The sequence below is a fragment of the Pyxicephalus adspersus genome, chromosome 3 (assembly GCF_032062135.1).
Source record: "Pyxicephalus adspersus chromosome 3, UCB_Pads_2.0, whole genome shotgun sequence".
Taxonomy (NCBI): Eukaryota; Metazoa; Chordata; class Amphibia; order Anura; family Pyxicephalidae; genus Pyxicephalus; species Pyxicephalus adspersus.
The window spans coordinates 67822376-67894464 of record NC_092860.1 but is presented as its reverse complement, the minus strand read 5'-3'; the positions used below and the strand labels follow the sequence as shown (position 1 = coordinate 67894464).

General features: G+C 39.0%; 1 protein-coding gene across 1 annotated transcript; it reads right to left on the bottom strand.

Annotated features, from left to right (window-relative positions):
- Positions 1-13636: 13636 nt before the first annotated feature.
- On the bottom strand, positions 13637-49285 carry TMEM59L (transmembrane protein 59 like). Its single transcript, XM_072405045.1, has 8 exons — positions 49024-49285; positions 41037-41142; positions 36272-36366; positions 25171-25320; positions 22431-22539; positions 19619-19730; positions 18514-18631; positions 13637-17965 (listed from the first exon to the last, which is right to left on the bottom strand). Exons 1-8 carry the CDS (start codon positions 49186-49188, stop codon positions 17804-17806), a joined length of 1017 nt encoding a protein of 338 aa, XP_072261146.1. The 5' UTR covers positions 49189-49285; the 3' UTR covers positions 13637-17803.
- Positions 49286-72089: the final 22804 nt, after the last annotated feature.

Below are 72089 nucleotides of genomic sequence, written 5' to 3'. Positions count from 1 at the left end.
CCTTAACTTTCCTCGTTCTTACACAGGCCTCATCTGCAGTCATCCTTGGCCTCCCATGGCTTCAACTACACTCTCTGGTAATTGATTGGTCTTCTCCTGAGATATTGGCCTGGGGCCCATCCTGTCACTCTCAGGGTTTGTTCAAGGTCACGCTTCTTGCTGACTCTTTCCACATCGGATGTTGCTGTTTCCATCCCTGCACAGTACATGGACTTCCAGGATGTGTTCTCCAAACCTAAGGCTGAACAATTTCCCCACACCAATCCTTTGACTGTGCCATTGACCTCATACCGAATTCTACACCTCCCAGAGGCTGGGTATAACCCTCAGTCTCCCTGTGACAAGGGCCATGTGCGAGTACATTAAGGAAAATCTGCAAAAGGGATTTATACGCAAGTCCTTTTCCCCTGCTGGCGTTGGGTTCTTTTTTGTTCAGAAGAAAGATGGATTTCTCCGCCCCTGTATTGACTATCGTGGTCTGAATGTTACCACTATTAGGAACCGCTACCTGCTGCCGCTCATCCCTAAACTTTTTGACCGGCTCCGAGGGGCCCAAGTCTTCACCAAATTAGACCTCCAAGGTGCCTACAACCCAATCCGGACCAATGAAGGGGACGAATGGAAGACAGCATTTAACACCAGAGATGGGCATTATGAAAACCTAGTGATGCCCTTCAGTCTCTGTAATGCCTCGGCTGTCTTCCAACTCTTTGTAAATTATGTTTTTCGTGACCTGTTGTACATTTGCATTGATCTTCTCCCTTGACTTGTCCACCCACAGACAGCATGTCCATTTGGTTTTACAAAGGCTCAGAGACAATAAGCTCTATGCTAAGGCGTAGAAGTCCCTGTTTGAATGCCCACAGGTACCCTTCCTGGGCTACCTTGTTTCAAAGGAGGGTCTCTCCATGGATCCCAAGAAGGTGACGGGTATTTCCAACTGGCCACTACCCTGCGGTCTCAAGGCTACTCGGCGCTTTCTGGGGTTCATCAACAATTGGCGTCAATTCTTCAAAAATTACTTTATGCTGGTAGCTCCCATCAATGCACTGACCTGGAAGGATGCTGACCCCAAGAGTTGGCCTTCTGAGGCTGTTGACGCCTTTCATGCCTTAAAATGAGCCTTTCTTTGGGGTCCAGCTCTGGTTAGGCCAGATGTCTCCAAACCTCTCTCTGTTGAAGTTCATGCCTCATCCGTTGGAGTGGAAGCTGTTCTCTACCAGACTCCCACCGGGGCTCGACGCTCATGTGCGTTTTTTTCAAGGAAATTATCCCCAGCGGACAGGGTGCTCCTTTCCATCAAGCTAGCTCTGGAGGAATGGCGCTATCATTTAGAGGGTTCTCCTCACAAGGTCACTATCTTCGCAGACCACAAAAATCTCCAATACTTACAGTCTGTTTGTTGCCTCAAACCCCGGCAGGCTCGTTAGTCATTATTTTTCTCCCGTTTTGATTTTATCACATTTAAACCTGGTTCTTCTATATCCTGAGCTGATGCACTCTCCAGCTCCTTCGATCCACAGTATTCTGAAACCACTGCTGAAGCAGCGTTCATTATCCCACCGGCCCATACCTTGCCTTGATTTCAATCCATGAATCCGCTATTCCCCCTGGTAAAACCCTGGTGCCTCCCCAACTCCGTACCAAAATGTTATGATTGGGACATGACTCCAAGCTCTCTGGCCAGCCAGGCATACACAGAGCCTTTACTTTCCTCTCCCGTCAATACTGGTGGCCCAATCTTCACAAGGATGTGACAGACTATGTCAAAGTCTGTGCTGTCTGTGCCCAAACAAAGTCTGCCACCTGCGCCCCTGCGGGACCACTTCTTTCACTACCTATTCCCAAAGAACCTTGGACTAATCTATCTATGGATTTCATCACAGATCTTCCTCCTTCTGATGGCTGTACAGTTATTTGGGTGGTTGTGGATCGTTTATCCAAAATGGCCCACTTTGTACCTCTCTGCTCACCATGATAATTGGGTGACTCTGCTACCTTGGGCAGAGTTTGCTCATAATAATCATGTCTGCACCAGCACATTCATTGTAAAGTGCCTTCTCTGTTTGCACCATGGTTCATCAGACCCTATGCCATTTCTGCCAAGGTTAACCCAGTTTGCTACAAGTTACGTCTTCCCTCACATCTCAAGCTGCCCAATGCCTTTCATGTGTCTCTGCTTAAGCTGTTGGTCTTGAACCGCCTTTCTCGTCCCTCTCCGCTAATGTACCTAATTGATTGGAAAGGCTTTGGTCCTGAGGAAAGATCGTGGGTTCCAGCTACAAATGTGCCTGCACCTCTTCTTGCCAAGAAGTTTCACCTTTGTTTTCCCCATAAACCTGGACCTCTGCCGGTGGGGAGGTCCCGTAAAAGGGGGTTGGGGTAATGTCACACTTACCTCTTCCTCACAAAGCACAGGCATTCCTCTCCTGCGCATGTTTGCAGTTCTGAAGCTAGGCGTGCCTCTGTTTCCAAGCTTTATCAATTTTGTCCAATCCGCTGGCCAATCAAAAGCCTTTTGATCAGCCCTGGCTATTTAGCTGGCTCTCAGACTGCACTTTGTGTTCATGCAACAAGTCATGTCTTCTTTGTGTCTCCATTGTGCCGAGCCCTTAGTTCTGTGAACTAGTTCCTGTACATCTGATGCTTAATCCAGTGTTTCCTGTGTCCAGCTCCTGTGTTAACCCCTTGTTGTCCAGTCTGTTGGTTCCCAGCCAACTTCCCTGTGCTGTTCCTGTGTTCCTGTCTGTCTGTGGATATCCCTGCTTCTGTTGTGCCTCCTGCTGTTTCCAGTGTCTCCAGTGTTCCCTGTGCCCACAGTGGCCCCTGTGTCATTGCTGTCTGTCTCCTGGATCCCTGGCTATTGACCCCTGGCATGTGACCTCTCTTGCTTGTTGTCTGTCTCGACCCTGGCTTCCTTGACTATTCCCCTGTCTGGTGATTTGGTACTGTGCTTGCCCAACTTGGTGTGCCCAAGGACCGCAACCTGGCCGTAACCAGTAGCGCAACATCCTCACCATCAGAGGCTCTGGAGAAAACCTGGTTATGGCTTAGACTCTGCGCCCCTGCCTATCTCAGGGCTTGCACCACCTCCATACGCTCCCTAGTGGTCCTGTCTCTCTGTGAATGACACTAGAGCAAAGTTTTAGGGGAATGGTGGAGGGATCTTTAAACTAGGACTGGGGGTGGGACAGTTAAATAAGGTGGCAGAAAGGTCAGACAGGGGTCAGTCACTAGTGGAGGGTGGATTGGGGATAGTTGGGGGGAGGGTTTTGGATAAATATAAGAAGTTTCCCAGGTGACACACAAACATTGGATTGCATAGTACTAATTGTTTTGAAAAACAACTAGAAATGATACTCTGCTGAACATAGTTTTTTTTTCTAACAATGCAGAGCTTATAACCAATGTGCATATAAAAGAGAATCTGGGTAGCAGTGGCCATATTATGATTTCATTTAATGTAAGCTGTAAACAGGAAGCAAAAACGGAAAGGATAAAAACATTCAATTTTAGTAAAGCAATTTTTTATTTATTAAGGGCAGCTCTCTGTGACTTGGACTGGGAGAGAATATTGTCCTAAAAGAACACAGAACAGAAATGGGGATGTTTCAAGTATGTTCTACCCAAACACATTGAAAAATATATTCCAATAGGTAATAAGATTTAAAGGCTAAAATTAAACCGTATGTGGCTCACAGAAAATGGTAAAAAAGCCATAAAGGATAAGAAAATGGCATTCCAAAAATATAAAAATGAAGGATCACCTTCATCATTTGAAAACTTTAAATAATAATAATTATATAATAAAATAATAATAATTAATAATATATGTAAAACTTCAAAATGAAAGACAGATTGCAAAGGAAAATCAAATTGTTTTTAAAACATATTAATAGCAAAAGAATCAGATCTGATCATAATGCACATAATTCATTAAGGCTTTCAATTCCCCTATTTTGTTTGCCAGACTTCTAGCATTGGTGAACAGGCTCTATAAACCATTGCTGCATCTACGAGCAGTGTTTGAGATCATTACAAAGAACAAGAGGGCATTCTTTCCATCTGGAGGAAAAGAAGTTTAAGCTCCGGATAAGGAAGGATTCTTCACTGTAAGGTCTGTGAAAATGTGGAATCTGCTCCCTCAGAAAGTAGTTTCAGCAACTACTATAGATTGCTTTAAGAAAAAGCTGGATGCTTTTTTAGAAGCACAGAATATACCCGGGTATTAAGGATTTAAAGATAACAGAGACTGTTCATCCAGGGAACATCCAAACATTTTTTCCCCTGTTGAAGCAAATTGTACCAGTGCTTTTTGCCTTCCTCTGGATCAACCTATCCCTATGTCTTATAGGGTTTTATACCTGGGATATGTTTATTCCCCAAGTGGTTGAACTTGATGGACTTATGTCTTTTTTCAACCTTACCTACTATGTAACTATGATCATGTAGGCCCCCTAAAGGGTGTCTCTGGGTTGGTAATTGGGGATAAAGAAAAGGCAGATTTACTAAACATTTTTATTTTTAGCTCTGTGTTCACAAAGGAAAATGGCAGAGCTAAAGTCCAAATTTTCTTATAGCAATGTCACTGGCTTAAATGAGCCACAATGGGTCAAAATTGATATGATTGAGAAATGGGCTAAATTGAGGGTTGACAAAGCACCAGTTTCTGATGGATTACATCCACGTGTCCTCAAAGAGCTGGGCTGTAAGGGACTTACCTGGCCAGCAAGCCCGCAGTGTCCTCTGGGATTGCATGCGGCGTGGGAGAGAGTGCTGCAGCAGGCAGCGTGACCGAGGCCGCTGATTCCCTGCTCGCACTGCATCTTTCTGCTCGGGCGTAGGGATCTGTTCTGGCCGAACCACTGTTTGGCCAAACAGCATCCCCAGCATTCCTGCGGATGTGGACAGTACTGCACAGCACAGCATGTCCCAGGGGTCCTGTTGGAAAAGGTGTGCGCGCTACTACATGCGCCTCTTGCAACCCCTGGGGGTGAGGCAGTCGGGCCGCGGGGCGGGACAGTTTGAATTCCCTGCGGCCAATTGACTGCAGGGGAATCAGTGTAGTTGTCCCCCCAATCAAATAGCGCCAGATGGCGCAAGGTTATTGGCCACTCTGCCCATTTAATCAAACCCTGTCTATTGCACCATTGCCCGTTGTAGCCTCCCTGTAACAGTGTGCTTGGGTGCGTTTTTGTGTTGGTTTATCCTCCTAACCTCTGTTGTGTCATCACTAGTTTGGACTTTACCTGCAGTGACCCTGTCTGATATTTGACCTTGCCTGCCCTGACTTCGGATTTGTTTCTGACTTGCTTTGCCTGCTGCCCGCCCTGTCTTCAGATTGTTCCCGACTTTGCCTCTGCGTTACCCATCTGTATCACACGTTATTGAACTGACCTTTGTATATGACCTTGGCTTGTTTCTGCTTTTTGTAATAAAACATGTTAAAAGGATTCCTGGTGTTGATAGTGTTTGTGCGCCTGGGCGCATTACAGTACAACGGACCTCCACACTACCCAACACTAATGGAAGAGATCCAGCAGGGCCTTCAGGAGCTTGCATTAGAGGCTCCCATCGGTCACACTATGAAAATTCAGGAGCGCCTCCTGGAGATGGCAGGGGAGTTACAGACACTGTCAGGCCAAGGACTACCTGTGGAACCACCAGTCCGGTTACCTCACAAGTTTACAGGGAACAGACAGGACTTCCCCAACTTCTGAGACTCCTGTCTCCTATATTTTCAACTCTGTCCAATTGCCTTTAGGGACACTTGCCAACGCATTGGAGTGGTGATCTCCCACCTAAGGGGCGAGTCCCAGAGGTGGGCATTCAACTTGCCTCCAGGAGACCCTGCTTTCAGCTCAGTTGATGCTTTCTTCTCCGCAATGGAGGTGATCTATGATGACCCAGACCTAACCCGAACTGTGGAGGTGAATCTGGAATACCTCACACAGGGAAGACGCCCTGTGGAAGAATATGCGGCAAAACCCCGATGCTAGGCCTTTAGTTGCCGTTTGGGGGATGCAGCTTTTCTCCATGGCTTTCGCCAGGGCCTCAGTGATCAAGTCATCAATCTGCTGTTGGGTCTTCCCTCTCCCACTACCCTGGATATGGTGGTATGGCAGTCCATCAGCATTGACCGGCAGATCCGGGAACGCCACCTGGAGAAGGTCGCCTGTGGAACCGGGGGTCGTTCATCTTCTCAGTGTAAGCCTGAACCCCTGATGACCTTGACCAGTCCTTTTACCTGCAAGAATTTCATCTCCTTTCCCTGATCCTGAGGAACCCATGGCGATTGGTTCATTCAAACTTACCCCCGCACAGCGCAGTCGGCGTCTGCAAGGGGGAATCTGCCTTTACTGTGGAGATCCTGGTCATAAGGCGAGGACCTGCCCCCGCAAAGAAGCCTGGAGATTAGGAGTTATTGGGGGTGCAGAGGGAGGCACCTCAGATTCCCTAGCCCAGTCTCAGCGACACCTACCGTGTCCTGGGAAGAAAAGACCCGTCAGGTCCTGGCCTTTCTTGATTCGGGAGCAAATGGTAACTTCATAGATTGGGACCTTGCCTCTGACCTGGGGATACCTGTCACCCCCCTTGGTCCTGAACTATCCCTGGCCACCATTGATGGCACCCTCCTTCAACAAGGACTTTCACCTTCTATTACCCTAGGAGTGTTCTTAACAGTGGGGGCCACCCATAAGGAAGAAATCCGCCTGATTGTTATCAGCATGATCAAAACCCCTTTGGATTTAAATCTCCCTTAGCTAAAAGCCTAAACCCTGTAATTGCAGCTGACAAACTCCCACCTCACTGGCCCTACGATGGCCCCATTGAATTGCTCCCGGGAACCATGCTCCCTAGGGGTCATTTGTTTAATTTACCCAGTCCAGAAATAAAGGCCTAGAAATAGTACATCCAGGAGAACTTAGAGAAAGGCTTCATCCGGCCATCCTCTTCCCCTGAGGAAGCTGGCTTCTTTTTTTGTGGAGAAGTAGGATGGCAGGCTGAGGCCCTGTATAGATTAAAGGGGCCTGAACAAGATTACTGTAAAGAATTGGTATCCCCTGCCCCTAATGGAAGACCTTTTCTCTCAGGTCAATGGGGCCCGACTCTTCACCTAGCTTGATTTAGAGGGGGTCTACAATCTCATTTGCATCCGGAAGGGCGATGGATAGAAGACTGACTTTAATACCAGGGATAGGCACTTTGAATAGCTGGTAATGCCATTTTGTCTTTGTAATGCCCAGGCAGTCTTCCAGGAGTTCGTAAATTATGTTTTTTGGGACTTTCTATAGGTGGATGCCTTGGAGATAGGCGTGGGAGCAGTGCTCTCCCAGTACTCTGGGCAACCAGTGAGATTGCACCCGTGCCTTCTTTTCCCAGAAGTTCTCTGCAGCTGAGCATTATTACGATGTGGGCAATAGAGAACTTCTGGGGGGTAAATGGGCATTTGAGGAATGGAGACATTGGCTGGAAGGGGCGGAACACCCTGTGACGGTTTATACTGACCACAGGAACTTGGTCAGAGAGGTTAACTCTCACCAAGCCCCTTGGGCCCTGTTCTTCATTAGGTTCAATTTCCAAATTACCTATAAACGTTAAGGCCGATGCCCTGTCCTGTTGTTTCCCAGAAGCCATTTTCCTTACGGAACCGTGCCCCAGCCCCATCGTGCCACCACAATGCATGGTGTCCGCCCTGCAGTCCCCGCCACTACTGGAAAATTTGATGAACCTCTTGCCCCCCCCCCCTCCAAACTGACCACCACCCTGGAAAACCTGAAGGGCGTCTGTATGTTCCCCTCCATCCTTCGCCTAAAGGTGATCCAACAGTTACATGATTCCAAGACTGCTGGCCACCCAGGACTTAAGAAATCTCTTAATTAAATTATTAATTAACAAGACGACATGTTTGGTGGCCCCACATGTCAGTAGATGTTAAATCCTGTTCGCTCCTGTCTGTGCTCGGTGTAAATCGCCCTGTTCCGTTCCCTCCGGCACTCTGCTTCCTCTGCCCATTCCTTTGGCTCCATGGACCCACATATCCATGAACTTTATCACAAACCTTCCACGGTCTTCTGAGTTTTCAGTAGTCTGGGTTCTGGTTGACCGCTTTGGTAAACAAGCCCATTTCGTACCACTACCCAAGTTGCCCTCAGCCAAGGAATTGGCCAATTTATTTGCTTTTCATGTGTTCTGTCTCCATGGAGCTCCGGAGAATATTGTTTTGGACCGGAGTCACAAAGTCTCTCCTCTGTCAGGTCCACCTTCTGATCTTTCAGCCCTTAATGATTGGATAAAACGCTCCCGATCTGTTTGGAACCAGGTCCAATGTAATCTAAGAGAGGCAGTAGCTCAGCAGAAGAAGTTTGCAGATTACCATAGGTCCCCTGAGTCCCAGTTCCAACCCGGCGATCTGGTTTGGGTGTCTAACCGCAATTTTCCCCTCCACCAACCCTCAGGCAAGTTAGGACCCAAGTTTATCCGTCCATTCCCCATATCAGAAAGAATAGAGTAACTTATAGATTTAAGCTTCCCAGTTCCTTGAGAGGGGTAGACACCTTCCATGTTTCTTAAAATCTGCTGGCGACTCAGCTCCCCTTTCAGATCCCCCTCTGCCAGTTGAGGTACAGGGAACACCTGAATGTGAAGTAGAGAGAATCCTGGACTCTCGTAAGGTGCGTAACTCCCTGCAGTATCTCATTGATTGGAAAGGTTATGGACCAGAGGCGAGGTGCTGGGTGTAGGCCTACAGCGTACATGCAGAGGAACTTGTGTCAGAGTTTCACCGGGATCACCCAGAGAAACCCAGACCCTCTGCCTATTTAATCAGACCCTGTCTATTGCACCATTGCCCATTGTAGCTTCTGTGTAACAGTGTGCTTGGGTGCGTTCTTGTGTTGGTTTATTCTGTTAACCTCTGTTGTGCCATCACCAGTTTGGACTTTACCCGCAGTGACCCGGTCTGATATTTGACCTTGCATGAACTCTGGCTGTCCTGACTTCGAATTTGTTTCTGACTACCCTTGCCTGCTGCCTGCCCTGACTTCAGATTGTTCCTGACTACGCCTCTGCCTCACCCACCTGTACCACACATTATCGGACTGACTTTTGTGTATGACCTTGGTTTCTGGATTTTGTAATAAAACTTGTTGAAAGGATCCCTGGTGTTGGTAGTGGTTTGTGCGCATTACATGGGCTCAGTTATTTCAAAGCCATTATTTTTAGGGACTCTTTAATCACTGGCATGGTACCAATGGATTGGCGTAAGGCCAATGTGGTTTCTATGTTCAAAAAGGGAGCAAAGTCATTACCAAGTAACTACAGACTGGTGAGTATAATGCCCAAAGTTGGAAAGGTCCTAGGGAGTTTGAGAAAGAATCACATGGAGGAGTTTCTGATAGAAAATATTATTATAAGTGATAGTCAGCATGGATTTAAAAAAGACAGAAGATCTCAAACAAAGTTACTCTCTTTTTATGAGGAAGTAAGTCAACAGGTAGACGGTGGAGTAGCAGTTGATATAGTGTACTTGGACTTTGCTAAAGCATTTGACACAGTACCCCACAGATGGTTATTATGCAAGTTAGGGTCAATAGGTTTAGAAAAAGCAATCTGTAAATGGATAGAGACCGCATCCAAAGAGTAATGAATCAGAATGGTCTAGGGCAGGGGTCAGCAACCTTTACTATCAAAAGAGCCATTTTGCCTCCTCTTCCACTAAAGAAAATTAGTCTGGAGCCGCAAAACATACCACAGTTTATAAACTTTTAAAAGTTTTAATATTTTTTTAATTTTACCTGTTACAACAAGTGTGCATGTGTAGGCCTACTTTGAAATAAATTAAACACTGAACTATGCCCCTAGAAGCCTCCAGCTTCTAACCTATCATCCTGTTACATTAGAAGCTGGAGGCTTCTAACGTAACAGGGTAGATTTTTTTGATTGGCAGAGTTCTTTATGTTCTGACGATGCCTTAGCGATGAAATTTTAAGGGGTGTTAGCCACAGGTGTCCCTCATTTGCAGCTTTAATTTTGTTCACCTGTACCCCCCAATCTTGAGTAATTGGGGTTCAGGTGCTAGAAGCCTCCAGCAATGTGTAACAGGGTAGAATATTTTGATGGGCAGAGTTCTTTATTTTCTGACGATGCCTTAGCGATTCAATTGTAGGTGGTGTTAGCAATAAGTGTCCCCCACTTGCACCTCTATTTTGGTCACCTGTACCGCCTCCCCCCCGTTCCAGAGAAATTGGGGTTCAGATGCTAGATGCTTCCAGCAATGTGTAACAGGGTAGATTTTTTTGATAGGCAGAGTTTTTATGAATTTTTAGGAGGTGTTAGCCACAGATGTCCCGTACTTGCACCTCAAATTTTTTTCACCTGTACCCCCGTTTCCAGATAAATTGGGGTTTAGGTGCTAGAAGCCTCCAACAATGTGTAACAGGGTAGGGTTTTTATGATGGGTGGAGCTTTTTGGAGGTTTTAGCCACAGGTGTCCCCCACTTGCATCTCTAATTTTGTTCACCTGTACTCCCTTCCTGTTCCAGAGAAATTGGGGTTCAGGTGCCTCCAGCAATGTGTAACGGTAGATTTTTTTGATGGGCAGAGTTCTTTATGTTCTGATGATAGCCTAACAATTAAATTTTAGGGGGTGTTAGTCACAGGTGTCCCCCACTTGCACCTATATTTTTGGTTTTGTACATCTCCCCATTCCAGAGAAATTGGGGTTCAAAGGAGGGGCATGTCATTGTACACGCCCATTTGTACACGCCCCGTGGTAGATTTATTTCACTGGTAGATTTTTTTCATTAGAACACCGGATAGGGAATCCCCCTCCTCCGCAGTGTCTTGGGAGGAAGGGGATCCCCCATCAGAGATCTCCCCGCGGCAGCCGCAGGGAGCCACAACAAGGAGGCTGAAGAGCCGCAGGTTGCAGACCCCTGGTCTAGGGCAGTTGTGCCCAACCTTTTTTTCATCTGGGGCCGCTGTTGACATTGAGATAAAATTTGTTGGCCACAATGCAAACAAACACTAAAGATGTGTATTTAAAACTAGAATAGTTTTAATTTAAAATGAGATTAAATTGAAATGTTTCTAGTTACTGTAACGTACATGCAATTTCTACATTCACCATTTGATGCTCATTTTATTAATGCAACATTTTATTAACCTCCTGGTTAATTTCTGTCCAGATTTATATATCTAAAAGTGGTACATTGTCTTTCATGAAAATTTATTTTTATTGTAGGCCTGTACTTCTTGGGCATTACTAACCAAAATATGTCCAATAATTAATAAATGTATTAAACCAGAACATGGCAGGACACTGGAGGACGCCAATGGGACCAGGTAAGTCTTTATTTTTTTAGCTACCCCAAGTATGGCTCGGGGCTGTTTTTTTTTACCCTGAGCCACTGCTCAGGAGGTTAATGAAAGATACAAAACTAAAACTATCATACAGTGCTGGTCGGTCATATATTGCTCCTTGTTCACCATTCCTGTATCAAAGAGCAGAAACTACACCAAAAAATGTGTCCTTTCAGTTATAGTGGGCTGCTAACCTTCTTTGTACCCCAAAATCTCTGCAATAGATACTTCCAGAGAAATGGAATTCATGTGACAGATAGCCAAGGAGACCATGTTCTTATTACTAAATCTTCATGTCTCTACATCTCCCCGTTCCTTAGAAATTAGGGTTCACAGAAGGTAAGTGGCTAGCTAAGTGAGACAGGCTAGCATGGTATGACAGGTAGATTTTTTTGTATCTTGTGATGGCGCTGTAGTGATGAAATATTGGAGAGAGTTAGGCACAAGAGTCCTGCACTTGCACGCAAATTTCCTAACAGAGACATTTGGGTTCAGAGAGGATCTCCCCCTAGACAGGGTTGTATAGCATGAGGAAGGAGTAACCGCACTGCAACCTTACCGCCAGTCTGAGTGCAGTCTTTTATTTTATAAGTTCATTTTTTATATACAATGGTGTATTTTTATTACTTCATCATCTTCATCATTTGTTAATGCCTCTTCCAAACAAACTTTTGAAATGTGCTACTGGGAACCCTGCCACTGTGTGTTGCTGTCCACAGTGCTTTAAGAAAATGGTGTGCAATGTGCTGCAGTGCTATACAATTGGCATGCGTTTAGTAAAATTTCCTGCATTCCTGTAATGTGAGTGAGCCTTTAAACTTCACTCTGGGCTGCTTTTTGATTTACCCAGTGATGTCCTCTCCTGCACTGATAAGACTGTAAATTGTGGTCTTGTATAGAGCAGGGAAAGGTTAAAACACCTATGGGGTTATTAATATTATTAATAATAATAATATTATTATTATTAATATTTTTAATAATGTTTTTGCTGTCTGCACCTTACTAGGAAGATGTTGATCATTTTCTGTCTCAAGGACAATGTCTTAGTTTGTGTTTTTCTAAACTCAAGTCTTGAACACCCAAAAATGAGTACAACAAAAAGATAGTGGAAGGTCATTCCAAGAGGCCTGGACAGAGTCATTTGAAGTAATTGAACGTAATCGTAAAGTGTTATAGATTCTGTGTAATGAAAGTGTTGTGTGTCGCATATCAAGTTTCAGATGGAACTTTGACACCAACCACAAAAGAAACTGAAAAAAAAGAGTTTCTTGGTGAGTGACTTGGTTTTTGCAACTATCTTTATGAAACAAATCATCTGACTGCTACCAGTTTTCAAATTTCACTGTGCATAGCAAAACATGGTAAGCCCCTCTCTGATGGGGATATTATCAAAACGGCCATGTTGTCTGGGAGCAATTCCCTTTTTCATGCTTGGATTAAATTAGGCTGTTTATGAATGAAAAGGGGCAGGAATATCCACAGCTCACTGATATGGCCTCGCGTACCAACCTCATGTTTTTTTTTACAGATTTTGCACTACACTTCAATGTACTGAACAAGCAACTACAAGGTGTATTGAAAACAGCAGAAAGGACGTTTTGTGATATCAAAACATTTGAGAGAAAACTGCAGGTTTTTGAAATAGACCTTGCAAGTGGGCTGCTGAAATATTTTCCAAATCTAAAAATGCATTTAGAAAATTCTACAACATTTGCAAACAATCCTATAAGCCATCAGGAAATCTACATGGGATTTTCTACCATTGTAGCAGCTGCAAAGGTGAATTTTAGTAACAGATTTTTACAGTTCCGTGAGATGGAGAAAACCCTGGGTTTTCTAACTTCTTCAGATGAAGTCAAATTTAAAGAACTTGATCTTTCCTGTTTAAACTGGTTAGATTTAGGAAATCTGGAAATTGTTGTATCATTGAAAAGCTGAAAGTTGTTTGTATCATTGAAAGCTCTGTTGTGTTTTTTTTCTAGGACAAACTGTTAGTTTTCTAAACTAAAACTCCAGTATGCAAATTAAATTGACATGTTGGCACTTTGCAATAACTTTGTGGTCTCTAAAAGGTTTGCCATCACTGGTATATACTATAAATGCTTAGCTTACAGATAGACACCTATGTCATACTGTATAGATCCTCATCAGTAAATGTGTAAGGAAAAGAGGAAAAAAGAAAAGAAAGAACAGGGATGAATTTGGAGTATTAACAAATGCAATATTAATGTTGGCATTGATATCCTTTCAAATCATAAAGTAAACAATGACATAGTTTTCCAATGTTTATTTTTTCTGGAGAATAGTTCAATGATGTATTCACATAAAAAACAGCAATGCAATATTAACATGTTATCTGAGATTATACAAGATTATGGCTCTCTGATGCTTTGGCCTAAATATTAAACAAGCTTCTTGCAGTTAACAGCACAAAAGATCTATTTATTTTGCAAGAAAGCAAATATATGCGTATTAAGCAGTTCTACAGTGTATGCATAATGTTCATACCACAAAAAGACATTGTCTATGCTTTAATTTCTACTGTCATAATCAGCAAGAGTTACAAAAAACTATGGAATATACATACACCAAAGAGATGCCTTCTTCTATACATGTGTATTATTAAAATAATCATTGGACAATGATCAAAATTCTTATTTAATAATGTATTAATGGTTTCACACAAGATTTACACTGCGTTTGCCTCCAAAACAAAAATGTGTGATTTTTGGGTGAAAGCTGTGTAAATCTATCAAAGCCAGCAGATATTGGTTGGTGGTGTAAAAACAAACTAAATATGTAAATCAAAAGTGCAGAAAAAAAGAAATTTGGGATATTGAGTACACAAGAATTGCATTATGGCCCAAAGCAGATGAAACAAAGAGTTGGTAGGTATGTGAAAATACCGTATAAAGCAGCTATGTTCCTATTTGCTGCACAGTGACTAAAATGTGAACTGCTTACTGCACCTTGTTGCATTCATTGGTGGCTGCATGTTTACTATTCCATAATTGTCCTATACACACAAAGCATTCACAGTCACATTAACATTGATTAAGTATTTAGTTACCATAGTAATAAAACTTATGGTGATACACTGTGCAGTCATTGATAAACAGCAAAAGGCCTTAACTACTATGTTACTGCTAACTAAAAAGATAAAAAAACAAGGGCACCATATAACTTCTGAAGGTGTTTTTACAACCCAACATAAACTGGGTATTTTTTCACTTTCAAATGAAAATGTGCATATATTCTCATCACTGCCAACAGTATATATTGTCATAATAGTGCATACTGCCAGACATGTCTATTAGAAGAAATGAAGAGTGGCGGATGAATGGATTTCGACAGCTGGAGCTGTCACACAAATAAATTGGGTTTACTAGGAAGCTTCAAGACTGCTCTCTTTCTCTTTCTTTCATTACAAGGCATCTAATGAGCTTTTCTTGGCGTTTTTTAATAGGTACCCCTAGAACTTTGTTCATTGCAAAACCTATTCTAACAAAAGCACACAGCCAATGGATTTGGGTTTCTTTGTTTATTAGGATGACCACACAGTTCAGCTCATCAGAACCGAGTGATATTACTCAAGATGTTTTTGGGAATAGCCTTGTAATGACTGAGTAGCGGTGAGTTTATCACCGTTTTAGAGATAGTGAACATTTCTGAACTTCCAAAGTGGTCATTTTTACGCACAGATTTTTATGCTGTACGTTACAAAAATCTAATAATTTTACAGCAGACAACAGCGGTTCTTTTTATATGTCTTATGTCTACATACATAAAATCTGCACACTCACCCCTCAAAATAGTATTTTTATTTAAGAAACCTTGCTCTTATTTCAAATGTTTAGCAGATACCACTGTACTGACTGATCGGTTCTGTTTTTACTATTGGAAAATTTTCAAAAATAGGTATATACTGGTATAGGTAGATAACCATTAAACTGCTAGGGTCTTGGTAATAGGTACTTGAGAATCATGAATATATACTTTTTGGCCTCCTCCTGGGTATCTAAATAAAAAAAATATTGTGGTTGAATAACTGAAACTTTCAGGTCACCTACCAGATGTTTACTTGAGTGACTAAGGCTACATAAACATACAAGATGAGCTGATTATTGAATTGACTTCTACTGTTCAGTTATATGGATACTCAACCATAAATGTGTAATCAGTAGTATATGTTTTTTTTTCACTGTGCACTCCCTGGATTAGATACAATTTAAATGCAAATTTTTAATGCACTGCAAAGCAAACTTTCTGTAGCGCAAAACACCAAATATTGTTTGCTCTGTATAACATTTATCTTACAGTCACTTAATTACCAACAAATCACCAAATGCATCAAGTAAGTTATGTAGTGTTTTATGAAAGCATTTGGAGGTTGAAGGTACAAGTACAGCAGCCGATAGAGGTATTATAAGTATTATTCTAAATAAACAATTATTTAGTTTTGTCACAAATGAAAGTGTCCAGCATGAAAATGTGGTTATTTTACTATTGCAAACCTATAACAGTACAAAAACACATCCCAAATACAGACCAAATCCATATGTGCAGAGAAACGGGGCTTTAACGACATATATAAAACTTCTAAAATATTTTATGGGCACATCATATTAAAAAGTAAAATAGGAGACATTAATTTTTGCAGTGTCCCAGAATGGGAACCACTGTGTCCCTATATTACAATATCCAGACATACATCCACTTTTACATAAATGTATCAACATAAATACATAGTTGAAACATTATAGCAGGTCTCACAAGAAGTTCCAGTGTATCATCGACGCGTTTCGTGGTGTGACACCACTTATTCAGGATTTACTTTTTAATATGATGTACCAATAAAATATTTTAAGAGTTTTATATATGCCGTTAAAGTCTTGTTTCTCTGCACATATCGATTTGTGTTTTGTATAAATCAATAAACATCATTTCAGCCTTTAGTAAATATTTACCATAAGAAATATGCAAACACATTAATTAAATAGGTGGGAAAAAGAAGAATTTTAAAAGAACAGTATAAACGTGTAAAAAAAAAATTGAAAGCAGTTAATATACAAATATATATATATATATATATATTCATATACAAAATAAAAGAATGAGATTGATGTGTCAGGCGATTTACTGCTGAAAGAGATTAAACATTGATAAAAGAAAAATAAATTTATGTTATGATATACCAAAAAATGTTTTATTCCGCGTACACTTGAGAAATATGTAAAAGATGACAGCTGGAACCTGATTAGTTCCTAAGTTTACTTTTCTAACTAAACCTAACTGGGAAATTGTTGAAACTCATTTCCTTTTATTGGTAACTAGTATTTTTTTTTAATATATATTAATTTAATTATTGGTAACTAGTGCTACCAATAATTAAATAGTATGCTATACAGAAGGATCTCTGACAATAAAAAGACATATGGAACATAACCTTCACAGCAGGCAACTTTAATTACTGAAAAAGAAATCTGTAAATCTTAAACTTGACTAGTTTTTTTTACAGAGGAAATAGTCCCACCAGTGCAATCCAGTAAATGCATATAAGTCCAGTAAATGCATTTAGTCAAGTCAACTAAATAAGTCAACATTTAAAATCTGTCAAAAAAAAGATAAAGATGAAATAACTAAAACATTGAGAACCTAGACAATGGTGCACAAAAAAGCCTGAACACATTGAACTACAATTTAGCAGACCAATCACACAACGAAACACTTACAGCCTTTAAAAAAAGTCCTATATATATATATAATTTTAATAAGACCACAGATCCTAAAGGCCAACATATAAAAGAGTATTCTGCTGTGAGGTCTGCACTTAATTTTTCATACAAAGTCTTCATTTTAAAATGATTTTTTGATTCTTTGAAAGAGATATTTGATATAGAAGAATCACACACATGCTGCCAAATGAGCCTTCTTGTACACCAAAGGCTGTCATACCAATTTGCAGAAGACTATGGTCTTTAAAAATGATGATGTATATTGTGAGTGAATCAACCTGAGCCATAGCTGTATCTTACACTTTGATTACTTTAATAATGTTACATTATTATAATATCATTTTCTATATAAAGCACATACATTTTGTTAGCGCTGTAAAATAATTTGATCTTGTCATACATCAGTACAAGATACAAACCAGAAATGTTCAATGTGCTGTGGGAACATTGCATCCATAAAAACTTCTGGAATATTTTTTTCACAAGAACTGACAAGGAATTTTTGACTCTGCACAGTATGCACTAACAGGCTCTGACCATTTGTGGAGCAACCATTCCAGATGCTTTGCAAAGAAAGGAAGCAAAAAGAGCACTGTTCATTAAACCAGTATAACAAGACAATTATCCCCTTTTATTCTGTAGGAGACTTTAATGCAATGTAGTGCACACCCCCCTCTAGCAGTAAAGGTTTAGAAACAAACATTTTAAATGATAGTTTTGCCAAGGTCCACTTTCACTGGCAGTGGCCCAGCCTCCTCACTCTCTTCAGTTGGGCAGATAGTAACTGCAACAACAGGTGGCAGAGGGAAAGGGTCTGGCTTTTCCATGTCTTCTAGGTATTCTTTGTCACCATTTATACTCAATGGCTGTTAGGAAGAAAAATAAAATGTCAACCATCTTTACTAAAATAAAGCCTCTGACAGAGTGTTAAATTTTGTTTAATATATATTAAAAGTTTTTATAGTATTTGTAACATGAACATTTTTGTAAACCCGTCTATATCTCTCTGGCCACAATGGATCAGCAGCAATTCATCCATAAATTGCAGGGATTTTATTATTAGAAATACCCATTTTAATTTTAATGTTAATCAGGTCCTATGTGACTCATCTTGTATCTATCCAATTTTTGCAAACTGCAGTCAGCACTTGTTTTCCTTGTATAAACTTTACTCTTTTTTTACACTTTTTTTTTCCTTTATATGAACCTTATTAAGCTGTCATTAAGCTTCAAAATGCATGCAACACTGGAAAAGCCTGTAGAGTGTTACCACCAGCAAATAGAAAGTCCAAGCCACTGGAAGGTTCACCCAACTACTTAATATTAGTAAATCCCATGTTATTATTTACATAAAATATCACAACCTAATGTGTATGAATATTGCAAGAACATGCAAGAGAATGCAATCCAATACCTGTGCCTTAACATGCTGATCAGGTGCAGTCACCAAACTAGCACAGCTGAGCCACAGCATAACCATAATAGACAGGAACAAGCAGGCAGCCAAAATCCAGCGTGGTAATCCAGACCGTCTGCAAGGAAAATGTTTGAGGAAATTTAATTGAATCTCAATTTCATTCACATTTTGTTTTCTTTTAAATAAGCTAAAAAAAAGTTAGGTTAGGTTTGTATTTCCTATTTTTTTGTAATACAGGGGTCTGGGAGGACAAGATATGGTAAAGCATTTTCCCAAAGGTAACACAGAACAAAAATAAATTTACAGCAGACCTTGCTGCCAGGGAGAAAAGGCTTATGGTGAAACTGGACTGCTTGCAATCCGACCAGTAAGCCTTCCATCAGCTGCATTTACACTGACTTCAAGCTCATAGTTGCTTCATCAACCATCTGAGGTGGTTCCTGACAACTCTGCCCTTTTGTAAATGAATGTGATCTGTAGGTAACTAGCTGTCTATTACATTTACAAAGAGTGTTGATGGAGCCTAGTTCTGTGTAAGTGATAGCCAATCGCTGCCCACTGGTACTAATCCTCTAATACCACTTTTCTGTATTAAGTCAGTCTGTCTACTAGCACTGCATATCAGCTGCTCATCTCTGTCTCCATCAGGCTGCTTCTTCTTCCCCCCTGCCTGATTAAGCTGTTCTGTTCATGTCCCCATTCTACTGTCATTATTCCTCCTCCTCCCACCCTAGTTGCCCATGTTTCTCTTTCCTCCTCCTTTTCTTCTGATGCCGCTGCTTTTCGGTAGCTCCCTATGCACTTAAAAAGTTTTCTCTATTATAAAAACAAATTACCCCTTAGTAATTGGTGAGTTTTTACCAATCCATTAGTAATATAGAGTTTACCCACCATATATCTCCTAATTCTCCAGTAAAAATGTGAAATAACTAAAGAAAGAATAGGTAGCAAAAAACACAGGCTTACCCTCTTTTTCCCCCAAGGTTTAACATTTTATCCTTAAAAATTCTATCAGTATTAGATCATTATTAGAAAACAGTATTAGAAAAAAATTGCCTTTTAAATTTCAGTTATATTATACATTTGTATCATCGTTCCTTACTTGGACATACACCCTAGAAAATCATGTTCAGACTGTGGAGTTTCCAGATGGGATAACTTGTGTTTCATTTTGGATTCCTTTCCTGAATTCTTCTCCACTTTTTCACGAATGCCTGTTAATACATGGAAATACTTATTTTGCTGTTTATTGACTGCATATTAATGTGACAAAATGTGACATTTAATAGTTCTTTAACCTCCCTGGCAGTCTGATTATGACAGCATTTTTGCTGTCAAAGCGGTACTTTCTGTATAAATTTTCTGTCAGACACACCCCCCAGCGCACCGGCCCAATGAAGACGACGGGGGCGCGAAGCCAGGGGACAGAGATGCCAGGTGGACATCGCTGGAGGACGCTGCGGGTTTGTGGGGACCAGGTAAGCCCTTTACAATGCGTTATTTTCGAGTGTGGCTCGGGGTTACTTCTTTTGGTACTGAAAATTAACCCCAAGCCACACTTGGGAATACCGTCAGAGAGGTTAATAGAGTGGTACATCCTAATTTTTTTTACCATGAAAACACTGGTTGCCATTTGTTGATACATGAGATGCCCAGCACACAGGGACTGATTTAATAAAGCTCCCTGAGAGAAGGATAAGAGACGGGAGAGGAGTGGATAAATTATCATGAGAGAACAAGGGTAATCCAGTAAACCTCAAATGGATCTAGTCCAGGATTGAAAACATTTGCAACTAGTAACAAACAATTTTCAAGACATCTATTCCAGGATTGCTGGATCACCCAGGTTCTCCCATGAAAGTCTATCTTGCAGTTTTGGAGAACTATTAAATCAGGCCCAATGTAATTGTGCTCCTATAAGGGTTTACTGTAGCTTACGTGAGAGGGTGCATAAAGGTTAAAATTCACTGTACTGTCAAAATAACAGTTGGGGATACACTAAGTTAAAAATCAAATACATTTAAAATATTATTTTATTTAGACATGTTTTCAGAGAGCAACACACCAAAAATTACCATGCTGGGCTCCTGGTGCCAAAAGAAACTTAAGTGTCTGTTTATGGGTAACTTCACGCTGTTGTTCTTTCCACTTCTCAAACAAGATGATTCAGTTATTCCATAATGTAAAACGTGTGACTGATTTATTAATGCAGTACAAACATCTGTCATCTAATAATATTAATCATAAACAGATTCTTAACACTAGTGAATAAAGGAGAACTCAAAAGTATATATATTATAAATTTGGTTGGGTTTGGGTTTGGTTGGGTTTTATTTTCAAAGTAATTAGCATGAGCATAATAATACAGTTTGCCTAAATAATTCTATTAGTTGCTAAATTAGAATTATTATTAATATAATATTAATTCATGGTAGGTACTCGGTGGGCAAGTCAGTTGTACCATTCTGTAACAGGGTTTAGGTATGTATTTAGAAAAACAGAACAGAAGTAAAAAAACTACATAGCTTCAGCACTTTTAGTGAAATTCCCAATATAATTGATCTGAATGATACAATTCAATATATCTCAATGTGTCAGAACAAACAGTATGTTATTCCCACCACACATTTACACATCCAAGTGTCAAAACAACAATGTAATCAATTAACTTAAATCCATAATATCTTATAAAACTTAATAAATAATCTGTTCAGTGCTCCCCAGCAAATTCTTCAGTTTGCACAGTGATTCTCAAATTAGGCAGGATTTCACTGTTTATAATTCATTAACCTCCTGAGCAGTTCATTTCTCTCCGGTTTTATATGTCTAAAAGCGGTAAATAGTTTTACATGAAAATTTATTTTACAGTATATTATATTAGTATGAGTATAATAGTAAAGTAAAGAAAAGTAAAGTTTGAAACACAAAATAATTTTATAAATAAATTTTATTTAAATAATAATAATAAATAAATAATAAATAATAATTTAAATAATAATTTTTAAATTTAAATATTATACTTTTATATTATACTGTAAAATAAATGTTCATGAAAAACAATGTACTGCTTTTACACATATAAATTCACTGTATTGCATTCAGAATGCATTTGAATGCAATACAAACAGATTTGAATTTCCCGCCCCGCCCCACCCCGAACTGGACGTCCACACGCACCAACGTCACCGGGAAGCCGGCCAGAGGAAAGAAGAAGATGCGAAGGACGATGAGGGACGCCGGCGGATCAGGTAAAGGCTGTATTTACTATCTTTCCCATAGGTTTACCTACCCTGAGTGTGACTCTGGGTTATTGCTCTTAGCATCTTTTTTTTTTCCTAAATCTCACTCGGGGTTACCGCTGGGGAGGTTAATATAGACAGATAATCAAGCATGTAATATATCTTCCTTGGCAACTCTCCTTCCTCAGTACAAAATGGTAACAGCTTTCTAGACACATTCTATGTCAGTCTTCACTTCTTGTCTTACAATTTCCAGATAAAAGATTCCAGAGATAAAAATGCAGACCACATTTTTGCCTAATGTATTATAATATATAAAACAAGTGGAATCATTCTGCTCAAATTTACCAAGTGTCCACAGCACCATTGATAACAACTTGTGTGCTAGAAATTTTCCTTGGCACTTCCATTATGCATTGCAATCTCACCACTTTGGGATGATGTTGGCTCTGATGCACATCTGATGTGTTAAATCATTTATCATTATAATCAAATACTTTTTAAAAGGCCTTATAGTGGTAAATGCAATCACCATATTTACTTTAATACATTTTTTTACTTCTTCACACTACTGTTTTGAATTAGTGTCATGGCAAAATACATATACATCAGAGCAAAGCAAATCAAAAGATTTTTCTTGCTATCCATAAAGATGAAATACAATTAGTACTATACCTGTGTTCGGCTTCAGAGTATTAAATCGGGATGAAAGCCAGTTCTTATCAGTGACCTCTGACCTTGGAGCTTGAAGCTCTAGCACTGGGTACTCCACTTCTGGCTGGGACTGAAAGATAAATAATTTTTTTTATTGCCATATAACAATCATTATTAAATAGAATGGTTAGAATTCAAGGATGGTTTTTTCTTTTTGTTTTTTTTATAGCTCTGGTATGGCTAAGGTTAGGCTCCTGACTACTTTAGAAATGGGCAACTGGCTGATTTTTTGTACATAAAAGAATAGTGTTTCTAGAGTTTTAGGCTACTTTTGTGCACCCATTAGGTTCTTCACTGTATTGGACTGTAAGTGTTCAGTTAAATAAAGAAAGGACAAGGGGGGGGGGGGGGGGGGGGGGACATGGAAAAGACATCAGACAAAGGGGTAACAATAAGAGGCCAGACAAGGGGAAAAGAGAGGGGAAAAGGGAGGAGACCTAGCAGTATTAACCCCCCTAGCGGTCTGATTCTGTCCAAATTTCTGTGCAAAAAGTGATAATATTTTTTTGCATGGAAATTTATTTTATATTGTAGGCTATAATTCTTAGGCAAAACTCACCAAATGTGCAATAGTTATAAATTTATTAATTAACTTACAAAAAAAAAACAAAAAACAAAATGAACAAAAACAAAAAAAATATAGTTTAACATGCCATATAACTGCACAGCAGCATATAACATGTATATATATATATGAATATTTCCTTGTATTGGACTCAATACAGCTATTTTGTATTGAATACAATGCAAAGTGATTTGAATTTCCTGCCGCTAACTTCCGGCCGCACCAACATCACAGGAAATCCGTTGATCTCGGCTCTGCAGTTAGCAGCTGGAGATCGGAAGAGCAGGAAGTGTCCCCAGGACACGAGCAGGACGTCGTGGGACAGGGATGGAGCAAGGTAAGTGTGGTTTTTTTTTAGGTTAAAGTAACCCCGAGTGTGACTCGGGATTAACGCTTTTTGCAACTAAAATCCACCCCGAGTCACACTCGGGATTACTGCTAGGGAGGTTAAATTAAAAAAAAAAGAAAGAAAAAAAAGGTCTTAAAGGTGAGTTGTAGTTGATCCAGGCTGACCAAATGAGTTCAAATTTCTCCATTTTGTCAGTGAGTACACTAGATAACTTGTCATTAACCATAATCCAGTTCAATTTTACAGCTATGAGATCAATAGAGAGAGATTGGAGCAGTCAATAAAATCAGGCTAATGAGTTTTCTCGAGCAGGAAGGTAAAGGGCAGTCCAATTTGCTAAACAAAGCCGATTCTGGAGCTTTGCCGATATTGTTGGAGGTAACATCTAGAATTAGTTGGAAAACTGCAGACCAGTATACTTGGGCTTAACCTCCCTAGCGGTAACCCCGAGTGTGACTCGGGGTAGAAAAAAGTTGCTAAAAGTGGTACACACTCGGGGTTGGAACACCTATGGAAGGTTAGTAAATACAGCGCCGCGATCTCCGTCTTCTTTCTTCTGCCTGCTTCTGCATCCGATGAGTCACCGGGGGAGTTCCCGGTGACCTCGGTGCGTGTGTACGTCCCGGCCGGGCGGGGCGGGAAATTCAAAATCTATTTGTATTGCATTCAATACAAAATAACTGTATTGAAGGCAATACATTGGATTTTTATGTGTAAAAGCAGTACATTGTTTTCAATACCATTTTTTTACAGTATATATAATAGTATGAGTATATTGTGTATTTTTTTTTATTTTCTTAAATTTAATTTAAATTTAATATAATTTTATAAAAAAATTTTTTTTTATAAAATTTTTTTACATTTTTTTTTAAATTTATAGATTTTTTAATTTATTCAATTTATTGTTTAAATGATTTTGTGGTTCAAACTTTATTATACTCATACTATTACCTTATACAGTAAAATAAATTTTCATGAAAAGCAGGGTACTGCTTTTAGACATATAAAACCGGAAAGAAATGAACCGCTGGGGAGGTTAAGGGCATGTCCACCAAATATGAAATATAGTGCCTATAGTCACACACCCTCTAAAACACAGTGGAGTAGTTGTTGAAATGTATTTTGCTAAGCGGTCTGGGACCAGGTACCACCGCAATAGAATCTTACAATTAGCTTTAATGAGGCCCGAGTTCAGAGAAATTTTGGATAACGCTAAAAATGTTTAGTCCTTTTCCCAGATTATCCTAAGGTCCTGTTCCCATTTATTCATGTATTTAAGTTTGAGGTCCATAAAAGGACAGATAGGGCTTGAAATAAAGTAATTTTTTGTTTGCAGATGATGTACATTCTGAACTAGAATGGGGATTGGGGGTGAATACTTTTAAAGAGAAGTTTATAGTTGGCACGATACAGGGTTTTATAATAGGGGGTCAGTTAAATACCAAGATATTGAAGCCATTTTTCACTCCATTGAAAATTATATGAATTTGTGAGAAGCTTAAGTAGGTGGGCTGGGACAATAATATTAAGAGCTTGAGATTTGGCACTATTGACCCGTAAACCTGAAATCCTTTCAAATTCTCCAAAAAGCCTGAACAGATTGGGTAAAGTGGCAAAATGGGAAGTAATAAACATTAGTACATCATCTGCAAACAGAGGTACTACTTTTTTAAAAAGCATTTATTAAACTGGTAAGTTGCAATGAAAAAAAAAACAATGAAACAAATAGAGAATTTATTTCAAAAACCTGTAGATCAACATTTGCAAGAACGTGTAGCAGTATTTACCTGAAATACCACAACTTTCCCATCATCAGACTGCAGGTAGAATGTCCAAGTGGATGAGATGAAGCTCTGAGCTGAACTTACAAGGTCACTGCAGAAGCCAGAGATCAGGTCAAACATGGAAAGTGATGAGGGAATTCTGAAGTCCAGAATCTAGATTACAAAATCGACTATGTGAGACAAATATTATTACATAATAACAGAAAGTAAAGTACATACATGTATATGTGACATAAAATTTGTGTTTAAGAATCACCTTTTGGTTACTAATATTTAATTCACAGATAAAAAAAATTAAGTACAATCAATTAAATCAGTGGAATAATAATATATTTTTTTTTTTTTACTATTTTTACATTTTGTACCAATATTACAGTTATCCTATATTCCAGACACATTTCAAAACTAGGAGAAACATGAGCAAAAAGAAAGAGACAGTGTTGGTAGCCATGGGGGTGGAGAGCAGAGGAGGGCATGTGAAACTGGGTCTTAAATCAGCTCCAGCACATGCTTTAAAAGGACTTCACAGATTGCAAAACTAGAGACACGGCTGCCATTTCCTCAACATGGTGTTGCCCGTCCCTAACAACTAAAGCATGTCATAGAATGAATGACCCTGAAAGTGGATGATCCCTTCACTCAACTCAAACCACCTCCTCCAGTTCCACCTCCCAGACATGCAAAGCTTCGACAAGTCATAAACAGGCTCCATGCCAAATTCAACACATTCTCTAAAGCAGTTCATAATGAGCAAACAATAATTATTTCAGCTATCAATTTTGGGTCTGTTGTTTAAGGACATGAACCAAGCAGCGGAAAAGGTTGCACTGATGCCCATTCCTTAATTTCCTGAGGAGGAAGGGGGGTGGGGCAATCAAGAGAAGAATAGCTGCCTGTGTTAGTGTGCTGCCAGCCCTCCTTAGACCATGGATTGGGGGTTCAGAGGCTTGGAGAAAGAGAGCTGTCACCTTTCTCTTATGTGAGATTAAGTCCAAGATCAAGAGGAGATAGGAGAAGGTTTTGAGTGGTCTATAGTATTAATGTGTAGCAGCCAACCTTCCAGCCCACAGGTTTTGGAGTACATGAAAGAAACCACTCAAACTATTCCCATGTTTTTGCAAGAATGTTCATGGGAACTGCTTCTATACAGAGTGGCAAGCCTATCCTTCCGTCACTTCCATCAAAACACCAAAAGAAAAAAAGAAACTGGAAACAACATATATGTATACAGTGTATATATGTATAAAGTGTAAAGAAATGGACATGGAATGGTCTGCCACAAGTTGTATGCATAAACAAAATAGGAGGAAATGCCTGGAAGGAGGGAAATTGGCAAAAGGTAAACTGGAGGAATAAGAGTACACTGAGGGGGAAAGAAAGTGTACTTAAAAAAAAATCCTATATGGTAAGTGGGCTTTAACCAAAGCAATCCAGGAAGATACAGAAGGAGGATGGAGAGAAATCAACTTAAGCACCATTTTTCTAAGCAAAAATAACAAAAAATAGGTAAGCCAAGTAGGTTAGGGGACCTATCAGGTCATGAAAAAAATTTAAGAGTATGTACCCAGAATCAGTTCACAGTAGGGTAATTTTGTTTAAATCACGTTAAATTAAGTTTTTAAAAATACCAACAAATACAATATCATACACTATCCAGTCAATGTAAATGCATAAACAATAAAACAAAACAAACATTTAGTACAGTAGTTAGCCAGGTGCCAGTCTATTAGGAGTTAAATAAGCAGCGTGGCCTGTAATTGTTTGGATATGCCTGTTTAACTTTTTAGGACACCTTACAGGATACTTCCAGACTTTTCTCCATCAGCATCTAAAGTATTGATTTCCATTTGCCACATTAAAAAAGAGTAATCTACATTAAACTAACCTTAGAAGTAATCAGCCATTTGCAAAGGTTTTCTATAAGGTGCTTAAGCCCCCACTATTTTCCACAAAAAAGCTTTCTTTTTTCCCTGACCATAAATACTATTACTATATGTGAAATATGTAGTAATAGCATTATGTACCCTATGCAAGTCAAAGAGTAAATTTAATTATTCAAATGATGGCTGGGTAAAAGGCTAGAAATGATATACTGTACCTTCATTCTTCATTCTTGCCCAACTCAAACACTTGTATCACCTCCTTTACATTCTTCTTACACAACTCTGCCTTCTTTACATCTTCCACCTTTTCCAAGGCCTCAACATCCCTGAAACTACAATGCTTCACAGAGCGTACTGAACTGGCGAATGAAAAAGGTATTATGCTGTGCTTAAATTTCACTTCGAACCACAGCCACACAGGTCAAAAGCTGCCAAGGTGACATGTGGCTTACCCCACACAAGCTCCAACCAGAAGAAAGTAAAGGAATAAAGAGCCTTAAACACCTGGCGCAGGCACCTTGCCCAGCCCATGGTATTAACTTGGTATTTCAATGATTTCTAACCATTGCTAGTTAAGGCCAAGAAAGTCAGCTTTCATTTTTGACATACTTACCCAGTTGCCACTTGCTTGGCAGATGTGCAGCACCAACACAAACCACCATAAAGCAGGCTGATCTGTGATGTGACAAATTACGCTGCAGTGGCTCTGGCAGCAGCAACAAGCACATGGAGTAGGTAATAGTATATATGTACTTGTGGAAAGTAAAAATCTAGAGCAATTGTTATCTGATTTTTTCACATAATGAATCAAGTATTGTAAATCAATATGTGCTAAATTTGCAAGGGAATATAGTCTGCAGGTGTTAAGAAAACCTGGAACTTTTACACTTTTTTGTCAAATTATTTGGTAGTATCACATCAGACTCTATATCTGATAATAAAACATGACAAAAAAATGGACTAGGCAAAAAAAGCAGAAGGTTGATGATTTAGTATTCTAGACACTAATGTATTTAGTATTCTAGACACTAATGTCAGGGATGTACTTTAGGCAGATCAATGCCTGAGTCTTCCTGCAACACAGGTATTACATTTAAGTTTAACAATTTCTTCGGAAGGTAAAACCATTTATATGTAGATTTTGCTTTGTGCTTAAAGCACATCTTTAACTCCTGTTACCCACTATTGGATTTCTCTCAATTGCTTTAGTGGTGGGCAGGTATTAGAATCTGAATTTAGGCTAGAAAATCCATATTTGGGGTATATGAGAGGATTCCACTGTTCTTTAGTGGTTTTCCAAATTCACAAATCGAGGACAATCTTTATTCCTTTTTTCTTTTACTTTATACATTAGAATTAAACATTTAAAATCTGGTGTGCTCAAATGTGCTCAATGCGTTTTGTTCTCCATTTCATGTTATTTGTATTGTCATTTAAAATTAGAATTAAAAAAGTAATTAATTAAAGTAAAATGCTTAATCACTGTACTTAGTATATATATATATATATATATATATATATAGTTAGGGTACAATTCTTTATCCAATTACTAGGACCCATTTTTTTCTGCTAGTTCCTTTGATCCCAAAGACATCTCTTTTTAATGATTCAAATAATAAACAACTTAAAAGCAGAGTAATGTGTCAAATAGAATCAGCTTATTATTTGAGAACCAGCTTCTAGGCTTTTAGGGTTTATAATAAATGGCCTGGTACATTATTACTTGCAAAGTGTTAATACCCTGTTTCCCCGATGATAAGACACTGTCTTATTTTTTTTGGAAGGCCAAAATATGCTCTAGGGCTTATTTTCAGGGGGATGCCTTATTTACCCATGAAGAAGACTACAGTACACAGTTATTGTTCATGTGCCGTGAACAAACTCCTGCAGTCTCCGTTAGGGAGGGATGAGGGAAGCTGCCTGTGTTTGCTTGGGCGGAGTCACGTGCGCTCACTGCAGTCCTGTCACTTCCTCTTCATGACGAGGCGCGGCACGCAGCCATGGAGGCAGACGGAGGAACCACATGGAGTCACCCACCGTACCACCCGATTCGGGTAAGCGCAGGTATCGGTGGGTGGCTTATTTGCGGGGGTGCCCTTATTTTACATTTTTCTCTAAAAAGGGGGGGCTGTCCTATTTGATGGCCCTGCCTTATCATCGGGGAAACACGGTATATCTGTGCTGGGGAAATCTGTATCAGAAAAGGAATGGAATACTTTTAGGTGTTTTTGGTCCAAGAAATGTAAAGCAGTGTAAAGGGTTTTTATTTTCCAATCTCAAAGGAATAATTTTAGCTCATTTAGCTTTCCTAGTGTGGGACTGAACTATCTTCCATATATTTATTTCCCTGACATCAGTTTTCTGTGCCCTAATTTTTTTTTGCCCAATCAACCCATATTCAAAGCTTAATCTTGTTTTATATTTCAATATAAATTGTCCAATAGTTTAAAAATCCAGAAAAGCGTGGGATCGCTGGGGGAAGCCTACAGCCGACTAACAATCCCACTGTGTATGAATACAGTGAACCAGTACATTTGATAAGTTGGAAAGGGACAGCCTAGGATATAGCTTTATTTAGGGACCATTCTAGCTTAACATTTTTAATGTCAGGTATATTTATAAATAAAAAAAACATTAGAAAGCATAGAAAAACACTTGCACAATCCAGAAAATGCTAACCTTCGTACATATTTGACTTGATTTTTTCTTTCATTCATTTCTTATTATTTACACATTCTAAACAAAAGGACAAAGTTCAGGCTCCTGTCTGCGTGCTTTATTGTATCACAAGGATGCCTGTCAACACAAAACCAAAAGAACAAAAGGCAAATATTGGCCTTACTGGGGCACTAACTACCTCTTTGGTAGTTCCCTATGTAGCTAATATAGCATAACAACAAGTCCTTTTTGCATAAACAAAATCTGATAGCTAACTCTGAAGTGTTTGTCACCGGAGCTCCTTTTCCCTTCAAGTTTTGAGAAGTCACTGGAGCTCTCAGCAGTCAGCTCTTGAATCTCTAAAATAGAGCACCTGTGTTATATAAGTACAGGTTTAGAACTGGACATGGACTAGGTGGCCAGAGATCCCTCCCAACTCTTCCTTGGCTGGCTCCTGGACCCTTAATGCCGGCTTTTAAAAAAATCCAACTGTCTGACAGACTACCACACTGTTCCCTTGATTGCTTAATAGAGAAAGTGCCTTAGCCTGGTTGCTATATACACCCCATTTCTGGTATTTTTTTGTACTTGCTAAAATGTTTTTAGTATAAAAAAACTAATGTAATTATTATATTTAAGAACTGGTAGGCTGTAGTATATTATATTTTTGTTCTTAGGTTTAAAAAATCCTGGCTTGTGCAGTGCAAAACAGAAGATTAACAGAAGAAGGTACTACGCGTTGCAGTGTGTAGAAACACAGGTGCATTATGGGGCTATTAAAAAATAATGTCACCCCAGTGACAGTGGGGGGGGGGGGGGCATGTTTTCAGTTACTTATGCACTCACCATGCCCAGTTCCAAAGTCAGGGGATTTCTCATAGGTTAAGCTTTAATTGGGCAGTTTCATTCTGCCTGCTCCCTGTTCTTAATATTCAGTGCTTGCCAGGTATCTCCTGTGGTTGCCAAGTGACCCTTGTTTCCAGTGACAAGGCAGCCATGGGCAAATAGGGCTTTTAATCTGTTAGTAAACAACATGTTTCAACATACAAAGAAATGGCAAAGAAGGGTGAATGTAAGGGACTTATAGTTTGTTTTTGTTTTTTTTAAAGACAGGCATGGGCAACAGAGTTTTCCACTGCCATTACATGGCAATTCTGCAACTGGGGGGGGGGGGGGGGTGTCACCAAAGTTGTGTATGTAATGCAGTTACATTCTTCTTTTTTAAAGTGCTGGTGTTTGTAAATCATCATGGTGCAAGGTTGCATGGTGAATGTCTGTTCCTATCCAACCAAGAAACTCTTACTTACATTATGTAATACATTGCAAATCATGATTGCTATACATTAAAGGCTCAATTTATAAAGTTTTAACTTAAAGGATATATATCTTATCCATGTGAATGTGAATTGAGCCTCATATACTGTACAGTAAGTTACACAGACCTTACAACCATTATGGCATAATTTAGCACAAATAAGTACAAGTAACTCATCATATTAGATTTAAAAGCATACACCTACAGAGGAAGGTATCTTTATTTGTTTGTTTTTTTATTTGTTTGTTTGATACTAGGGACTTACTTAAAGAAATAAGTTAAATAACACTAAATTGAAAAACACTAATCTCAACAGACCTAACTAGAAAAAAACAGTGCTAAATCATCACCCAGGATCACCCAGCTTCATTGATGAAAGTGTATCCTATTCAGCCTTGGAGAGTTTTCATAAATCAGTCCCAGTGGGTAAGAAGAAGTAAATAACTGCTCACTGCTGCTGTAATCATGCAATGTTTTTAAATTTTTTAATGTTTACTTAAAAGTAGGCAGATTTTTTGTGTGATTTTTAGTTTAATGGCCTTTACACTGCATCTGGGGTTCATTTTTTACTAAAATAAAAGTATGAAAAATTTTTGTCAAAAATAAGTAAGTAATCTTGGGAAATAAATTGTCCCCACTTTGCTATATCTCTCCCTGCAGATATGAAGACATGAAGAAAATTGCATTCTAAAGCACACAAATGGAGAAACCTTGCTATTCAGCTACACAGAGCCATCCTACGCACAACTATCTGTAAGGTACATCTTTACATTCCCTTGTGCTAGTGCTGCTAAGCTGCATACACAAAGCCTTGTGATACAGAACCATTGTTCACAAAAATGTCAAACTCTGCACTCTAATTTGTCACTTACAATGACGGATTGCAGGTTCACACGCTCTAGCAGGTTCCTATTGTCATATACCAAAAGAAAATTGCTGTTTTCTGTTGACATCTGCTAACATTTAGTGCATTTGCATGGTCAATGACAGTACTGCCTAAAATAAAAAAAAAAAAAAAAAAAGGAAACGTGCAGTGCAATTAAATAGTAATTATTTCAGGAGAAACCCTTTTATTTTTTTATTATGTAGTTATAACTGAAAACAAGAAAAATGGAATGAAAGAGGCCAATTAAAGCAGTGTATACACTGTATATATCTATATATATATAAATATATATATATATATATATATATATATATATATATATATATACACATTTTATTTTAATCTTTCTTAAAAAAAGCTTTGGATAGAAAATACCAAATCTGATTATCTCGGGATAGAAGAGGTGAAATAACAGTTGTGTCTTGTAAAGTTGTGTTCAGATATTACAGCACTAGAAATCACTCGTAAGGAGATAAATACTACTGGTTTTACAGAGTATTATAAAAATATACTACTTTTCAGAAACAGGTAAACTGTGACAAGTTTAAAAGTCCATCAAGAATATCAAAATAGCAGAGAATACAACCTCAATCTCACCCAAACTCCCCAGCATTCTGCCTTATCAACATTGGAATCGGTCATTATCCCTCATCTAGAGACACCCATCACAAAGGAGGAGGTCTCAATGGTCATAAAGACCACACTGACAGGCAAAAGTCCTGGCCCTGATGGGTTTATATCTAAGTTCTACAAATTAACAAAGGTCTTCTCCTCCATATCTGTGGGTACCCTGTTCCCAGCTCCAAGTCTAGAATCCCACATCACTGTCCTTCCCAAACTGGGCAAGGACCATTCGATATGTTCCAACTATAGACCGATTTCACTAATGAACTAATGATGCAAAAATATTCTCCAAATTAACAGTGTATCGCCTTTCTGCATAGGCGATTTCGGCAGGTGCCAAGGTGCCTAATATCTTCTGATATCTTCTAATCCAGCTAGTAGACTGGTTTCACAATAGAGATCGGAAAATCTGTTTCTCTTTAGAAAATTCCCTATCTTGCATATATCTCAATTTGATACCATGGATAGATAGCTCCCTCTTATACCTCCGCCACCCTCTCCTGAGTTTACCTACCAATTTGCTAGGTTTATGAGACAACCTCCTCCAAGCTGGTAAATTGTCTACTAAGTCGGGTCCCATGACCCCTCTCTTTACCAAACCCTGCATTCATACATACTCCAAAATAGGCGACACCCCCCTCTTTCCTCCCTCAATATTTGAGAATGTGGAAAACTAGCTCCCTGGTGTCACTATAGACATCCCTTCCCTTCATATCTTCGCACACACACATTATATAATATAATTCTTCAAGACAAAGACTCTGGTTCTCTCAGATACTGGGAAGCAATCATCAGGACACCCTTCTCGGTTTAAGATTGGGAAAAAGGTTTATTTCTCACATACAATCTTGTTTTAACATGTAAAGCCCAGGAGACCAACTAAAAGATCCTCTCCAGGTAGCACTTTTGCCCAAGAGATTTACATTGTATCTCGTTCTCTTCCCCTGATACTTGGTGATGCCTATCCCAAAAGGGGTCTATGATACATTGTGGTGGAAATGCCCAACCATCTTTCAACTGTGTTAAACCATTATGAAGCAATGCAAGACTCTAACAGGCTGCCATAGTCCTAAGGTGGCTTGATTATCTATGATTCCTGGCACAATCAAGTCCATCAAAAGCATAGTACTTCAACAATTACAAATGGCAGGTAGGGCGGTAAACCCTAGGTTCTGGAAACAGGCAATTAGTGCCTCCATGAAAGAGTGGTTATTGGAATTGGAGAAAATCTGGCACATGGAGCAGTTGGTTGCAAAAGATGATGATCAGAGGGAGAAGTACAAAAGATTTGGTCTGCTTGGGATTGGTTTAAAGGATTCTCTCAATCCCAAAACTTTTTGTTATGTCCTGTGATGGATTTTCTTGTCATTGGGGTTGCGTGACTACCTCCCCTCATTCTTCCCACTCCCCACCTCTCACTGCTCAGCTACCCTTTTCTATACATGTACCCCCCCTCCCTCCCCCAGTATCCCCACATCCTCCTCCTCCCCTGTTTGTGTTTGTTAGGGCTACGTTTATGTTTGTCTACCCTTTGGGTAATCACTGTACCCCTTTTTAAATAGTAGTGCTACTAAATGAAAGTGATAGACCTGACTGACTTATTGAAAACTGCTGCATTATCAGGGGTATAGTAAGCTCAAGCTCAATACTAATATTACTAGTTGTCACGCTTAAGATTATGGTTTATGGTTGTATTTGTTCTGCACCTATTTTTGTAAACTTTAAATGGGCGGCAATCTTGACACCAGGTCAAAGAAGACATCCTTGGATCAGCTTTTCACATGGTAAATAATATAAAGAAAGATAAAAAAAATTTGCTATGAGGGGCCATGGTTTTCGGGTAGGGCTCCAGGAAATGCCAATTACTAAGCAATTCCCTTGGATTTTTTTTGAATACTAAACAACAGCTTTGAGTAAGGAATGCTAATTTTCTCTAAAACTAAATTCAATTCCTTCCAATCAGATGCCCATTCCTTTTAGTTTTAAAAATTCTGATCAATCAGTGTTATTCTGGGTAATGATACCCTATTGGGACCAATAGTAAAGGACAATTTTTGTGCTCCTTGGTCAGCACAGAAATTAAGTAAGCACAGAAAAACATTCAGTGAACTTTAAGATGTAACATCGAATAGTACGCTTTCAACCATATCATAATTTAGAGAAAGGTTAATTTCAAGCCTTGACATCTTGACAAGATGAAATGACAAGAACTTCATTAACTAATGAGCCAATGAATGTGGAGAGATTAAATGCTTTATGATGCAAATTATCAATATCAGATCTTTTATGCTAGTACACCCTTGTAATTATGAAGAAGTTACTCTTGATCCAGTTAGGGTATCACAGCTCCACAGGGCAGGGTGGTTGATCCTCCGCGTCTCCAGCCCAGAGGGTAGAGACATGCCCGGGAGCAGAGTCTAAGCAACAGCCCGGTCTTATCTAGAGCCTCTGGAGGTGAGGATGTTGAGCTGCAAGCTGCTGCCAGGTTGCGGCCCCTTGCCCACCAAGGCAAGTAATTGCTGAGTAGCAGGAACAAGGTGTGGTGCCAGAGCAAGAGACAGAGAATGGTCAGACAAGCCAAAGTTCAGGGCAGGCAGTGATAAAGAATCAAGCCGTGGTTGGTACACGAGCAAATAAGGAACAGGAGACACAGTCTGGAACAGCATGAACCTGGGGGCAGAACCAAAAGGAACTCCTTGTCCAGGCAACTTCTTGTTGCCAGCCACTTCCTTATAAAGGGGATGTCATGTGATGGTTAGAAGTCATGTGTGCCGCAGACTCCTCACCCACCAGCAGAGGGAGTGCTGGTGAATTGACATTCTTAATGTTTTTCGCATGCCTGCCAGCAGTTGGAGTCCATCTGTGGAACACTCTAGTCCTCTGAGGTAAAGGGGCAGCTGATAGAGGGTCATATGACCTTGACCAGGAAGTAGGTAGGAACTTGGCTCCAGAAGCAGAGTGGGTGCTGGCAGCAGAGGAGTGCAAGGTGACTGAGCCTGAAGGAGGAACAGGTCCCTTGGATATGTGGGGATCTGTGACATGATGAGGTTACAGCATATTTTCAAGTTTACAGAGAGACCAAAGTATATATACTCTACCAAAGATATATAAAGCAGCTGATTCTCTTAACTATAGGCCAATCAGGGACTGATTCTATTATGGAGTCCTGATTGAATGGTAAAATTTCATCTACATCCCTAAACTTGCAAGCTTATAGCCTTTATTAGGAGCTCAAATGTGTTCCTACTGGCATAAAAGACTATGATCTAGAATTAAAACCACTGACACTGCTTCAGTCTACAGATTGATCCCTAGGAGGTTGAACTTTTTGGTTTCTAACTCTCCAGCTTTTAATGAAATTTCTGGGAGAGCATTGAAATGGTTCTTAATTTCTGTGGATTGAGGAATAACGTTGAATAAGTGTCTGGAATAGTTTTGAGCAACTGCAGTAATTAGGGTGAAGTATATTAGGGTAAATGAGTTTCTAGTGATGTAAAAACAGAGTGTTACAACCAAAGCAGATAACAGCAACAATTAGCCTCTTTTCTACAGGGTGATAAAGGGGAAATGTTTTAAATGGGCAATTTGAAATGCCACTCTTGGCTACCCTGGGATTGGATATTACCTGTAGCTTAATAAAGTAATTGAAAAACGGAGCCACAACAAAAGAAAACAAAACAAAGAAGACCTGACCTGTCCTAGGTTAATTTTCTAAAATAATGACTTGTAAAATACTACCTTTTCCTTTTGATTTTCAGCTTCAGAAAGTTGTTTTCTACATCCTGTAGTACAACCATTTTGCTCACCAGCTTTGGCATAGGCTTCAGCACAGGCTGGAAAGGAAAAAAAAAGGGAAATACATGTTAGTCTTAATTGTGAAGGATGATGTCAGTTGTATAGTAACTTTAAAGACATTAACTAGAGTAGTATTACAGACAGTGAATATTCTAGTGCTCCAAAAGACATCTTGGTAAAACTTGTGCATCTCTTTCAGTTCACGTGACAGGTAAGTAAAATGAAAGCAAGTGGTCATTAAACTGCATTTATCCCAATTACTGTTTTTTTTAAAGATGTGGAAAACAGGAAAATGTAGTGTTTTGTCATGGTCGCTGCTAAATCAAAGCAGAACACCATATGTGGCTCTATATTTTTATGCAGCTACAACACATCAGAAGTTGTTGAAAAATTTGGTGCTTTGAATTTGAAGTGCTTATACTGTGAAAACTAGTCCTAAAAAAGGTGCTATGTATCAAAAAAGGAATGACAGCATAGTTCTCCCCAGAGGTTTTTAGCCGGTTGCTCCGCCCGGCTGATTTGAATACCCAGCCCAGCTCTCGGCGGCTCTCATCCTCGGATGCACGGATCTCAGTGAAGCTGCTCCGTGCTCTGTGTCCTCCTGTGCAGCCTTCATGTGAAGGAGACATAGGCAGCCCCGCCCCCATCTCATAGCACGAGCTCAGATTTCTGCCTTTGAAATGTATCCACTGCTAGCTCTCTGCGTGTCATTCTGCATCCTCACAGCTTTGTGTACAAACCTCCATATCTCCTAAACTGTATGTCACAATGACCTGTAATTTTCAGAGTGTACAGGGGACCCTCATAGATACTAGTTACTACAATTTCAGCCCCCAGATTTAAAGAATTTTAAGATATGGGGGTCACAAATGTAAAAAGTTATGAAAATTAAACTTTGGGGTTGCTGTTTCTGAGAAAAGTACAACTAGGAGTCCTAAATTGAAAGTGCAAATTGGGGACCCCGGAGCCACGAACATAGCAAGGAGCATTGGGGTGGGGCCCCTAAAAATATACCTACCTGTCACAAATCTATACCTATGAAACTATCGTCTGCTTCTCTTCTTTGTACACCAATTTCTCTGACGGTGGGGGTACAAAACTGAAAATATAGGTGCAAGTGTCGGGCACATTCTCCCCTTACAATCTCATTATTACAGCATCATTAGAACATAAAACACTCTGCCCATTAAAATGGGCTTCCCTTCCCCGTTTCACATTCCTGTCCACTTATCTAACATTCTGAACTTCAATTGGGGAATGGGGAGCTGTAAGAAACCAAAAATATAGGTACAAGTGGGGAACATCTGTGACTAACATCCCCTAAAACTTCATCACTATGGTATCATTAGAAAATTAACTCTGCCCACTAAATTTTATTGAGGTTGACGTACAGGAAGGTTACAGTCATGTGTAACAAGGAAGTGCATTTTGATGGACATTTTTTTTTTTAATGTTGTAATGATGTCATGGTGATGAAAGGTGATAGCCACACGTGTCTCCCACTTCCACCTATATTTTTGTTTCCCTGCACCTCTTAATTCTGGAGAAATTGTGGATATACTAACGGGGCAGGCATTACAAAGTTGTAACAAATAATTGGGAGAAGGTAGAACACTGAAAAAATAAGAGGTTACTGATTACCCATGGCATAAACAACTGGAAGCACTAAATTTGCCGTGTTTTGCCACACCCCCTTTTTACCACCCGGCTGAAAAAAATTTCTGGGGAGAACACTGGACAGTATAGGGTTATATTATATCTATAAAAACAAAGCTGCAGGTTTAAGGTTTGTGAAGAGTAGGGTATAATTAAAATCCCTTGTTACTTATGTTAATGTTAATTTGATTGGAATTTTTAATAATTACTGTTTTTAATTGCTATCAGTGAAGGCCACATTTTGTGCCCAGAGTTTATATTTAGATTTATACATAATATTAATCTAGTATCCAAAAAAAAAGAAAAAAAAAGAATTGATAATAATTACAATATTTAATACCTTGATCTCAATGTTATCCCCTATTTTTGTTCTATAGCTCCAATGCAAATTTCTATAAACTGTGGGTTATTCACAGAAATGTGATTATTTTTCAGAAATATAAATAACTGTTAGTATTTAACTTTATTGCTGCCTGAGGAAGACTGTGTTAGGTATACAGGAAAACTTCTACCCAGGCAAAATAAACAGAAGCTCTTAGAGGTGGAACAAATTGTGGTTACCTAATAGCCTGCAGAAAAGAGATTTATGACTTTTCACAATATTTTTCCTGTGCATCTAATGTCAGCTCTTTTTGATTGGAAATGACATAGGAGCAGGGTAAATACCAACAGCAACTGTATTGGAATCATCATCACATGCATACATATTTTCTATGTTTGAATTGCCTCAAAAGCCCCCTTTAATTGTTACTTCTATTGTTACACCACCATAACTATATATTTTTTGAAACAAAAAATCCCTGTTCCACTAAGCCCACAGAACTGTAATGAATGTGTGTACCTCCACTTTTTTACTATTTTTTGGGTGGTGAATCCAGAAATGACCCCAGTTTTTTGCTATTATTGTATTTACATACAATGAAAAAAATAATGAAATAATAACTTGAATGTGCTGTTTATTTAAATTTCTTTTGTTCATAGAAAGGCTTTATTGTTAGTCTATGATTTTTTTTTACAGTAAAACTTTTGAAAAATTAATCGGGTAAGCGGTTAAGGTAAAACGTTATGCTTATAGCTTTTCCTATAGTGTTCAGTGTTAGGACAATGCCAGAGGATGCTCCAACAATAGTCAGCCATCATATCTACATCCCATCTACCCTGATACCATCCTTCCATGGCCTTCAAATCTTGGTGGAATCGTTCACCTTGCTCATTACTGACTGCACCAAGGTTTTCCGGGAAGTTAGAAAGTTGGCTATGCAGAAAATGCACCTTGATGCTCATATTGCAACCAAGCATTTTGTAGCTCTTCAAGAGTTTCCGGACAATTTCTGTATAATTATTTGTTTCCAAGAAAGTCCTTGACAATGGGTTTGAATGATAAGCAAGCATTCTTTTCTACTTCTGACATTGTCCTGATCCATGTTCATCTTTGATGAGCTGCCAAATCTGTGAAACCATCAAACACACAGGCCTCTTTTTTTTCAAATGATAGGCTAGGAAATGCCAAAATGAGGTACCTGAAACAGACCCTGGTTCATGTTCAGAGGCAGGATAATATTGTTCTTTCTATTTATGGTTTTATCTATGGTTTTAGGGCAGATCTTGCAGGCCAATTCCTTTCCACCCAATGCCTCTCACAAGCTCTGCTGTCCCACATGCACAGATAACAGGGATACACAGATGACCCAATTGTGTTGGTGATATTGCAACAACTCAATGACTCTCTTTATGTCTGCATATTCTTCACAAGGAAAAACGGAATGGCCAATTGGGACTGACCCACAAATATTGCTATTGTCAAGGAGGACACACTTTAAGCTCCACTTTGAGCGATCGATGAATAGTCCCCATTCAGTTGAGTTATAGATTGGAATTCCCAATTCCCACATTAAACCAGGTATGTTGTGGCAATACACAAAGCCACTGTCAGTTCTAAAGCACTGCAGAAATGCAATTTCTCTGGTTCGAATGTACAATACCTTTGTTGCTTTTTCAAGTAAGTTTTTCTCACTCAGTCTTGATGCTAGGAGTTCTAAAGCCTTCTTCCATAGTTCCAAATCACGTGCCAAATCACTCAACTCATGCTTATCAAACCCCTATGAACTCTTCAATTTCAAACTCTTCATCATTGTTGTCACTTAGTTCATCACCATAATCATGTTCTTCAGCAGAGGGTAGTGTAACGAAAACTGGCACTGGGATTTCATCTGAATGAGCCACCAGGCGTATAACTGATGGTAGACTAGGATACTCTAGGTTACATTTATTTTTCTTGTTATATCCTGAAGTTTTCACTATACAAAAGTAACAGAAATGAAATGATCTCCTGGCTCTCGCCAAACCATAGGTAAACCAAATGGCATCTTATCACCTATTCCCTTTGTCCACATCTGTAAACCCTACACAGTTTGCACACCTTATGAGGGGCCCAAGACTTATCTTGATCACCAAGTTTAACTTTGAAATATGACAAATAGGCTTGCTCTACAAATGTGCTGATGTTCGACCTTTGACTGGGAATGCTGAAACTGCCACAGATATAACAAAATGAATCAGGGTTGGTTAGGCACTAATGACGTGAAACAGCAGAGCCAAACATGATATGAAAGAAAGGAAATACGTGTGTAAGTAGAAAAATAAATTTTGCCTATTTACTACGTAGAGCAGCGGACAACCTCTGACCACACTGTGTTGCATGTAAATGAATAGCCTATACAAATCCACGCTACAGTAATTGCAATAATATAAGCGGTAGAGAAAAAAACTGACGTGATAGAAGAAAACTAACTGCACCTTCAGAATCAGCATACATATTTTAGTGTAAATAAGCTTAAAAATTGAAGTCAACAAAATATTTGTTCAAAATTGTTCCCGAGTGCAATATATCAGATGAATTTTGCTTCCCTTTTTAGTTTTCTTATCAACACACATACATTTGGAAAATTTAAATTGTATTATTGCAATATAAATTGTATTGTATTGTATTATTGCAATAAGCTGAAGTTGATCACCTGTTACAATTGAATGTATTATTTTATCCTATGATTACCTGACTCGCATTCAGCTCTTGTAGTGTTAAGATCAGCTGTGACATCCACAAAGTGACAGATGGAGAAAAGTCTGCATCCTCTGTAGCAGGCACCAAGGACATCATCCTGTGGGAGGACACAGGCAGCATGAGTACTTTGTTTTTTAATTTATTTCTGTATTCACTCATTTTCAAGTCTGATTAGATCAAAATGCGAAAATATAGTGTTGGTTATCTCTCTTTGGCACAAAACATTAACTATTGGGAGATCACAATGTGCTATTGAACCACAAATGTTCAAAAAGACTTATTAGTTGGGGAACATAAAAGAGGAATATCATACAGTGAGAAAACAGAACACTAGAAATGTTACCATAGACCATAGAAATTATGCATTTCCAGTTTGGAAGATATAGTCAACTGCATGTCCCATATCAAGAGTAAAATGGGTATTAGTGCAATGCGCTGACTCCTTAGGCCAGTGTTTCTCAACCAGAGGTTGCTAGGAGTTCCTTGAGCAATGAGCATTGTGTGGCTCTCAGGTCAGATATCACAGACACCAATGCTTTTTTTGTTTATCTGTAAGAGTGACATACTTCCCACCCTTCAGCATGTAAGACGTTCTTATTGATCGCCACGCTACTATATTGTGAGTTGTGGATATAATAATTTTACTTTTTTTCTTTTAGAGGGACAAATGCAGGGAAGCTCTAGCTTTTCTTGCTGGTTGTTTAAAAGTTCTGTTCTGTGGCTGGTTTAACTGGGAATCTCAAGAGTAGGATGGGGCAGATCCCAATTTTTGGTCCCACATTTTCCCAAGGTCTACAAGCCTGTAAAGCACAACTGGTAATAAATAGCAGGGATCTGTGTATCTGTGTGGGCCAGCCTGAAGCAGCCTAGACAGTTGGTTTATGTTAGCCTGGCGGCTATATTTTTATTTAAAGGACTTTTGTTTTGTTGAAACACTCCTGCAAGAGAGGACTTTTTGTTTTCTTTGGACTCAAATACATTTTCCTACCCTTGCAGCATAATTACGTGGTGATTGTATTGACTCTTCTGAGACTGCAGTAATCAGACTAACTAATTACCTTTATTTATTCTTAGAAATAACATGCTGCAAGATCAATGATTGAGTAAGCAGTACTACAAGGTTTTATGATCATGGTAATATCTGTGATCTATTTCACCAACTTAAAATGTAAAAGACTTTTCTTTGTTTTTCCCATTTCTGCCTTACTTCTTACATAATAAACTCTTTAAAACAGAGACAAAGAAATATTTGTAATTTGTAATCTATTGATCTAATCAAATAGATGGCAAGGTGGTAAATACCCTAAGGTTTTGCTGGTATTAATATTAAAGGCCTGAAAATATATGGAAATTAGGTGGAGCAACAGTGATTTATTTGTGCAACTGACACAGCAGATAGTGTTGTACATTCCAATCTCATATATAACAATTATATAGCCATTATAACATATATAAATAGTTAATGCTTACTTTAAAGCCATAGTCAGAGACTACACAAGTATTCCAGCAGAAACCATCATCCCTCCCTATGCATTCTATACATAATTTATACCACAACACATACCAGCGAAATTAGGCTCGACCTGCCAAAACAGGGGGTGATTTCAACTAGAACTACACCCCAGATTGTTTCATGTGCTTTCTATCTGTGAACCTTTTGTGAACAGCTAACTAAAACAATAATCCATCCAATTTTTTAAAATATTTTTTTTAGTATTCATTGAAATTAGGTTACAGGATAAGATAAACTTTGGGTGGGAGCTGGTTGTAAATGTATCTCAAATGCACTCAAATGTATAATAAATGCACTCAAATTTATCTGTCCACCCATGACCTGTCTCCCTCAATGCTGGATAAGGTCTCATGCTGTCAGCCATCTCATCATGGATGTCTGACCGATTCCTGAAACTCAACCTGGATAAAACAGAACTCATCATCTTCCCCCCTCAAATTCCAAACCTCCCCCTGACTTATATCTAACTGTTAATAACACTGTTATTCGGCCCTCCCCTCAGGCACGTTGTCTTGGTGTCACCTTTGACTCTGCCCTCTCATTTACCCCCCATATTCAGAACATTTCCAGGTCCTGTCACTTTCACCTACGCAACATCTCCAAAATCCGCCCCTACCTGTCCCCTGAGACCACCAAACTCCTTGTACATGCTCTTATCATCTCCCGTCTGCACTACTGTAACATCCTTCTCGCTGGTATTCCACTAACCCGACTCTCTCCTCTACAATCTATTATGAATGCTGCAGCCAGACTCATACATCCTTCCCTTCGCTCCTCTTCCGCTGCATCTCTTTGTAGTTCTCCCCATTAGCTTCCACTTCACCTTAGAATCAAATTTAAGCTCCTGTGCTTTGCCTTCAAATTCCTACACAGTTATTGTCCCACTTACATTTCTGACTTGGTAAAAAAATACTCCCCCTGCCGCTCTCTCCGCTCCTCCAATGACCTACTAATGACTTCCTCACTCATAACCTCATCACACGCACGGATACAAGACTTCTCTAGAGCTGCCCCGACTCTCTGGAATGGTCTTCCTCGTCCTATTCGGCTTGCTCCTACTTTCTGTTCATTTAAAAGAGCGCTCAAAACCCATTTTTTCAAACTTGCCTACCCGTCTTCTTCTGTCTTTTAAAACCACCACCACATATCTCCCATCCTATTGTGTGTGAAATTCCCCCACCTACTAGATTGTAAGCTCTTCGGGGCAGGGTTCTCTCCTCCTGTATCACTGTCTGTATTAGTCTGTCATTTGCAATCCCTATTTAATGTACAGCGCTGCGTAATATGTTGGTGCTATATAAATCCTGTTTATTAATAATAATAATAATAATGTACACTGTGGGCAGCGAACACAGTGGGCAACATACTTTAAGATTTAGCTCCCAGCCTATCTATGCTTGGATTTGAATGTATTTAACTAGAACCTTTATTGGTAAACCCTACAGAATGTTTGCCATACTCAGAATGAACTGAGCAAGTGCAGATTAACCCTTTATTATTACCTATTTATTTATATGTAGATCAGAAATGTGAATCCTTAAGTAAAATATGTAAAAAAAAAATTGTTGACAATAATGTTGTAAACAAGATTTTATTAAGTCAGGTTATTGTGGTGGTAATGATGATGTAAGTGCATCAAACAAGTCCCTTTCATGAACTAATGAGGAACAAAATTTTAAGGAAAGCTGAAAAAAAGAAAACAATGAATAGTTTGTGGATAGATGGGAAGAAGCAAACTATGATATATTTAAATATTTCCCAGGGCTTATAGTAAATACTTTAGTGACCTGTGTGGTTATAGGAAACAAGGTAAGTAAGATATTCTCCTAAAAAAGATGTGGTTTCTGCTTTGCCATAGAATATTCATTGTTTTTTAGATGAGTGCAGTTTAAATCTAAATCACACAGTAGCTTTTTTTCAAGCCGTAATGAAGCTGAATCCCCTTTGCAATCACACCAATGGACTATATATTCATGGGATATTAATATTTTACCTTCTGATTTACAATGCATTTGTTTTACTACTCATTACATTTTGAAGCTTTCAAGAAAATTGTAGTCTTTATTTAATGCACAGTATAGATTTGCATTAATAGTGCTGTCTCATTGTTTGTTCAGTCCCAAGCACATAAAATCCATGGTTTTCATATTAAAGGTTGTATTTGTTTTATATACTGGCGGTGATGGATGCACGGATAAATTCATAGAAAGGCGGGAATGATTTGTATGGTTCCTCCCACCACCCTTTATTAAATAAAAAGTCCCTTGGATTTTTGGATTGGTAATCTAATTAATGATGAATTCAACAATATATTTCACAGGATTTGTTTTGAATATTTAAGCTCCTTCTGGATTCTTGCCAGAGCCAGACAAGCTAAGAAGCTATTTAACATGAGCAGAATTGTACATTCATAAAATGTAATCCTGTTTATTATTCACACTAGAATGTAAATGTAAATAGTATACAGTAGGTTTGATTTACTTAAGGAGTTTAGGTTGCTCAATTGCTGAAAATGAATGATCACTCTGCAAGGGATATTTCACTAATTTTAGTAAATGAAGTGAAGTACTGCTGACTTTTACCAATAAATCATGTGCAAACAATATATATATATATATATATATATATATATTTATTTAAATTTTCTTGCACTTAATTTAACTAAGTATTCCTTTACTATGCAGAGGAATAACTGTCATACTGTTATACAATTATGCTTCCATACCTCTTAAAAAAGCATTATTTAAGCCACTGGCCATTTACTTCTATGACAATTTACTAATCGTAATTTATATAAGTTTGTTTGAGATTTACATCTTTGTCTTTAATAGTTGTAAATAAAATATTACGTTTTAACTAATATTTTGGTTAGCAGAGGCTGGCAGTAAAGTATTTATTATATTTTTTATACAAGGTCTGCTTTAAAGGGCTAACGGGAGTGTAATTATGTACATAACATTTGCCACTGTTTTTTTTTCTGGTCCAGATCTTTATATGCAGCACATTGAGAAATTCCCTACAGACACCCAGAACTAGCTGTCACTCTTACAGATGCATGAATATGAATGTCTCCCACCACTGGTGCCTTCAGAGTGGCATATTTGAAGTAAAATCATAGTGAATTCTGAAGTCTGTAGATAAAACCATCCACCACAAAAAATTTGTATCTAATTATATACATCAAAATCTAAGAGTTTTCATTCAAAATTGTGACTTTAAGGGCCAAAAAGTTTAATTTCCCAAATATTTACTGATTGAAAAATCATATACTTTATTAAACAATGGTAAAATTGCTAACATATAAAACTTATATCAAAAATGTGCAAACAAAACACCATACAAGATATTCCTGTTAGGGTCACCCTTTGGTGGGTGCACATGGTGTGTATTGATGCGTTTCACGGACTAGTTCTGCTTCCTCAGGAAAGAACTCTTAATCAGCATGCTGCCTTCATGCTGTTCACACAGATACTGAATCTGTGTGAACAGCATGAAGGCAGCACGCTGATTGAGAGTGTCAGCATGGCACAAACCTAGGAAAAGGTTAGATTGGAGAAAAGCAGTGTGGATATAAGTATATGACTTAAATAGCTCTGCATACATGGTTGATAAACGCATATTAATATACTCGTATTGAACAATCCTAAAAATGACCTCTGAAAAAAACTGATCAATAGCTGAGAAATAATCCAAGTGCTGTCCCTGTTTTCTTTCCTGAAGAAGCTGAACTACTCCATGAAACCCGTCAATACACACCGGGTGCACCAACCAAAGGGTGACCCTAACAGGAATATCTTGTATGGTGTTTGGTTTGCACGTTTTTAATATAAGTTTTAAATGTTAGCGATTTTAATGTTCTTAATAAAGTGATGATTACAATCTGATTTTACAATCAGTAGATATTTGTGAAATTGAACTTATTGGCCCTTAAAGTCCCAATTTTGATTGACATTTCAGGGATTTTGATGTATATTCTGTTGTACTAGGGATGTGGCCTAAATATATGTAATAGGTTGGATAACATATTACTATTGTTATTGTATTGTTTAATTGTATTTAATTATGTTGCAAAACATGTTTTGTTGCAGGTATGTAAAATTTGCTCAAGGTAGGCATACTGAATTTTTTTGTTACTTCAAATCAAAGTTTTAAATGACAATTCAATTAGTATATTCATATTAGGGAGGTTAAATCCAACCACAAGCCTCAAAATGGCCCAACCTATCTTATATGTAAATGTTTAAAGCAGTAAATACAACATTCTCTACACATTCACTGATTGTAATTTTTTCTCTTCATATTAAAACACATTCACCTGCAGTGGATGTTTAGTGATTCCCATCTTTGTAAAGAGGTCCCTTACCTGTATTGCGTACTTCAGATATTTACAATATATACTTGTTTGAAATTTTTTTTTTAAATCCTTCATGTAGACAGAGCTTCAGCCATGACATGAACCTTACAACATCCACATGCCAAAAGTGACTAGTTGCTCTTAAGAACCACACTGCTCTCCACCAAAGCCACATGCAGAAAATTGTTTACAACCCTTTCCATTCACTTAAATGGGAGTGTTTGGAACTGCATTCGAGTTTGCGGCAGAATGCTGCAAATTACCGTGGGTCTTAAATTACCCTAAATGTTCCTGCAGGTCGTATCTATAGATAAAAAGGTGCAAAGCTGCTCCCTTACAGACAGCTAAAAAGATTATTGGTAGTGTATGGTTTGGTAGTGTATGGTGTGTATAGCTTAGGTCCTAGTTATCTGATGGTTTGGAGATAGTGAACCAGACCCTACTGTATCTGTACTAAATTTTGAGCCACTCTACCTCTCTATTCTAGTTGAGATTTGACGTTACATTTTTGAAAAGTATAAAGTAACTGATAGGAAAATTACTTTTTCAACTACTTGGAGCTGGTTACAGAATCATGAGCTTTATGTTTCATGAACCTGCTTATGCTGAAAAAAGTAGCTGCGCAGAAAGTTACAGTAGGGACTTTTCTATCAACTATTTGTTACTTTACTTTTTTTTGTTTATTTGTTTTTTAGATTAAGCTTTATTTATTTTTTATTTTTTTGTCATTGTGCCATTCTCAACATGCTACCTTCTACATTACCTGAAGAAAGTTTAAAAGCTCCTAAAGCTTTAATTTTTAGTAGTCACTAATCTGACAACTTTTTACATTCTTTACATCTGCTAAAAAAAAAACATGCTAAATTCTGGCTTTTTTCGCATGATCTTTGTCATGTTAATTTCTCTTGATAGGTTATCACTTTTACTTGTATTTTCTTACTGCTACTTCTAATCATGTTTACTATTTCTGTATTTTGTATTGATGTATTTATCCTGTTTTTAGTTGGCAAGTTGGCATATGACTTTTGCATTTAATACAACATGCAAACCTGATAAAGTACTTAAGATATAAGAACACAATGGGCTTCAATTTGCTGGGCAATACTGGTAATAGGGACCAGAAAAATCATCATATTTTGGAGAAAACACAATAACAAAGCGTAATACACTGTAATACTGTATACATAAAATATACAATATGTATCATTTTTTATTTTTAATAATATATTAATGATATTTTGACAAGATACTGTATGTGTATTCATATACTGAGCTAGTTACATAAACAAGTTACATAAACCTTGGCCTAAACAATTCTCTAATAAGTACACAACATCCTTTATCTTGTGCCAGGAATCCACATAAAGAAATAAGAAGCAAAAACAATATGAGGTAGATTTATTTCTGGAGCAGAAAAAAATGAATAGAAAGCAGTTACAGATCACATATGTTTTCTAGCTATATAAATACTACTAATCATAAAACCTCAACAACAACAGTCCATTGTTTACTGTATTGCAAATGTACATATTGTGCCTTATGCATTGCTATTTTTTTTTACAATTATTCAGTTACATTTATGATGGAGATACACTTTATAGGCGGTACGGCTTAATCTCCCTAGGTATACATTACAAAAACAGTTTCCTCTAGAGGAAAATTGCTGTTGACATTCACTCTAGGGATGTGAAATTACACACCCACCAAGCGGATGGTACCGTAGGATGAAAGAAGCAACAGCAAAGAAAGGTTGCAATCTGGATCATTTCAATGCTATGACAATGGCACAAAAGGCAATATGCATCAATCGCCTGTTCTATAAATGTTTTTATTTTTGCAAGCACCTGCTAATTGCATTTACAACATTCCAGTGACCACCATATTAATGGCAATTTTATAATGACATGTCCAGATGTCATGATAAAAGCAGCAGATGCTGGGGCCATGGAAGCATCATATGCGCAGGATGCAGTAACATGGATGCTTGATGACATCTGTGTAGGCAAAAATAAGCATGCACCTTACAAGGCTCAATATTACTAGATCTATTTTATTGACTGCCTCTCTCCCTTTCTCTCACACACACACAGCATGGATCTTGGGGTACTTACTTCATTTGAGCTTTTGTGCTTGAAGGTGAACTGACACTGCTGGCTGCAGGAGGTGATGTCTCCCAGCTGGGCATCAAAGGGATCCCCTGCATTGGCTGCAGATACAATTACAATAAGCAGTAAGAGAAGGCTGTAGTCACAACGACACTGTTCTGGGGCTCCCATCCTGCAGTGCTTTATATAGGGATCCGAGGAGAGATGCACAGCCTGTAAAATACAGTGACAAGCAACTGCTGTGCAATGTCAGTGCTATTCTGACGTCATGTGTTTAGTGCAAAGGACTCTGGGAGAGAGAAGGAGGGGAGTGGGGTGAGGATGGATGGTGCACTGTGTTACTGATGCAGACTGACATTTCCTACAACCTATAGCAATGCATATAGATGGGTTCATTTTCTTTTAGCATTCCCTAGAGAACGCAATTAGCACAAATGGTAGATTATGTTAGCTGTAATGGTTAACCCAGCCTTTTTTTTTTTTTTTTTACAGATGTGTAGTTTTAGTCCTTTTTTGCATCTGTTGGGGCACGTGTGGCTGTGATGTCTGCTCCATCTTCTAAAACCATGTGCTATGGGTGTAGCTACAGCTGCACTGTACTTTATGAGAAGCTTTGACAAGTCTTAAGTAATAAACAAATACAAGGTAATATTAATGTTATTTAGCTTAACCCGCTAGCATTCTAATTCTGTCAGTTTTTTGATGCAAAAAGTGATCCAATTTTTTTGCATAGAAATGTTTGTTTATGTTGTGGGCCTGTAATTCTTAGGATTAACTCCCGGGTATGATAATTATATTTATTTATTATATTATAACCATAAATTATAATATAATAAATAATTATATATAATATTTATAAAAAATAATGAAATAATAGACCACAAAAATGTAATTTATCAAAGCATTTCAAAAGGTCAGGGATAATAGTGGGCAAAATGTAAATCAGGGCACTGGGCAATGATGTCTGGTGCACTAAAATATGTACTTTTATTTGTATTATATGTTGTGTAGTGTTTTTTACTGTAAAAAAACATTTAAAAGCAGATTACATTGTAATCTGCTGTTAAATTTACTGCCTGGCCACACCCCCCGAATACAGATGTCACATCTTCCAGGTGATGCGAGTGGCCTGCCCTGGCTCACCCCCTGCATCCACCAACGCTGCTGCTGCTCACATCTCTAGAGAGATGCAAAGCACAATGCAGGACTTCTGCATTGTACATCGCATCTTCTGGGTGATGCGAGCAGCAATAGTAAATTCCCAGAATTTACTATTGCTGCTAGCATCTGCAGTGAGATGTGAAGCACAATGCAGAAGTCCTGCATTGTGCTTCGCATCTAACTGCTAATCAGAGTAGTGGTGTGGCCGGGACCCCGGGTGGTATTTAAAAGCAGATTACTCAATATTCTGCTTTTAAATTTCCTGTCCGGCCACGCCCTATTTCAGAAATGTCCCGGCTTCAGAGCGGGATCATTGGATCGCCGCTGGAGCGCGGGGGGCAGGTAAGGGGGGCTTGTTTTGTTACCCAAATGGGGGTTAGGTGCACAATCTGAAATTTACAATTGTAAAATGTGCTTTAGATTTACTGACAAATATACTGGTATTATGCTGAAATTGATTTGCTTAGTTAGACATTATATATTCTTGGTAGATCATAACTAGATTATACAGTTAGATTGTGAAATGTGGTATAATATGGCAGATTTGATCTTTCAGACTTCTGCATGACATGCACTTCCATTAAAATTAGTTTATGCTGGCAGAGTTCCTGTATTTAATTTCTTTTTTTATCTGGTGGGATCCAAGTATGAGGGCATCTACATCTACTCTGCTCTTGGTTTACAATTGCTCCTCTCGTTCTGTTTTGATGCAAGCTTTACTTACTTTTACCATTTTTCATTGTGAGTTTATAATCATTGTAAAACATGAGGCTCTGTGGATAATAAGTGTAGTCCCAATTGAAAAAATGTGCCAGTGAGAGTAAACAATAATTTGAACTGTATTGTATTTTAAAGTCAACATATTACAGTCAGCATCGAATGAACAAATATAGCAAGTAAATAAGCAAACTTTTAGTATTAAAAAAATCCTTATGTATACATTGAACACTCCTTGTGAATGTCCAAGTGCGAGAGTGGTTACGTATAGGCATACTGTATACTGTTGGCAAAAATCCACACTCTTCTGCTTCCTTATGGCCATCCGTGTGATTCAATAAAAGTATTGAAAAGCAATCATCTCATGTAAGATGCAATTTTTAATTAGCCTTGGTACTGCAAAACTGCATTATGCTCCTTAAAATTGAGTTGTAGCCAGATGTCCTCACTGTTCCTGTCAGGACCTGAACCCAGGGATGCTTCGGTGTCTGGCTGCAGCCAATTGAGGGTTTGCTTCTGCACTCTGTTGGATTCCTTGGACAAAGATATCTTGATACTTAGTATCTTGCTGAATTTTGGACTCCAGGCCCCTCCCCATTTAAGCCATGTTTCTGAAACTTCCTGTTGCCAGATTATTGTGCTCTGCCAATATCTTGCTCTTCTTGCTACTGTTACATTGCGCTCTCCAAACTGCTACCTGTGTACCGACCCTTGGCTGCTGTTTAAACAACTTCTCTTCCTCGCACTCTGTCTCCAACTTACACCATTGGCTACCGACCTCAGCTTGTGCTTTGACTACGTTTGTGTTTTCCCCTTATCTACCCCTGCTTGTGCATAGATCCTGGACTGCTTCCGCCTGTGTCTGCTTGCTGCTTCAGCCACTGGACTCGGAGCCTGACCCCTGATCATTACAGTTCCTTTAGAGAGCCTAGTTCTAGGAAAAAAAACTGTGTCCAAAATAAACACCTTAAAGTGTTTAACAGCTAAGTTTCACTTTGTTTTAAAGGAGTCTAAGCTAAGTGTTCTTATTTAAAACCCCATTGTGAGGAGAATTTTTTTTTTAAGGAGCTACATTTCTAATTGCAGTGTAAACAAACCAGGAAAATACGTCATGCTAGATGAAATGACAGTAAAAACAAAATGTTTTATTTATCACTTCTAAAATCTTTCTCTCTGAACAGCAGACCTGACCTGACAATGCTTTATTGATTCCTTAATCACTAATGTAGGGTAAAATAGGATAATTAATAATAAGATTATTTCTTTGGGACAAAGACAAGCAGTGTAACTATGGACAATAAGGAGTCAGGAGACAATTATTTTTGAATGTTATGCCAGACTGTATTTCTGGTTTAAAACCAGTTATCTGTATACATACTCCATTTCACAGCAAGGCCATGTTCAAACTAATGGTATTTTACCATTGTGCTTACCACAGGCAGTGGTAACAGGCAGCACTGCTAGGCATTTTCAGACATTTGCAAGTAGCTGTAAATGTCACTTGGAAAGTGGTAAATGGCTTGCAAAGGTTTGCTAAAGTGTTGGTATGCAGTCGGATTTAAGTTTAGTGTTGTCTTGAGCACACTTTGATAAGAATCTGATCCACAAACCCCTGGACTGTTAGGGAGACAGACATTAGAGAATTCAGAAAACAAGTTTGGTAACTATAGTTTACATGGAATGGAGGAGGCCAAAGGATAAGTGCTTAGAGTTGTATGCAGATATTGCCAGTGGTAGTTAAAAAGGCCAATTGTCCTACTAGGAGATGAAAAAGCATTAAATGTACTGCTCTAAGGCATAGTTTGTACACTCAATCTAACCATTTGCCTTTAGAAGTTGCAAGCATGATCTGGAGATCTTTACACAGATGCTTCTGGTACAAGTGCCACAGATTTCCACAAATTACTTGCAATCTTCTGCCGGGCCTACCTGCCAGAATAAGTTTAGCATAAGATCCATAGTACACTGACTGCCAAAACAGCCAACAAATTGAAGATCATGGGTAAACTGGAGCATGTACGAACTGAGGATTTCAGGGATTAGGATCTTGTTGCCATGGAACAGAAAGCCCTAGTTGGCAGCCAGTTGTAAAAGTAGTTAAAAAGAGGAAGCTCATTTGATGTGGCTGAACAACTCAACTGACACAAAAGGTGAAAATGGCTGTTTTTTTAAATTGTTTTTTAGGTTCAAGTTCTCAAAAGGGGTATGTAGAGTAGAGACTTGTAGATCCACTTGCGGATCCCAGACAATATGTAATATGAAAAGAAAAGGGCCCTTCTCACCTGTATCATTCAGAATGGTAGTACTCCAGAGTCATGTTATTGATATATATCATGATTGAGTGGCTAGTAAATTATGCCACTACTCCAAGGCAGTTTTAATAGACAACAGTGTAAGAGATTTGTATTTTAAAGTATTTTAAGATTTGCCCCTACAGCAGAATCTAAACCATACACTTCTAGTATAAATGGTAAAACTGAGTTGTGATGAAGCAGTATGTGTGCTAAAGCAAACTAGTGCTTGAGAAGTTTGAATGTCACTTGAGCAGCTTTTAACTATTAACCTCCCTGGCGGTCTGATTATGTCTGTATTTTTATGTCAAAAGCGGTACATTGTTTTGCATGAAAATTTGTTGTTTAATATTCTATGCCTTTTTTTTAAATTTTATATTATTTTTTTTTTTAATTTGTCCAAACAAGGGTACAATAACAGAATGAACTTTTGGATTTATTATTTATTTTGATTTATTTTTTATAACTTTTTTACTGTGATCAAAGTTTTAAAAGCAGATTTTACAATGTAATCTAAATTTCCCACCCGGCCACGCCTCCCCAGCATACCGACGCTTTACGCATTACATCGAGGATGCGATGCAAAAGCCGTCTGGGAGTCGCCGAGGACGCTGCTGGATTGAAGGGAGCAGGTAGGATTTTTTTTTTCCTACCCTGAGTGTTGCTCGGGGGTTACCGCTTTTGGTACATAAAATTCACCCTAAACCACACTCGGAATCACCATCAGGGGGGTTAAAAGGGAACCAACGCCTTTGTCAGGTGAGTAAATAGATAGATAGTTTTTAAAAGTGGTTGAATTAATTTCCTTGATGAATTTCCAAACTTTGCGAACTCCACAAACCACTGAATTTTTTTATGGTAGGCAGGCATAGGCCATTCAAGATCAGCAGAAACCTTCTTAGGATCAATGGATATCCTATGCACTCTGTTCAGCCCTAAAAATTGTATAGTGTAAGTTTCAAAAGCACATTTTTTCAATGTTCATGATCCTGTAGACAAATTTCTTTGCACATTTGAGCACTTAAAGAGTTGGGGAAAAGAAAAAATTGTCTTTCAGATGATCACAAAGTTATTTAGCAAGTCACAGAAACAAATTGTTGACAAAAGTTGGTTGGGTGTTACATAATCCATATGTTACACTCAACCACCATGACTATAGACTTTGTAAAGCGCTGCATAATATGTCAGTGCTTTATAATTACTGTAAAATAATAACACAGCTCAACAAAAATATTTTTTTTTTTACTTGCCAAGGATTTTTCAATATATGTGTATTTCAGGTCTGCTGAATCCTGAAATGTTTAATTGAATAGGCTCTAGTTTTTGTGATACAGGAATCGGAATAGGTGATTTTACCAACAACGAATGTTAACACAGCATATTATTATCAATCTTTATTTACACCGATGTTTTCCATTTTATATAATAAATGTAGCATTATTTTCATGAAACTTTCATTTGCCATCTTTTTATTCATACTTTTTTTTACAGAAATATGAGTTATGTATTTTGCTACATTTGTGGTGAATATTCCCAGCAATAACAGAGAAGAAACATTACAGAATTTGTGAAACAAGCATATCTTGCATATTTTGGTATTAAACTAGGGGACCAAGATGGGCTCCCCACATGGTATGCAAACTTGTGTAGAGTGTCTACATCAGTGGAAAAATTTTAAACTGAAAAGTTTGAAATTTGGTGTACCTATGGTATGGCAAGAGCCCAAAAATCATCATAATTATTGTTATTTTTGTGCTGTGAATGTAAAAGGTTTCAATCGTTACAAGAAAAACAAGTGGGAGTACCCTGATTTGGAATCAGCAAGACGACCGGTGCTGCATGGTGCTGATGTTCGCATTCCAGTGTTCAGTAATGATATTCCTGTATCCGACATGGAGGATATACAGGGTTTGGAGTGTAATCCAGGACTTAGCAGTGGAAGGGAATATGAAGAAAGTGTTTCATCAAACTAGCAGTTCTTCTACGAAGATTTAATACACAACAAGTCTGACAAAACAAGCATCTGAACTTTTAGCATCCATGCTAAAAAAAAGAACTGTCTGAGACTGGAAGTTAAAATAACAGTTTATAGGACAAGAGAGGTGACACTCCTACCATATTTCAGTGAAGATGGAGACTTTGTGTACTGTTGTAACATGCCTGGACTACTAGCCCATATTGGAGTACCAGAATACTGAGCAGGGGACTGGCAGCTTTTCATAGACAGTTCCACTCGAAGTTTGAAATCGGTTTTACTGCATAATGGCAACTGCTTTACATCAATTCCAATTGGCCACTCAACAAAACTTAAAGAGAAATATCAAAATATCAAAATGATCTTACAAAAGCTTTGCTATCATGAACACCAATAGTCCATATGTGTTGATTTAAAAATGGTGAACTTCCTACTTGGACAGTAAAGTGGATACACAAAGTACCCTTGTTTCATCTGCTTGTGGGATAGTAGAGCAAAGCAGGATAAAAAGTGACACGGTCTCCAAGGGAAAACATGAAAAAAGGTGCAGCGAACATCATTACCGGGCCAATGGTTGACAAAGAAAAATTAATTTTCCCTCCACTACACATAAAGTTGGGATTATTTAAGCAATTTGTTAGAGCCCTGAACAAGGACGGTGATTGCTTCAAATACATTTGTAGATTTTTCCCAGGATTGAGTAATGAAAAATAAAAGCAGGAATCCTTGATGGACCCCAGATTGGAAACTGATAAATGATTTAGGTTTCACAAGTTACATGACTGATACTGAAGCTTCTGCCTCACACAGCTATGTCATGGTTGTCAAGAACTTCTTGGGTAACCATAAAGCACAAAATTATAAAGAACTAGTACAAAACTTGCTCTTAAACTTTAAAAATTTGTGTGCTACTATCTCCATAGCCATTTGCAAACATTTCCATCAAGATATAAAGGTGATGGAAGAAAGGTATCAGGCAGATGGGATAGACACATGATGGCAGACTACTGCTGGAGCCTTCGACGTGATCCTGATCATCAGCATAAAAGGAAATCATACATACTGAGTTTTTTAATTACTTCTTTGTGATAAGTTCTGTAAATATACTGAATATAGAATATATTGACTTTAAGTATTTTAAAAATGTATTTTGTATACGTGGGCATATCTAGTTTAATTTTGCTTAATTTTCATGTTTCATTATTATTCTATGAGGTTAATATTAAGGTCAATATTTAAAAACTAGAGCCAATCTAGCAAAACCAATACCATATATGGAATCTGTGCATCAAACCTAACCTAAAATGACTTTAATCTTTTTGGCAAGAAAATGTTTGTTGCCCAGTGTAATAATATGGCATTTTTTAATACTCAAAATGCCCATAATGAACTGGAAGGTACCTCCTGACATGCCCTGGAAAATAAAGAAAAAGGTACCAATTCTTAAACATGGACTTATTAAAAATTCCCTATAGTCAATGCTATATTTCTGTCCCCCAGTAGGAGAACCCTGAATAGACAGGTTTTCGTTATTATATGTTTTTAGAGCTTTAAATTCTGGTTCCAACAAGGGGTGTGTGTCATGAGAGCTTATAGAACATCATCCCACTGCTTTGTCAAAGATGTGTGAGAAGTCCTAATCCACCATAATATCTAGAACTGCAACATCAGACATTGTAAAGTGAGATTATGGATATTGAATCAGGACATTCCCCAGATGATGTTAAATAAAGGGGACAGAAAGGTTAACAATGAAGGCGAGAATGTAACCAGGAATAACAACAGTCAGCAGCAAAAAATCAATTAAGACCTGGGTCAAGTAATGGGAACAGAGCTGGCAGTCAGGGAACTGCAGTCATCCAGCAAAAAGCAAGGGAAGGAATATTGCGCAGAACATAGAGTATGGTGGTCAGGAGTATGTGATGTACATACTTACTCACATCACTTGATCGGGATTTCAAGAGTACCAACCAACCAGTGCATTGTGCAATGCTGACCCATTTACACTGCCAAATTTTGACACCTGAGGCAGAAGATTCTCTAGCAGTTCTACACAAACAAAAACACACTGGGCCTGATTTTTTTAACACTCTCCAAGACTAGAGAATATAGACTATCATGGTAGAAACTGGGTGATCCAACAAACCTGTAATGGATTTAATAAAAATAATGCAATATTATTTGGAAAATGCTTTCAATCCTCAGCCAGAGCCATTTCGGATTTGCTAGATCACCCGGTTTCACCCATGGTGTTTCAACAAACCTGGAATGGATTTAATAAAAATACAGTGGTACCTTGGTATAAGTCCACTTTGGAACAAGTCCAACTTGGTATAAGTCCTGTTTAGACACAAAAAATGTTGCCTATTATACAACCTTTGCTTGGTATACAACCTTTTTGCTAGAACTTGTATGGGTCAAAATGAGTCCTAACCGCGCGCTACCCTTATTTACCTCTCTCGAGACAAAGCCACGACTGCCCACGAGCGTCAGTACGCCAGTTACTATCATTCAGTGAGCAAACCTCGCTATAACTCTCTGTGAATTACATAACATCCCCTCCTCCCTTCTCAGCACCATCCTAGTAGGCACTCGACTCTTCTCAGCAAGGTTAGGTGAGGTAAAATTTTCATTTATTTCATCTAATTGCTCTTGTATTTATGTATTTTAGTGTTAGGCAGTGTTTAAATTATTTCATACTGCCCCATCAATGTATAATATGCCAATAACAACAGGATTTTTTTTCCATAGGAACGGAATAATCATTTTCCTTTTATTTCTTATGGGAAACATTAGTTTGGTATAAATCCTGTTTGGCATACATCCAAGGATCTGGAACAGATTAAGGACTTATACCAAGGTACCACTGTAATTTAAAATTATTTGGCAAATGCTTTCAACCCTGGGCCAGATCTATTTGCATTTTGCTGGATCACCCAGGTTCACCCAAAATAATCTTCTTCAATCTTAGAGAGCTTTAATATACCAGGGCTGTTGTAAAACCATTGTTTTCCTTACTCTCTCCAAAGATTTTAAAATGTTTTCCAAACCCCTAAAATAAATTGTTACAAACATATATTTTACTAATTTTAATAAACCACAAACATTTTTATAGGCAAATTACTATACATTAAACTAATAAACCTATATACTATTGTTTGTTAAAGTTATTGCACAGACCCACCACAATACTAGCTCAATTGTGCCACTACCCAATTGAGCAAACAATATAAGTTTGCACTATTTTCTCATCCTGTTAAATCTGTACAATGTGAGGTTTTTTTTTACAGAAACAGGTTACTTTGGGAGATTTACTTCAATTGTTGTTTTAAAGACAACAACTCAGGATTCTGGATTTCCAGTTACTCTGTCTTGCCTTGGTGACAATAAACAATAACGAGTAAGCAATACAAACTTGACAGGGGTTCTAAATAAAATACCACTAAGGATAAAATTTATACCAAAAAGTACATAAAAATATTTTTTTGCTTGGACACACCACAGCACTTCAGGAAAAATGCGACGGCGTACGATTTCGGATCGCGAATACGAATGCGCGAGCGATAATCCGATTCTGCTTGATGAATCAGGGGCAGTGTGTTTATCAGGGCAGAGTTGCTTGTTGCAGCTACTGGACTTCAACAGGGATGATCAAAAGAACCTTTGGTAAGTACCTGTCAAATAAATATTTAAAAGGGGGAGAGATTGAAGTGTGGGGTAGTGAAGTAGCAACTTTGGAGTTCCCTCAACTGGCATAATCCTATACTCGACTACGCATTAAAAGTCACTGTTCCCCTAAAAAATCATTCTTTCTAATGGCACACACATTACCCATAGCCCTAAAAAAAAATGTTTGCGCTGTTTAATCGCGCAGCTGAAATCTAATGAAGCATTAAAGATTCTAATTGACCTGTAAAGGACTGTAAATAAGCACAGAACAGAGAGCAGGTACGCGCTAATTAATTGCTATGATCGCACCATTGAACTTAACAGATCCTCCTTAATTGCGCAGCTGAAATCTAATCGCCTTAATTGGACAGATTTGCGCCCCCTATTGCTCATTATTATGAAGGCAGGAATCCGGCTGGCAGTGAGGAGGCGAGTGTACGAGCACACTCGAGTCCGGACCGCGGTAAACCGCGCTCGCTGGCCGCGCGTACTTTCGCGCTTCCAGCGAGCGCGGATTTTATTGATGAATCAGGGGCACTGAATTTGGTGCAGAAATATTAGTAACAGTATAAGGCTGAGTCTTAAGTATACTCAGAGTTTAAGCCGAAGTTGGAAGTTGAAATAAAGAATACACAGTAGTATTGGTTAATATGATTATAGGCATTTAAATCAACCAAATACACAATTCAAATAATGATGTAGGTAAACCACTGTAGTCATTTATTAATAGTTAGTACATAACCCTTCACTTACAATACAACATAACAATACCATAGACACATATAAGACCATATAGGAATGCATTCAGGAATTTATTATAGCGACCTGTCAGGATGTTAATGGTTACCCCAGGAGCCTGCTTCCCTAGGTGTCCATCAGTGTCTTTCTATCTTCTCCCTTGCTTCAATTCTTCTTGCATGGCTTACAATTTCTTGCTTACTCACTGACTCAAACTTGCTTGCTCTCACAGGGTTCCTCTGGCCCTTGCTGGCTTCTAGCTCAGTTACCATTATCTCAGCTCCCAGCCTTATACAGTTCAGGAATCATTGGAGATCTAGGATTGGTTAATAGATGTGCTTTGTTCCCATAGCTTGGACTAGAGTTGTTGGGGAAGCCCAGCAGGGGTCATCTAATTTAGGTGTTCACAAATATCAGCATGGGGGTTAACACCTCACTCCATCTGTTCTGTCATCTACATAGATGAAAAAGCAGATGCCCTTTCTCGTTCCTTTGAGAAGGAGGATGCTGAATTAGAACCGACCTTCATCATAGGCCCAGCCCACAGCCCCAGTCAAGCTGGATCGAGTTCCTCCAAGAAAAGTCTTTTGTTGAAAAGGGCCAGTGTCCTTCAGTCCTTCAATGGGGACATGCCTCCAAGTTTGCTGGGCATCGCGGGCAAAGGAAAACTTTAGAACTGATTAGCCATATTTACTGGTGGATTCATCTGAAGCAAGATGTGGTGGAATTTGTGGCTACATGTGCTGAATGTTCCCGACACAAAGTGCCACGGAAGCTCTCCTCAGGTCCTCTACTTCAGTTTCCCATTCTGGAAGAACCTTGATGGCACACCCCCATGAACTTTATTACAAATATCGCATCCTCCAATGGTTTCTCCTCAATTTAGGTTGTGGTTGATCGATGGTCCATTTTGTCCCTCCACCTGTTCTTCTGTCTGCCCCAACTTTGGGGAAGATCTTCCTCAAGCAAATCGTTCGTCTACATCAGCAGTTGACAACTGGTGGTCTGTGAGAAGATTTTGGTAGACCGCAGCTCTGGCGGATGCGCCCCCACCCCATGTTTCCCAGTAAGGATAGTAGGCTCAGGGCGGTGGGCAGGTTGTGTCTCTGGACACAACCCACCCACTCTCTCATCGCAGGCTCAGACCTGCGATGGGAGAGTGGACAGGTTCTGGTATTATGATGTCACTCTGGGGTAAGTTTCTTCTTCTTTGAGTGACACACAACTCACTGCTCATGCACGGTTCAGAGACTGTGCATTTAGTGGTCCATAGGTCCAAAAAGGTTGGGGACCCACTGGTCTACACGGTTTGTTATCTCACGTTGTCTCAGATCACAGAGTGCAATTTACTTCCCCCTTCTGGAGGCCCTCTACTACCTTTTAGAGATCGAGTTGGATTTCTCCTCAGCCTATCACCCTCAGTCAAATGGGCAAACTGAGAGAATCAATTAGTGACTTAAACAGTATCTGCGTTTCTATACCAACTCCCAGCAAGATATCGCAGGTTTGGAAAAAGACCCAAGAGGCCCTGCTACGCACAAAAAAGTCTGCACACTACAAAAAATGGGCTGACAAGAAGAGAACTCCTGCCCCCCAGTTTTTTCCAGGGGACAGTTTGGCTTTCTACAAAATATGTTTCCATGTTTCCCTTATCAAACTATTTTTAACAGGTTCCCTAAAAAAACATCACTCCTGGCCCTGTTCCTGCTGCCTTGGAAGAAGAGTATGAAGTTGAACTTGGATCTTGGATTCCAGACTCGTCTGGGGCTCTTTTCAATATTTGGTAGACTGAAAGAGAAATGCTCCTGAAGAACGTTCCTGGGTCCTTTTAAAGGACCTCCATGCTCCCATCTTACCCAAGAAATTCCATGCCAAGTTTCCCAACAAACTCGGAGGGACCAGGCTGGTGCTGGCCCTATTAGGGGAGGTACTGTCATAGATCCCTGCAGGTCCAGGGGATCTGTGCCTCATTCAGGTTCACTCAACTTGCACTCCTCTGTTGCCAGCACCAACTCTGCTTAGGGATCCCAGTACCTGCTCACTTCCTGGTCTAAATCATATGACTCTCTGTCAGCTGCCCCTTTACCTCAGAGGACTAGAGTGTTCCATAGAGGCAATCCCCCTGCTGGCAGCCATGTGAACACCAACTGTCTCTTCACCAGCACTTCCCTTGGTGGTGGGTTAGGAGTCTGCAGATTACAAGACCTTCTCTTTATAAGTAAGTGACTGCGTGCAGTTGCCCACAGCGTAACATTCTCACCTCTAGAGGCTTTGGTAAAGGCTGGGCAGCTGCTTAGACTCTGTGCCCCACAAACGTCCCTGCCAACTGGGTTGGTGACACAAAGGGTCCACCATCCTGCCCTGTGGCACCGTGACAGGTTCTATTTTTAAAGGTTTTTCATGTGACAAATACACCATATCAGTTTTATGTGTCATTTAAGTATATCACCTTTATTTAATGACATGGTTTAAATGAAGATACAATGTTTGCTTGTTCAAATATGTTATAAAACAAAAGTCAACAATTACCATGAAGTGTACTTAGTTCATGACTGTATAAAAATCGTTGTGATACTTGTTATATCTGCAAAAGAACACTAGATGTCAGTCTATCCCAACAATTTTAACAGTTCTCTGCTGATCACTTTAGAAAACACAAAAAATAAAACACTACCAGATTTACGGATGGTGGCAGATATTATTTTACCTAATCAAAACTTATTTCTACAGATATATTTAAAAAAAAAAATCACGATTAAATAATAGAAAATAAGAGGAAAAAGGGGAAACTTTATCTTATTTCAATATGCTACATAATTAAAAGTAATATTTTATAAATTTATGTAAAACCTAATTTACATGGTGTTCCATAGGTGCAGATAAAGGTAAACTGATATAGCTGTATAGCTAGTTTGTGTTGCCCCCCAGCCTTTGATGCTGACACACACAAAACAAAGCATGAAATGGAGAGGACCACAACATTCCCAGCATCACTCACATCTATAGACCAGCGGGCTCCCTGCCTATGCGTTGCCCCGCATCGGACTGTTTTATAGATGCAAATAATGCCGGGAATTTTAGTAGCGGCACCACTTCAATGAAGAGGGAGGTTCAGTGGCGGGCCACTTATAAGATTTGGCTCCACATTGGCCATGTCTGCCACTTCTAGCACTCCCCCTCAGCTGTACTTTTCCTTGCAATTCCAAGGCATGGACTTGAATAGTTGGATTTTCATTGAAGAATATTGTTTTTATATTGTTAGCCCGTGCAAAAAGGTTAACATTGAATTTTAACCCAGAAGGATACAAATAGAGAAAGAGGCATAAGATTTTTTTAAGACTGTGACTTTCACAGAAACTTTCACAGTTTCACAGACAGTGAAGAATCCCTTTTGGTGCCTAAAACTGGATATATAAAACTGCATATTTCAGATCTAGCCTGACCAATGATTTGTATGGGAGCAGGATTATGTCTACATCTCTGCAGTCTATCCTCTTTTTAATACAAGAATGTACTTTGCTGGCTTTAGATATTGCAGCTTGGCATTGCATGCTGTTATTAAATCTATGATCTACCAGAACCCCCAAAACCTTTTTCATTTCAGACTTCCCCAAATGTATACCTACAAGACAGTATGAAGCATGCATGTTGTTAACCCCCAAGAGCATAACTATACAGTTCTCAATATTAAATGTAATTTGCCATTTGGCTGCCCAATCAAATAGTACATCCAGGTCTGCTTGTAGATTATAGACATCCTGTATGAACTTAATTCCATTACATAGTTTGGTGTCATTTGCAAACACAGAAATGGCACTTTTAATCCCAAACTCCTTTATAAAAATGTTAAAAAGTATTGGTCCCAACACTGAACCCTGCGGTACACCACTAATAACCTCAGACCAGGCAGAGTATGAACCAATAATCACTAGTCTCTGGATGCGGTCTTTAAGCCAGTTCTCTATCCATTTACAGATTGGCTTTTCTAGGCCTATTGACCCTAACTTGCATATTAATCGTCTGTGGGATATTGTGTCAAATGCTTTAGCAAAGTCCAAGTATACTATATCAACTGCTACTCCACTGTCTACCTGTTTACTTACATCCTCATAAAAAGAGAGTAAATTTGTTTGACAACTTCGATCTTTCTTGAATCCATGCTTTCATTTATTATATTAGTTTCTAGCAGAAACTCCTCTATGTGGTTCTTTATCAAACTCCAGTCTCTAAAAATTATAAACAATAATTTTGAAATATCTGAGCTCAGCTCTTTGAGGACACGTGGATGTAATTCATCAGGTCCTGGTGCTTTGTCAACGTTAATTTTGCCCAACTGTTTCTCAATCATATCAATTTTAAGGCAGTGACATTGCTCTTAGCAATTTTGACTCAAACTCTGCCATTTTCCTTTGTGTATGCAGAGCTAAAAAAAAGTGTTTAGTAAATGCGCCTTTTCTTTATCCCAAGTTACCAACCCAGAGACATCCTATAAGTGGCCTATATGCTCAAATCTGATCTTTTTGCAAAAATTATGTCTTTCATTATGAAATTTTTCATATTTATGTTATATTCTTTATAGTTTTGAAATGATGAAGGTGATCCTTCATTTTTATATTATTGGAAAATATTTTTTAGTATGCATGTAGAACAGATTTGAAACATTCCCATTTCTATACTGTGTCCTTTGAGGACAAATTTGTCTCCTAGTCCAAGTCACAGACATTTGTGTGGAATTTGTATAACTGTAAGAGTAAAAGGATAACAAATCAAAGTGACAAAGAACCATTTGTATATAAGGTTTGTGCCTACAATAGTAAAAGGGCCCTTGAAGCGATTATACACAATTTGTATAAGTGTGCACATGCAAGATCTGAGAGGAAAACATTTGAGAAAAATAAGATATTTGAACTGTACAAAGACAATATTGTAAAATCGGATAATACCAAGGTAAGACCTGATACTATCTGTATGCGTATTATAAGCCAACAGTTAGGTAACAGAAACTGTTACTGTACAAACAGGTAGCCATTTATTCCAGTACAACATTTAGTCCTAACTCTAAATAAAATTCTATTTGGAGCCTAACTAACTGCACAAAAATGGTGATCAGGTATAGTAATTCTCACCTACATTTTAGTTTGTATTAGTGACAAGATAATGAAAAGAGCCAGACAACAAACATTTTCAGTTGAAGCAAGTAGCCTGCATGTTTCCTTCATCTTTCTGAGCATCTGTCAGAACTAGAGTTTGGTAAGAGACTGCATTCAGTGCTACCTAGGGTTAAGGCATGCCAAAAGCCTCACAGCAACACACTAAATGCTTTTAGTGTGGGCAGAAACTGATAGTTTATCTGCTGGATTAAATGATGCTAAACAAAAGTACTTTTGTGCATTCAGATATGGGAACAAGATTTTTCAAAGGAGTTTTTCCTATGCTATTGATACTAATGAAATCCTTTATTCCTTTCTTTTTTTTGGGGGGGGGGGGGGTTTTTAGTGTAAAGAACATCGATAATAATGTAACTCAGAATAAACATATTCGTATAAAAAAAAATTTAAACAGGACCATAATAATTCTTTCCAAGGTTTAAAGGAGTTGAGGCAATATCATTTTAAACATTTGATAATGTCTTCCTTCAAAAGGCACCACCGTGGTTTTACAGGCTGAGAAAGTTGGTTCCCTTGAGATTTCATAATATGTTAAAGCTGAAAATATTTGATGAAGTCTGGTCTAAATATGGAAGGCAAATAAGTACATCACTTATTTAAAACTTTTTCTCAACTGAAAATAGAATATACTTAAAAGCCCTAAAGCCAATATTTTTTTTGAAGTTTTTAGGAAATAAAATTACAAATAGTGGATAAAGACAACAGTACTGGCCATACAAACATCACAGGGCTACAGGATTATATATATTGAGACCTAAAACATATGTATAGTGAAGCTGTTAATAAAAACATCACATATGATAATATAGAGTACTTTTGAGCAACAGCTTCTCTTTCTTCTATTTGAATAAACCCATAGAACTCCCTTGTAATTATGACCTGATACTGAAAAGGAGGAAAGCATAAGAAACATGCAAAGAGAAGGAGGATTTGGCCTCTATAATTATAGAGCTCTACAAAGATCTTCACTGTATAGCAAAGGTGAATTAAGTGAGATTGGGTTGATACTCACCCCATGTGAACTAACTCTCTGGATGCTTCAGTAATCGGTCTAGTATTCTGGCCGTAATTAATTCCATTAGTGTAATATCCTGAATACGTTTATACAAATCTATCTCCATGGAAGGCAAAGAAGATTTCCAATGCAATGTGATTGGACACCTTGCCACAGTCAAAACATGGGTCATTAATTTATATGTATTCTAAAGAGGTCTTTGACAGGGAGGCCAAGGAGATGCATTAAGGGGTCCCTTCAAACTGATTGAGATCGTAACCATGATAGAAGTCTATTCACAAACCCCCAAAATGGCACAATAAGCGAGCAACTCCAAAGAACATGGTACAGTGAACCAACCATTTTTCCACATCACAAGCATCCCCTGAATATATAGAGTGCAGATTCTCTGGGTATAATACCAATGCATCATAATTTCATGGATGTTTTCCCTATAAATGGTACACCCTGAGCTCTTGGAAACATGGTCCCAGATTTTTGTCTTATCTCCAATGGTATTTGGTCTGCCTTGGGTTTTCTCCAACTTCAGCATATATGAATGAGATATTATGGGATCCAAAATGGGTTGCTCTGCTCTTGCAGCTAAGAGGCAGAAAGGATCTAAGGTGGTAGCGGCCACAGCACCGCAAGATGAGACGGAGGCTGCAGATCCCCCTGTGACACAGATAGGCCCAGGACAGCAGGAATCCCCCTCTCACCCGCCCCTCCCCCCTTCAGGTTCACAAACTGATTGGGACAATAGGGGTTATCTCAAAGCTATCCCCACTAAGGCTGACTTAGAACACTTTATCCAGTGTATGGAAACTATATGTAAACAGACCTGAGGTGGCTGATTTGAAACGTGATCTGGGTAGCAGGATTGAGGAAGGGGAAGGAGTAACAGAGGAGTTGAAACACCATATTGCTACACATGCTGACACCCTAAACGTTCAAACTAACCTGTTGCACCAACTAACATGACGATCTAGACAATAGGAGCCAGAGAAATAACATCCATATCCCTAACATAACGGAATACACTGGCTCTGAGACATTATGCTCTATCGCTTCTACTATCTTTAAGTAGCTTAAGGACAAACCTAAGGATTATATAATTGAAATTAATCACATACACAGACCTCTTGGTTCTTCTCTTGGGAACGTGAAAACAAGAGGTAAATCCTTGCTGTCCCAGATTGCTAGACTTGCCACACATCTCCTCAGGCTTACTAGTGCCAGAAGGGAGCTCCTACAGACAAATAGAGTCACAGGCTGTTCTCTTTAGAAATAGAGGCAAAATGGAAAGCATCTTGTTCTAATGCTCCATCCTAGAGTCCCTAGGCAATCTATCCCACATACTGTATAATGAGTCAAGGGAACAAAAAAGTTTACAGCAACAAAGATATTGCTCATACCTTCCAAAGATATTTTTTCATGCTATATAACCTCCCACCTCCGGGTGCTAAGGTGGCTACATTTTCTAATCGGGCCCACATGCTCACATATATCACTGACACAGCACTTCCTACTTTGGAAGCTGATGTTATCAAAAGACTAGAGGCTCCCCAATTTGCTATAAAGAGCCTGAATTTTAGGAAATGTCACAGTCCAGATGGCTAAGGTTTTCACTTAATCCGTTGTATAAAACCTTTAAATCCATGGATGAGTCACACCTCATCCTCTCCAATATGCTGTTAGCTAATATTTTTGTAATCCCTAAGCTGAGTAAGGACCCATCTCTCTGTGGCAACTATAAGCCCATTTCCTTCCTTAACGTCTACATTAAACTATACGCCAAGATTCTCACCACTAGACTCTCACCTCTACTTTGCTCCCTCCCTCCTCCTGGTGATCAAGTAGGATTTGTTCCAAGAAGAGAAGCAAGAGACAACACAACTCAAACCAACCATCTCATCTCTTATGCACAAAATCATCAAGTGCCTCTGTGCCTGCTTTCTGTTGATGCTGAGAAAGCATTTGACAGAGTTGATTGGCAGTCCCTAGAGATGACCCTGCAGCAGTTGGGCATGGGTCCTTTGCTTAGGAGTAAGATCGTAGCACTTCACTCTACCCCAGCTGCTGGAGTGCTGGTTAATGGGACTTTGTTGGAACCATTCTCTATATCCAACGGCACAAAGCAAGGTTGTCTGCTCTCCCCTTTACTTTTTGACTTGATGATAGAACACCCAGCAGAGGCCATTCATAACAACCCCTCCATACACTGGGTTTAGACTCAGTCTCACCACTACAATTTGGCCCTCTATACTGATGATCTCTTATTATACCTCACACAACCGCATATTAGTCTACCCTCCCTACTTTCAGAATTTCAACGCTTCAGTTGTTTTAGTAACTAAAAAGTCTAAACACTTAAAAATAATTTTCAGTTTTAATGGCATAATGCCTCCATCACATACCTAGGCACCGTGATCCCAGCAGATCCCAACTTACTCTATTCTCTTAACTACGCCCCACTATTTAATAGACTGGAGATCTCGAAAATTGGAAATCCAGGGCATCATATGGTTTGGCAGAATGTCACTTTGACGATGGACACCATTCCCAAATTCTTGTAAATCCTTCAAAATATCCCTATAGAAAAATTTGTTTGGCGTAAAGGTCGCCCGAGACTTAAATTCTCTCTTTTGTGCTCCCCCAAATTGGATGGAGGCAAGGGTCCAAATTTTTAACTATACCACACTGAGGTGATGTTGGCACATATAGAAGACTAGCATAGACAACAGAAGACAAACTGGCAACCTTAGCAGAGCAAACTTCTTCTTCACTAGATTTGTGGGCCCTCCCATGGGTTCCGAAGTTGGCGTTGCCAAGAGAGAGGGCTAGGGCTACATTAAAAACATAAACAACTGTCCCAGATTGTTTTCATCTTACTACATATCTGGACCCACCTACACCTTTGTTGGACAAACCTGCATTGCCAATGAGTATTTTAGTCTCCACCCTTGCTGAATATAGTAGAGAGTTGTAGCCTCAAGCCAGAGACTTTTTTGACCCTGCGGGGGACTCCACTCACCTCTCATACACCCTTGGGAGTTTATTGGTTGCTCAGAAACCAATTAAACTCTTATTGTAAGCTCTTTCATGCTTCTCCCTACCTACACAGACCCCTGACCGAGTTTGAAAAATTGTGTGTATCTTCCGAGCCCATGCCACATCTCCACTCCACTGTACATCAGTCAGTATTAGCCACCACAGTAGATTCCTCACCTAGAGATGTCCAAGAATGGCATAAAGACTTGGGTCGAACCATCTCCGACATTGGGCCAAATTTATCAAGCAAAATCGGTTGGCCGGTCGCGCATCCGTATTGGCGAGCTGAAATGCGACGCGATCGCGCTAGTCATCAACTGGATGAGATCGCGGCCAAAGCCGCGCAGCATCAGCAGCTTTACACTGGCGAGCTGGCATCAAAAGTCACTGTTCCCCTAAAAAATCATCCTTTCTAATGGCACACATATCACCCTTAGCCCTAAAAAAAATGTTTGCGCTAATTGCTATGATCTCACGATTGACATCTTAACAGATCCTCCTTAATCGCGCAGCTGAAATCTAATCGCCTTAATTGGCGGATTTGCGACCCCTATTGCCCATTTTATTATGAAGGCAAGCATCCGGCTTGGCAGTGAGATGCGAATGAACGAGCGCATATGACTCCAGCCCGCGGTAAACCGGCTCGATATAACGGCGCGAAATAATGCGCAACCAGCGAGCGCGGATTTTATTGATGAATTAGGCTCACTGACTGGAAAAAAGTCTGCCGTAAGAGAACTACAAAAACCTCAGCAGGTGGTACAGGGACCCATTTGTTTTCTGACCAATCTAACATCTATGTTGGCGATGTGGGAAGGAAAGAGGTACATACCTGCTCATCTGTTGGTACTGCCCAGTTGTTTAGCCCTAGAAAGAACTGGCACAGAAAAAACTATTGTATAGATACCTGTTCTCTGCTGCTAGGCAGCCTATTCCGCTTTTTGTGGTCCCATGGTGTATAATGTGTCTGAAATTTAATACTTCTTTAGCATACCAGGGGAGAGTCATCCTAGTTGACAAGCTATCAGGGATTAGGGGAGTAGATAGGAAAGAATATAAGGTGGATCAGTTGCTGGTGAGGGAGCATTTAGTTTTACATTTTTGCCATATGTGCTTTGTAACTTGCATTGGAGCAAGGAGTGAACTATCTGGGATAGCAGCTTTGGAGCTTGGAGCAATTCATAGTTGTTCCAGTTCAGTCCATCTGTTTAGTGGAGCCAAAGAAGCCCACGAAGCTACCTGGCGTAACTGGGCTGCATATTAATACTTGCTAAACTCAGAGACATCCAGTCTCTTTTGTTCCCTGCAAGAGAGGGAGACGGGGACCTGTAAAGTATTGAAGAGATATAATTATTTAGAGAGCATTGACATTTTTGGGCTGTAAGCCCAAAAACCGAGACTGACATAGATTTCCATTTTTGTAATAAATTTCTTGGAACATCCCTAAATAATTACATTTGTGAAATGTGGGGGAAAGGACTATTACTGGGTATTTCACACAATCCCTTTTACAATAATACTGGAAATTAGCTTTCAGTATGTCAAGTTTCCATGGGCGATTTTTTAGGTAATGCTTCAGTGTTTGTTGAATTGAATTCATACCCTGGTAGGGCACCATTATCCGCCAAAAGCAAATGCATTCGGAGCTAGTAATGTATCCACCTCATTTCCCTTATCATAGAATCTCTGACATGTAAACGCTACCGCTTTCTCTAATTTTTCAATATCTAATTCATTCAGTTTATTATGAGCTGGGATAAATTTCTGATCAGTCAAATTGGAGGGGCACTCCAAGAGCTCCTACAGCTGTGCCCTTTGGGCCTCCTTGTCTTTTTTAAGTCAGGAGAACACTTTTTTTACAATGGCTCTTTATCTGCCTTATATGCTTCCCATAAATTTGACATCTGAGAAACAAGAACAAGAGTTCAAATTCACATAGAAATAACCCTCTAATTCAGTTTTTAAGGCCATTTTTGTAGGAGGATTTTAAAGCAAGTAGTCATTGAGTTTGCAGTGACATCTCTGCCATGTGCCTTCTTTTCATGAAAGTTCCCCCCAGCAGAGAAGAATTACTCCACTGGAGACAGGTAGCTGCTGGCCATTAAACTCTCTCTAGAAGAATGGCGCTACCTTTTGGATGGCTTTTTTCACAGTCACTCTTTTCACTGACCACAAAAACCTCCATTATATAAAGTCGGCTCGTCGCCTCAACCCTTGGCAGGCTTGTTGGTCTTTGTCCTTTTCCTATTTTGATTTTATAATTACCTTTAAATCTGGTTCCGCTAACTCTCGAGCTGATGCTCTCTCCCGCTCCTTCAGGAGTTTGCGGATGGGCATCGCCGTAAGGTGCCTCTTCTCCAACTTGGAGATGAAGTCTGGCTCTTCACAAGGAACATTCGTTGCAAAGTGCCTTCTCTGAAATTTGCTCCATGGTTCATTGGACCATTTCTGCCAAGGTTAACCCAGTTTGCTACAAGGTATGTCTTCCCTCACATCTCAAGCTGCCCAATGGCTTCCATGTGTCTCTGCTTAAACCGTTGGTCCTGAACCGCTTTTTTCTTGTGCCTCTCCACTGGCTACCCCTGCCCCAGATTCTTCTCAGGAACATGAAGTCCATCCCATTCTGGATTCCAAGTTTTCTCACAAAAAGCTAATAAGCCTAATTGATTGAAAAGGTTTTGATCCTGAGGAGAGATCATTGATTCTAGCTACAGATGTGTGTGTACCCCCCCTCAAGTGGTCCTGTCTCTCCGTGCATGACAGTGCATGGATTTGAGAGGATATATGAGTAGTGTTGAGAGAGTTAAGTCAAGTTAGGTGCATAGATATTGCATAGTATAATTGCTACTGAATTTACATGCCTGTAGAGGATTTCATAACACCCTTCTGGGTCTTTTATAGATTGTGATAGTACTAGCCTATGTTCGCAAGGTGTGATATACATTTAGGCATATGAAATTATAAAAGAGAAAGGGGCTAAGAGCAAGCCAGGATCCTAAGTGAGCACTCTGGCATTAAAACCATTACCAGGCAGTAGAACCATATAGTGACCCCCCCCCCAGCACAGACAATACAACGAAATGCGGGCCTACACAATTATACCAGCTAACACTGGTAAACAAATCTGAATAAACAATTCCATTAACAATATCACATAAAACACACCTAAAATAGCTGAGCATGAACTCAAACCCTTCGCCCACAAAAAGATCTAGTGGAGCAAACACCAGCCCAGTATAAATTAGTAGCATACCAGGTAAATCACTTAAAACAGTCAATGTAAGTATATAAAGATGTCCATTCAACAT

Coding starts and splice junctions, on each gene's coding strand:
- TMEM59L (XM_072405045.1), bottom strand. CDS start 49,188: ATGGGAGCCCCAGAACAGTGTCGTTGTGACTACAGCCTTCTCTTACTG. Junction 36,367..41,036: donor AAGAGCTGAATGCGAGTCAG/GTAATCATAGGA, acceptor TTTCCTTTCCAG/CCTGTGCTGAAGCCTATGCC. Junction 17,966..18,513: donor ATCAGCATGTTAAGGCACAG/GTATTGGATTGC, acceptor TCTTCCTAACAG/CCATTGAGTATAAATGGTGA.